Here is a 72,089-nt window from a genome sequence, read left to right on the forward strand (position 1 = left end):
TTGAAATTAGAAAATTCTATTTTATTTTATTCTTCACAAACATAACCTATGATTTTCAAGAATATTTTCCTCTCAATTTTCAATATTAATTTCAACATAGTCTTCATAAAATTCCCTTTTGCTCTTTTTGTGTTTGGTTACTATTTTGTTCCTTGTTTGGATTGAGGCCTAAGTTGGGCCAGAGTTTCCCACCAAAAGTAAGAGGATGCCAAACAAGGTCTAAACCCAATTTTCATTTGGGTTTAGGCTACTTCTTTGTGCTCCAATAATTTTGGGCCGTAGGATTATTTGAAATTGGATTTCAAATTAGATCGTGAAAATAAAATTGGGAAATGGTCCATTTCTGAAAAAATTCAAAACAATTCAATTAAATAAATTTTAATTTTTTGGCCAATTAAATTAATTAATTACGCTAATTTTTGGCTAAGCACGAAGGATTAGGTGAGTGGACCCATGTTGTTCCCTTAATTAATAACTAAAAATACAAACAACTACAATTATAAATTAGAATCTTTACCCAATATATAATATATATTTTATTCACGACCATGCTCTTTAGATAAAATAAATTAATTGTTCTTGTCAAATTTATGAACCATAATTTTTAAATTTTATTAGAAGCAAAATATATATATATATATATAAATTTGAAAATATAATTTTATAAATTTAAAAACTAAATTATGAGAAGACTTTACTTTTTAACGTGATTATAGCTTAACGAATACGAATAATTAAAAGATTAAAACAATAATCTCTCGACTCTATTGCATTGACATATAATATGAATAATACCATATTATAATTATAATATAATAATAAAAAATTCCATGATGCTAAATAATTCCACGAAGTGGGTTACTCTCAACATCACCCCCCCCCCCCCCAATTCCAATCAATGTCCATCACATAGACTTCCATAAACCAAATAATATTGTCTATGTTGAAAAAGAATAATTAAATTATATATTTTGTAAGGTGACCATATAATATATGAAAATAAATAAATAAATAAATTAGGGCACCGTCCCCCCCACCCCCACAACATTCCATTGGGGACCCACGAAGCAAGACTTGAAATTTTCATAGACCATTATTAGTCTATCTATCTTCAACGCATATGTTAAAAAAAAAAAAAGACTAGGAATGTTGGACTCAAGATTCTCTTGAAGATCACATGAATAACCAAATGGAATTTTTCAATGCTTGTTCTTATTTGACCCCTTCTGTATCACCCAATAATTTCTTTTCTTTTTTTAATATAGTTATTTATTTATTTTATTTTATTTTATTTTAATGAAAAAAGGAATAAAAATTTGTTAAGAATTAAATTGAAAATAATGTTGTAAAAAATGGATGAAAACTTGGGTTCCGAAAGTATTTTTGAAAAACAAATCAAAAACTGAATGTCAAAATGCAATTTAAAAAAATTGTACCACGTCAAGTGCCCAGTCGACAGTCCCGACCAACCAGGACGCGCCAGGTGGCAGAGGCGCTGACGCAGGAGGCAACGCGGAGGGGAGCCACGTGGGTGATTCGCGTGCACGCGATCGAATGGCTGAGGTCCGTTCCCACGCGCATGGATGACCCAGATTGAAATCCCGCACGGATGGTCCAGATTGAATTGAACTCAAGATTCTCTTGAAGATCACATGAATAACCAAATGGAATTTTTCAATACTTGTTCTTATTTGACCCCTTCTGTATCACCCAATAATTTCTTTTATTTTTTCTAATATAGTTATTTATTTATTTTATTATATTTTAATGAAAAAATGGAGAAAAATTTGTTAAGAATTAAATTGAAAATAATACTGAAAAAAATAGATGAAAATTTGGGTTCTGGAAATATTATTTAAAGAAAAATCAGAAATCGGGGGTCAAATAATTGTGCCACGTCAGATGCCCGGTCAGCAGCCCCGACCAACCAGGATGTGTCAGGCGGCAGAGGCGCTGACGCAGGAGGCAACGCGGGGGGAGCCACGTGGACGATCCGCGTGCACGCGATCGAACGGCTGAAGTCCGTTCCCGCGTGCACGGACGGCCCAGATTGAATCACACACAGACGGCTCATATTGAATCGCGATGAACGGTCCAAATTCACTCCCTATTTAATCGCGATTGGACGGTCCAGATCAAAAGTGATGGACGACCCAGATCAAAAGTGGATGGGTATAAATAACCCCATCCGCACCCAAACCCTAACCCTAACCGCCAGAACCCCTTACCGAAGAAGACAACCCAACCGTCAGAGAGCCGACCGCCACCACACGCTGCTGCACCGGGGCAATTTTCGACCGCCAAACGAGGTAAAAATTTTACCTTTTACTCAGAATTTAATTTTAAACACACCCATGACTAAATCGGAGCAAAAGGACCGGTCGATTGGCCAGAGAATGCTGACAAAGCCCGGCGGTGCCACTGCGGAGTATTTTGAAAAATGCCTCCGATGAGGCCCTTCCTGATTCCAGTTCGATGTGATTTTTTCACCGTTGTGATCACCGTTTCCTTCTCTACAGGTTGACCGAAGTAAAACACCCAACCGCAACGTGAGTTGAAGGAGCCACCGCACCGGAGAGCCCCACCATCGGTGAGTTGGGTTTTCTATGTTTTTTGGGTTAACCGAGAGCCCTAAGTGTATTTTCTCGCAAGAACTTTGTAAATTTGACTGAATTCAGCTGAAAACAGCCAACTCGAGGCAGATCACCGTCGCAAACGGTGGCGCTGTCACCGGAGCACAGCGGAGCAGCCGTGCCAGATTTCTAAAATTGGCCGAGTAGGCCCTGGGACTGATTTTTGGGTTATTTGGAACATTTGTAGGTACTGTAAGCGCGTTTCAGTTCCTGAAAAAAAAATCAGGGAATCCAAAAACCGCCCGTAGACGCAGTAAACCATTTAGCTTTTCAGCACCAAATCAAGTAAGGACCCCTCACCCTATTTCCTATCATGGAATTGAAGTTTGAATAAATGATAATACTGTATTTTATACAAATTAAATAAATGTGTATAATTAATTACGGATTGCTAATGAAGCCTGAACCGGACATTATTCTCTGTTAATTTTTATTGGTTGATCTTGCAGTCTAAAAGTATGATGGTTTCTGGTTTATCTATTTTATGATTTAAATGCATGTATTATTGCCTTACTTGACTACTATTTGATTTTAGGATTTGAGAATATGATTGCATTGCCGAATACATGTTTATTATTTATGTAATTATGTTTGATTTGGTAACGAAGACTAAGGAAAAACAGGAAAGGGGTGTGATCTAATAAACAGATAAGATAACAGCCTCACTAGATATTTTGGGAGATGGTGGACGGATTGGGTTCACAGGGAACCCTACCGTGAACATTGTCTCATACCAGACGGGGTATGGAGACTTAGTAATTTGGCACTCATAACGGACGGGGTATGAGTCGTTTGTTTATGTAATTATGTTTTATTTAGTAGCGGAGACTAAGAAAAAATTGGAAAGGGGTGTGATATAATAAACAGATAAGATAATAGCCTCATTAGATATCCTGAGAGATGGTGGATGGACTGGGTTCATAGGGAACCCTATCGTGAACGTTGTCTCATACCAGATGGGGTATAGAGACTTGGTAATTTGGCGCTCATAACGGACAGGGTTTGGGGACGACCCACTTCACCCTCATACCAGACAGAGAATTGAGGTTAAATGTCTTGGTGCTCATACCGGACAGGGTATGGGGTCGGCTATGTAATTATGACTGTTAAGGGAAATGGTTCACATGTAGCGGGGACACCCCTATATATCCCAATGGATACTAGTAGGCTAGTGAAAAGAGAAACAGTTACGATTTCGTTTATTGTTAATAAATATGAATTTATGATATGTCTATATAGCTAATTGTGCATGAAGTTATAATCTGTATGATATTATTATTTTTATAATTTATTTTCATAAATTCCCAATGGTAAGTAAAAAGGTAAATGATTTTATTTTAAATAAATGTATTGGTTTAAATTTAATGTTCAATTGGTTATTTTTTATTTTCTATCAATCTTTACTTCTGTGCCGGTGATATAGTGTGATGTTCTTACTGGGTTAGTGTAGCTCACCTCTTATTTAACCATTTCAGATCAAAAGGACCTGGTTTCCGAGCCCGATCCGCAAGAAAATTGCGAGTGGATGCTAGATACTTTATATTTTTCTATACTTTTCTCATTTCTCGTGTTTCTTTCAGAGAATTTATTTCGTGATGTTTATTTAGTACTTTTAAGTTATTGTATAAAGGATGTAAATCTTAACCTTTTATTTCGTTTCCGCACTTAAATTATTATATATTTTCTTTTGAATTTCCGAGGTCGTTACATCTTCTCCTTCGATCTTTTAGTTTATGTTAACTATAAGTGAAATTATTTTTGATGTAAATGATTTTTTTTCTCTTTCTACTCTTTTTTTAAACTAAATATAATTTTTAAACATAATAAGTCAGTAATTACTAATCATATTATTCATCTGTATTCTTCATTCTTTTTAAAAAGATCTTACAAGATAAGAACTAACGTATAATAAATATTAGCAATTCATTTTCTTATTTACATAGTCTTATTTTATGAGAAACAATATAGATAATAAGAGATAAAATTTATATGTATTCATTAGAATTAATGAGGTGATAACGACATTCATGTCATTAGAAACTTGATGATATTAACACTCAAATAACTTCAAATTCTGTCTCGGTAAAATCACTAAAATTCAAGTCAGTAAGAGTAACACAAAATTATAAAAAAGAGAAAATATAAATATATATTATTAAACATGAGATACTTCTTTTTATTCAATTTTACTTATTTATAGAGAGTCAATGTTTATTGACTCTGTTTAGTGTTATCTCACTTGACCTATGACAATTACCATAACAGTAATTTTGTCACACAATTATTAACAATGAAATGTTACAACAATTAGTAAGAGAGGAACTCTCGTTATTTTTAGTAATTGAAATGTCTTTATAACTTCTACTAGCGTTATCGTTACATAATTGACCATAGAAGAATTGCTCCTCGTTGTTAATACTCTATTAATTGGACATTATCAAGAACCCTTTGATCACCACCTACGTTTGTTAATTCTTTTGAATGTGTTACCCACATAACTATGAGGATTTATCCAAGACATTGTATTCATTTAAAGAGAACTCATGTACTTCTTAGTTTAATTATTGTATGTAACCCATTAATGGTTTTACTTACTATCACCATTTTGTTTCATCAAATTTGACAAAATTAACGAATAGTTTTTGTAACTTGCATGGCAAAAGTTTAGAGAAAGAATAATCTTTTTTAATTAATTATTTATGGGGTTGGAATTAGTGGGTTTTTAGATAATTGAGATGCTAATTAATGGTTAATTAGGCTTCTCTCGGTGCAGGCAAACCCTTTTCGTTTATCATGAAAATTTGGCCACTTGGGTGATGATGAGCCATAGAATGTGCGCCTTCCACATGACCCCAATACGCACAGCTTTTGGACAGATAAACACTACCATACAAGTACAGGAGGTACGTGATGACTAAGTCATCTAATGGAATGTATACATATATATGCTTCTGGTGAAATAGAAAACATATATATGTACATGTGGGTGTCTGTATAATTATATATGTCACCACTCATGCACACTGTACTACTCTAAAACCAATTCAACAAAAGGGGAAAAGCAGAAAAAGAAAATATAGGCCCTGACACCTTGTTCTATTTTTTATATTCACTTGATCATAGTAATTTATTACTTGATCGTAACTATGGAGAATATAAATTTAGTAGTATATTTTACCTTCTCAAAAGAAAATTTTTCTTTTAATTACATTTTTAAATACTCATATTTTAGATATAGAAATATAAATTTATAAATGCTATCATTTGAATCAATTTGTTCTAAATATAGTTCGAATAAGTAAATAAAAAATTAAATAATTATTTTGTATACAGACTATACCCCTTTAGTACTATTGGTCATAATAATATATTTTTTTTATTTTAAAAAAATAATTAAATAAATAACTAAAACATTATAATGGGGTTCTTGTCTTGTCAATTTGAATGAATGATTTTTTCCCCCTATGTTATGTTACTTTCAAGTGAGCTTGACCAAGATAGTTGAATAATAATATATCAAAAGAGTACTTTCTAAGTCCTCTCTTCAATATTATATATAGAATCACCGAACTGAAAATACTAACGATCCATGAAGATAGTTTTTATGCCAGTATTCTAGAGTTCTTAAAGTGGTTGAACTGTGAGCTGCTGAGGAAAGTTGATATCATGCTTGTATAAATGCCTTAAGGAGGAGAGAAACATTGTGTAAAGGCCAAGGTCCGGAGCAACTTTGGATTGATGATGATGGTTGTATTTTTTACTAGATATATCTTAGAATCTATTCCCGTTATATAATTATGACTATCATTATATACCCCGCATTTTGGTTAGCTTCCTAAAGTATTCTCTGGTAATATTGTACGTAACATCTTATGATTTAATAAAAATTATTATTACTTAAAAAAATTCTTTACCTATATATGAATCTTTGACAATGAATAACTAATATAGCGTGATAAAGAGTGAAAAATATCTTTGTTAGCAACTTTGTATTATCAAGGATTACTTACTTATACAACTTCTCTTGTACTTCATGTCACATAATTAGTATTATCAATTTTATTTACTTATATTTTTAAAATGTTGATGATGTTATGACTAGAAGGTTGGGCGAGATTAGTTCAGTTCCTCCATTTTTTAAACTAGAATGTCTTTTAGATACTTTATTGTTTAAGGCTATGATGACTTATAGCACTTAAAAAGGGTGATTGATCATGTAAAAAAAATATTTACTTGGTGGCAGAAAACCTAGTTGTCAATAGCAAAAAAAGTCATGCTTATTAGGGTCATCTTTTATATGATCATTGTTTACCCTACATATACTGTTTTTTTTATTATCGAGAATTGTGTCAAATCAGCTAAACAAGATAAAAAGATATTTAATTTGAAGTTTCAGAGCTAACAAAAACGAAATCTATTTAATTTAATTCGAATAATATTTATCAAGTTGAGGAGTTTAGGGGTTAGGGATACATAAGAAAAAAGAGAAAGACAGTGTTTTTTCATTAAATGTGAGTGGATATTATTGAAAAATCCAAATAACTTATGAACTCAAGTTTTTAAGGTGAAATACTTCTCAAATAGCAATATCCTTAAGACTACCATATCTCACAATCGAGTATCTCAAACTTTTATATATATATATATATATACACATACTCAAGTATAAAGCGGTACAGTGACATTTAATGGGGAATGAACTTTTTAGCTACAATGTCTCTTAACTTAATTTCAGTAGGTATATGAGTTTTATAATTTTTACTTAAATCAAGCTAAATGGTAATTAGAATTGAACTAAGATTCAAATTTGGTTTTTAACCATATTGTAGTTAGATATTTCAATTATAAGAATGAAATTAGAAGGCCAAGTCACTAATATTTGACTTAGAAACCCTCTAACAATGGTAATTTCTTGGTTAAATCAATTTATTATTTTTTAATTTATAAAATCCAAAATAATAAGATAATATAAGAATATACGGATGTTTTTCATACTGTATCAAATAAAACAATTTATACAGTTTTTTGCCTCTAACAAATTTTTTGTAAATGAAGAAAGAAAAAAGAAGTACATTATAAATGAAGATATCTATTATAGAAGCAATGATGTAAGTAAAAATATCTTCCGTGCACAACGTAATTGCTAAAATATTATATGAGTATGGAATGGCCGATATGTTTATTGTTATCTTCTTCCTTTAAAAGTTGCTTAAGCTAGAACTTAAAAACAAATGTGAGCATCGATCGCCTCATGAATTAGAAAGTAATTTTCTCATTATGACCTAGTTTCTGAGGAGGAAAACAAATGAGTACGCTCATAAGAGAAATGGTAACTCGAAGCCTCTCTTACGAGAAATACTTTACTTATTACTATTGTACATTTGCGATTAAAGAGATAGTAATCTTAACATGAGACTTAATCCTTTTTTAATTGAATCAATACAAAAAGTAGGGTATGAAAAGAAAATGGAGGGTGTGAGAGAGATCTTTGTCTGCAGTTTGTTTGGGGTACAAATGTGGTCAGCCTTTTGATGGGTTGGCTTGTATTTGATGCTCTGGTCCCCCTCCATGGCTCCACCTCCCACTCTCTCTCTCTCTCTCTCTCTCTCTCTCTCTATATATATATATATATATATGTGAATTCAGAAACATGAAAGTCCAGAAAAGAAGATTATTGGGTTTAACGTGCGTGTTGAGTTTCTTTCATGTTTGTCAAGTTGCGGTAGGGACCCAATTCACACTCCATTGCCCTAACATGCCTTTTTATTATAAAATTACGAAATTACCCCTCATATTCCATTTTTCCACGTTATACATATTTCTTCACCTATATTCTTATCTATCACTAAATAACAAGTTATTAGTCCAATAATTTAGACTAATTCATATTGTCTTAAATGATATATATTTGTACATTCTTTTAAAGTTAAAATTTATATATTTTATTAATTTAAGTAACATATATATATGTATATTAATTATAATATAACTATCTAACGGGAATACCTCAATTCATAATCCATAATTTTGTATCAACAATTTATAAAAAAATAATTGATATACATTTATGTCATTTAAATAATAAATTATATAATATTTAATTTTATTAAATTAAATATTTAATTTATCGGTATGTTGATATTATCTAAATTGAGTTTAAATGTAAATGGGTCAGATACATTTATGAAAAAAAAAAAAAAAAACTTTATAACTCACTTATTTTTTTAAAAAAAAAATAACAAAATTATATAGTGTTTGCAAATATGTTAGATATACTAGCTAGCTAGGGAACAATATTTTCTTTACAATCAAAATAAACCAAATCTTTTTTATAAAAATAAATTTAAACCCAATTTTTAATCAATTATAATTATTTTTTTTCAAAAAAATAATTATTATAAAATTAAATATTATATATCGATTATTTTCAATTCATGATATTCTCGTAACATTAAAAAAATTTATTTTATTTTATAATTATTAATTAGAACAACTATTATGACAAAATATTTGTGCAAATCAAACCCATTTAATAAATTTTAAGATGGATTACTGTTTTGGATAACCATTTTGTGGGTTCAATTGGGCACCAGTCACATCTTGCCTGCACCACATATAAATCACATGCTTAGATTTTTTTTTATCCCTAATAGACCTTACTCTAAAATGGAATTTATAAAATTAAAAAAAAAATAACATACATAATAATGTAAATACCACCCCCAAGCATATATTCTTGCCACTACAAATACAAGATTTTTGTTTTTTTTTTTAAGATAAAAATAATTAGAATCTCGACATTTATACTGTTCCCATATATTATGTATACATGTATATATGTTTGTATTGATCTAGCTAGTTTCTTAATTTGTTAAACCAATTGGAATAGATTTTTCCTATTCTGGAAAAACTGTGTGCCATTTATCAATGACAACTTATTGGGTGTAGTTCTTGAATGGTGTTAATCATTTGTCATTTTGATTTATTAATGGGAGATAATTAGTAAGACTAGACTAATCCCAAAATAATAATTAACCTTATATGGTAAAGATATCTAACTTTCATTCTCCAAAGAAATAAAGATAATCTAAGGTAGGGACAACCCAAATCTAGATCTAACCCTATATATATATATATATTGGCATGCTAGTAATTGATACATACATACATATATATACATATATATATATATAGAGAGAGCTAGTAGTAGTAATAGGGTAACTGTGTGTAATTAATTGAAGTTGTAAATCACGTAGAGTGAAAGTCATTTTTAAATGTGAAAAGCTTGTTTAAGAAATTAATTAATTAATTAAGAGAGACTGCGGAAGAATAATGATGGGATGTTTGGGAGGTGAGAAAATCCCTTGAAAGAATACAAAATCCGTTTGTTCCCCAGACTATGCTTTTGCTTTTTATTCTTCTCTTTTCCTTATAAGCTGAGCTGCCCGCCACATGCCTCTGCACTCCGATCTTCCATATAAATTTCTCTTAGTAGCTAATTCATTCATACATATATTATATATACATATACACACACATATATATATATATATATACTGTATGAGTAGCTTTCTCGGCTGACACCATTAACGGTTTTAATTCTTATTTTTATTTGTGGGTTCTCTAAAATACAAAAGAAGATGAATAAATTAAGTTACTAATTTAATTGAATTAAATTTTATTATTCCTTCATGTTTAAACTCTAATTTTCAAGGAGAGTGCAAGAATTTTTTGATGAGTAGTAAAAAAAAAAAAAGAAAAACATGTTATTAGTGAACAAGGTGATGTTTGAGAGAGAAGAAACGTGTATGTATATATATATGTTTGATATGTATGTATATATGTAATTAAAAATAAGGTCTCTGGAGAAGAAAGAGTGGTCTGTAAACGTGTCTTTTTGAGTGAAAGATTAAACTGGATTGTAGTAGTCGTACCACATGGAGCAGGCTTGTCCTTTCCTCTTGGAATTTTCATATTCTCTCGTGTAGTAACCATTCAATAGTTATGGTTCACTCAACCAATAAAAAGGTAGGTCCCATGTCACCACTTCAATTGACCCACCCACATTCTATGTTTGTATATTTATATATCAACTCATATATATATATATATATATATATACACTAATGATTTCATAAATATCAATATACACATACAATAAGTAATAAATGGGAATTGGGTTGATGTACAACACGGTTGGATGTAGGTGCAATGAAGTTGAGTTTTGCTATTGAAAAGAAGCTTATGTATATAATTTATTCTTAGTGTTTATATATAAAATGGGTATAGAGTATATGTATGGATAGATATACTTACGGTATATATGGGTAGTAAATTTACGAGAGGAAGTGGGATTTGCTGTATGAGAGCATAGGATAGTGTGCCCTAGGGATTCTCTTTATTCATTGATGCAAAGGAATGTTACGTATAGTCATGTGTAAGTCTCATGTTGTGTTGTTCTTTTTTTTTTTTCTTTCTTTCTTTCTTTCTTTCTTCCTTTCTTGATCCTCTCAAAGATTCATCTGTTATGTTCTACTTTACCTCTCTGTCCTCTTGTTGGATTTTGAACATCTATTATATGCCCACCACATCCCATATTCTTTCTTCTTTTCTTCAATTGCATAATATTATAATATATATTATATTATATTAATTGGTTATGTGTATAAAAATTTACCCAGAAGTAACCCATCACGTGAAATTACATAAAAACAATAATTAGATTAAAATAATATTGTAAGATTATTAATTAGTTTATCTTGTTAACCTAATTACTCATCTCTCTTCTTTCTCTCCGTCACTGTCATAATATTTCAAGTCCCTCAAGACAGTCCGCCACCTGCTCTTTGTCTGTTTACTACTTGTTTCAACGATTCCTTTGAGATCAGAAGAAAGAAATGTTGGGGAAATGTGAGAAGATGCCTGTCATCTCTTCAACTACAAACCAGTGGTCACAGGTTCTTCCTTCTTCTTTCTTCTTTCTTTCTTCTTCTTCTTCTTCTTCTTCTTCTTCTTCTTCCTTCTTTATCTCAATTATTAAACACAACATGACTCAATTTTGTTGTTTTCCATTTGGAACAGAATATCTGTCTTGTCTTGTTATTTTTACCCACTTCAACTCTTTCTTTCTTTCTTTTTCTCTTTCTGTTTGGCTTCAGGGACATAACCAGATAGATGAGAAAAGCTTGATGGCATCAACTGCTAGGCTTATGGAGAAACCATGCCAACAAGAACAAGCTGCTCTCAAGTGTCCCCGCTGTGATTCATCAAACACCAAGTTCTGTTACTATAACAACTATAGTTTATCTCAGCCAAGACACTTCTGCAAAGCTTGTAAGCGTTACTGGACCAGAGGTGGAACCCTAAGGAATGTTCCTGTTGGTGGTGGTTGCAGAAAAAACAAGCGTGTCAAGAGATCACCTGCCATGGATGCACCTTCTTCAAACCCTAACAAGCCTAATCACTCCCAGATGAATAATAATAATAACTCTTCTGCTTCTTCCAACCCTATCAACCCTTTGTTTTATGGCTTACCCACTAACCCATCTGATCCTATCAATCTTCCTTTCCCTAGATCAGTTTCGACTACTTCTGGGTATGGTCTTCAGTCTCAGTTGAATGCTCTTGGATTAGGGACGATGAATATCATGTCTCATGATGCTGCTGTATCTGATCATAATCCCCTCATAATTAACACTACTAAACAGCTTCAAGATATGGCGGTCACTTCAAGTTCTTTCCTCTCAACTTATCCCATCTTTGCTAATTCTTCTCCATCTTCTACACCAACTATTTCTTCCTTACTTGCTTCTACTCTTCACCAACAACAGAAGCTCATCAATGGCACTCAACCACCAAACCATTTCCAGTCTCTAGCTTCACTTCAAGACCTTCAAATGGGGGGAGGCAACAGTACTGAATTAACAGGAGTAGTCAAAGGTGAAAATGGTCAAGAACAAAGCAAGATGGAGTGGAATCAGATCGACCAAGTGGGTTTGTCTGATCCTAATTCTCTTTATTGGAATACAACTGGACTCAGTGCTTGGCATGATCCAGCAAATATTGGGTCCTCAGTTACTTCCCTGATCTAGCAAAAGCTGCTTAATTATAAGCTCTTTTTCCTTCTTTTTATCTCCCTCTTTTAAGTTTTTAGTAATCTTTTTGGTTCTTTTAGCTACTGATTAGGTTCTGTTCATCGCTTTGCACTGGAATCTATATGGTCAAAGTAGTAGGGGGGTGGGGATTTTAAGAGTACGTACACACAAAACAAAGAAAGAGTAAAGTAGATGAGAGAAGATTTGGATCGGAGAGATCATGTCAGCTGCAAGAATTTTAATCAGCCTGTTCATTTTTATTCTCAAGGTTGAAGAAAATCACCCATTTGCGCTGAGAGGAACCTCGGATCCTCTTCATCTCATCATCATCATCATCATCAACATCAACATCACCACCATTGTCGTCGATCATCTTCATCATCCTTGATCATCATGATCTACGCAGTGTTCAAGAGAGGCTTAGCAATTAATTAAGTAAGTTGGCTTTTTCTTATCTTGTGTTTATGTATATATAATGACATTAGTTTGCTCTCTTTTTTTCATCGTGTATTTCTTTCATATGAGAGTTGGGGTTGGGGGGTATAAGTGAGAGTCCTCATTGAAGATCATATGGGGATTTGATAATTTTTCTTCTTGGGAAATTTTTTTATTTTTTTTTTCTTCTTCTTAATTTTGGTTTTCTTGGGGTGGGGGGTGGTTTGGTATAATGGGTATATAAGAGAGAGGGAGATTTGTAATTTGGTATTGCAATGTTGGGAACTTATTGGATTAATGTGGTCAATTGGGTCTTGGTTCTATACATGATGTTGTTGACTTTCTTGATCTTGTTCTTGACTTTCTTTAATTGAAATTATGAAACTAATTAGTAATTAATGTATTATAATGTAGTTTATTATTATACTCTTAATTTCTACTACATTTACATAACTTTGTGATTAACATGTTATTATTATAAAATGAGGATTTGTAGTTAATTATTCATTAATTAGAGCTTGAATTTGAATTTTTATGAACTCTTTTTTTTTTTTTTAATGAAACGTATAAATTTTATTTTTGAAAAGATTAAGATTTATAAATTCAAGCAAATGAATAGAATTGTTTTTGCGGTCATTAATGGAATATTGGCACATCATGATCAGATAGAGAGAGGAGTAGCCCCATGCACGATGAGCCATGATTTTCCAGGAAAAAACAGAGACATACATATTGGTCCATGATTGGATTTTAGTGTTTGGCAATTTAGCCTTCGAATTCAAAGTTACTATACTTACATATATATATCTCCCTCTATATATATATATATATATACACATAGGTTGAGGCTCACCCACATCTACATAGTGTATGTAACACACACATGCACATATATACATAGATACATGTTTCTTCAAGTCAAGATAATTCGGGTGTCTTTAATTAGTACTATTAGTAGTAGAGTCTCCCTCTGTAAAAGCAAAACTATATATATACATACATATATATATATATAAAGGTAGCTTTATAGCTTCTTTATTTATCGTCCTACATTTTGATCTCATCATCATCTTTATGATTCTACTCTGACCAAAGCATCGTATTCATCCCATTGCCATAAATATATTGAAGTTGTTATTCATGGCCTAGAACTCTATCGTTCGGCGCTTATTATTTATTTGCATGCTTGATTTGTATGTACATACATGTGTGCTTAACTTAATGAACTTTTATACATTTGTACTTGTTTTATTATATGTAAATATGTATGTGCATGTTTTTATACATAACATGGATGGAATGTTTTTCAAGACTTGAAAGGGTTTGAATGTGAACCCAACGTGATTAATGATGGCGGTCTGAAAAGATAAAAGGTGACCTTCATTTTCTGCTGTGCTTCCTGCTCTGATGACATCACCAATGGATATATACATATATATATATATATATATACATATAGAAGTAAGGCATGTTTTCCTGCTTAAAAATATTTTTCTATACATATATAGATATATATATATATATGATTGCTATTGACTAATCTTGTATGACTAACGGAGTTGATGAGGTTCATTATAAGGATTTTAAGTAACATAATACTAATTTTCCTTCAAACCATGTCCTTGAATGGATCAATCAGCCCCGAATGGTTACTTCTCTGGCATCTACGGAGTTTAAAGAAACCAAATGTTATTTCAACTCTCATTTTCAGACTCTAAACTATCCGATCGCCTTGAACTCTAACCAGCAGGCAACCCAACCAGCAGTCTAGATATGATATTGGATTGGGTGATTCTTAATTAATTATTTAAATATTTTATAAAAATTTTTGAAATTTAAAATAGTTACTAGAAAATTTTACTATTCGGCAGATAAAACATCCCTACAAAAGCCTGCATATCGAAAGAAAAACTGGCATGATCAAGTATGGCCTCCTTACTACCGGTACACATGTTCTATAACCTTAAAAAACTGCGAAATGCATGCATAACATGTAACGATTCCAGAAATTTAAAAGGAAGTGCATATAATAACTTGAGTACGGAAACGAAATAAAGATTAAAGTTAACATTTATTACACGATAACTTAAAATTACTAAATAAATATCACGGAATAAATTCTCTGAAAGAAATATGAGAAATGAAAAAAAAAATAAAGAAAACTATAAAATATCTAACTTCTACTCGCAGCATTTTTGCGGATCGAGCTCGGAAATCAGATCCTACTGATATAAAATGGTTAACTAATGGGTAAGTTATACTAGCTCAGTAAGGATATCACACTATATCGCCAGCACAGAAGCAAAGATTGGTAAAAAACCAAAAACAACCAATGGAGCATTAAATTTAAACCAATACATTCATTAAAAATAAAACCATTTACCATTTTACTTACCATTGGGGAATCTGTGAAAACAACCTATAAAGACAATAACATCATACAGATCATAACTTCATACACAATCAGTAACATAGAGCATATCATAAATTCATATTAATTGACAATAACTAATCATCACCGTTTCTCGTTTCACCAGCATACTAGTATCCATGGGGATTTATAGGGGTATCCCCGCTACACGTGAACTATTTTCCTTAATAATCTTAATTCCAGGGTCGTCCCCATACCATGTCTATTATGAGCGCCAAGACATTAAACCTCAATACTCCGTCCAGTATGAGGGTGAAGCGGGTCGTTCTCATACCCTGTCCGGTATGAGCGCTAAATGATTAAGTCTCCATACCCCGTCTGGTATGAGTGCTAAGACATTAAACCTCAATACCCCGTCCAGTATGAAGGTGAAGCGGGTCGTTTTCATACCCCATCTGGTATGAGCACCAAATGACCAAGTCTCCATACCCCGTATGGTATGAGAAATGTTCACGGTATGGTTCCCTATGAACCCGGTTCGTCCACCATTCCTAGGATATCTAGTAAGACTGTCACTTTATCTATTTATTAGATCACATCCCTTTTCTGTTTATCCTTAATCTCCGTTACCAAATTAAACACAATCACCTAAACAATGAACATGCATCCGGTAATACAATCACATATCAAATCCCAAAATCATACAATGGTCAAGTAATACAGTAATACATGCATTTAAAACTCTAAAACCAGATACCATCATGGCTTTAAACTGTAAAATAAATCAACAGGAATCAACAGAGAACAATGTCCGATTTCGAGCTCCATTGGTAACCCGTAATTAATTATGCATATTTATCTAACTTGTACAAAAGACCATATTATTATTTATTCAAAATTTACATCTATGATAGGAAATAGAGTGAGGGGTCCTTACCTGATTTGACACCGAAAACTAAATGGTTACTGCACCTATGAGCAGTCCTTGAGTTCCCTGAATTTTTCTTCGAGAACTGGAACGAGCTTACAATACCTACAAATGTCTCAAATAAACCCAAAAATCAGTCCCAGGGCCCATTTGGCAAATTTCAAAAATCTGGCACGGCGACTCCATCGTGCTCTAGCGACAGCACTGCCTCCCGCGGCAATGACCTGCCTTGGGTTGGTTGTTTTCGGCCGTTTTTGGCCGAATTCAGCCAAACTTGCATCAGTTCCAGCGAAAAAACACATTTAGAGCCCTCGGTGGACCCAAAAAAATGTAGAAAACTGAAACTCAACGGCGGTGGGACTCTCCGGTACGGCGACTCCTCCAACTCACGTTACGGTTGGGTGTTTTACTTCGGTCAACCTGTAGAGAAGAAAACGATGATCACAACGGTGAAAAAGTTACATCGAACGGGAATCGGAAAGGGCCTCATCGGAGGCGTTTTTTGAAACACCTTGCGGCGGCGCGGCCTAGCTTCGGAGGCATTTTTCGGCCAATTGGCCGGTTCTTTCACTCTGATTTTGCCATAAGTTGGTTTAAAATTGAATTTCGTGCAAGAGGAGAAATTTTTTACCTCGTTTGGCGGTCGAAAATTGCTCCGGTGCGGCGGCGGGTAGCGATAGTCGGCTCCCCGGCGGCTGGGTTGTCTTCTCTGGCGAGGAGCTCTGGCTAGGGTTAGAGTTTGGGTGTGGATGAGGTTATTTATACCCATCCACTTTTGATCTGGATCGTCCATCACTTTTAATCTGGACCGTCCGATCGCAATTAAATAGGGAGTGAATCTGGACCGTTCATCACGATTCAATCTGGGTCGTCCGTGCGCGCGGGAATGGATCTCAGCCGTTCAATCATGGGCACGCAGATCACCCACGTGGTACACCACGCGTGGCATCCCGCATTAGCTCCTCTGCCACCTAGCACGTCCTGATTGGTCGGGGCTGCTGACCGAGCATCTGATGTAGTGCAATTTTTCTAAATTACTTTTTGATATCTGGTTTCCGATTTTTCTTTTAAAAATACCCGCAAAACCCAAATTTTTACCCATTTTGTCCAAAATTATTTTTAATTAAATACTTAACTAATTTTCACCCTTTTATTATTATTATTATTATTAAATCAAATTAAAATAGATTCAATTCAATTAATAAATAATTATATTTATAAAAAAATAAAATAAAAACAAAAAAATAAATGTTGGGTGTTACAACTCTCCCCCGCTTAAAAGAAATTTAATTCCTCAAATTTGTCTCCTACTCTCGATCGAACAGCTGGGGATATTAGGCTCTAAAGTCTGATTCTAGCTCCCATGTAGCCTCCTTTGGTAATTGGTTCCGCCATATAACCTTTACAAAGGGTATTTTTCAGTTGCGGAGTAACCTGCTCTTTCGATCCGCAATGCCGATCTTGTACTTCCTCGTAGGATAAATCCTCCTGGAGTGGAAGAAGTTCGTGGGCCAAGACATGAGAAGGGTTCGGGTTGTACTTACGTAGCATGAACACATGAAACACATTGTAGATCTTAGAAAGTTCTAGAGGTAATGCTAGTCTGTAGGCGACGGTACTAATCCTATTTAAGACTTCAAATGCTCCAATAAATCGGGGGTTCAGTTTCTCCCTCCTGCCGAACCTACTGATTTCCTTGAAGGGAGTGACCTTGAGGAACACCGGTCGCCTTCCTCAAATTCTAAATCTCTCCTCTGGGTGTCCGCATAATTCTTCTGCCTGTTCTGAGCCGTCTGAATGTTCTTCTTGATCTTAACTATTTTGGATGTAATCTCCTCTACCAGCTTTGGGCCGAATAGTTTTCTATCGCCCACTTCTTCCAAACAAATTAGCGATCTGCATGGCCGCCCATATAACACCTCATACAGAGCCATTCCAATACTCGTTTGGTAGCTGTTGTTGTAGGCGAATTCTATCAAGAGTAGATGGTCGTCCCAATGGACCCCGGAGTCAAGAACACAAGCTCGGGGCATGTCCTCAAGTGTACGGATTGTCTTTTCTGACTGTCCATCAATCTGAGGGTGGAAGACAATACTGAGGGACAGCTTCATTCCCATGGGTTGCTGAAATCTACTCCAAAACTGAGAAGTGAACCTGTGGTCCTTGTCGGACACCACTGTCACTGGGACTCTATGCAATCTGACTATTTCTTGGATATATATTCTTGCTAACTTGTCCAAAGGATCGGTCATCTTGATAGCCAAGAAGTGGAAAGACTTGGTAAGTTGGTCAACAATTACCTAGATGACATCATATCTTGAGCGTGCCTTAGGTAACCTTGTCATAAAGTCCATGGTTATATATTCCTACTTTCATTCTGGGATCGGTAATGGCTGAAATAACCCACCTGGGCGCTGATGCTCTGTCTTGACCTGCTGACATACTAAGCACTTAGACACAAAGTCAGTTATGTCTCTTTTTATCCCGTTCCACTAAAATCAAGGTCGCATACTTTGGTACATTTTAGTACTTCCGGGATGCATGGCAAACTTTAAGTTATGGGCCTCTATCATGATGTCTCTCTTTAACTCACTGTCACCTGGAACATACACCCTGTCCTGGAATCGGAGTAACCCATCGGTGGAGACTCAAAATTCTAAGCTAACTCCCTGTTTTGGATCATTCTTGAGGGCTACTAGGGCGGGATCAGCTGACTGAGTTTCCCTTATTCTCTGGATTAACTTAGGCTGGACGGTTAGATGACCAAAACTTGTGACTCTCCTCAAGTCCTGAAGTCGAACCTGTTGTGTGGCCCCAATTTACCTGCATTCTAAAACTATCAAATTGACTAATATACCTGCATTTTTTCTACTGAGTGCAACGGCTACCACGTTATCCTTACCCGTATGGTACAAGATATCACAATCATAGTCCTTAAGAAGTTCTATCCATCTTCTCTGATGCATATTGAGATCCTTTTGAGTGAATATGTGTTTCAAACTCTTGTAATCGGTATAGATCTGAAAAGTCTCTTCATATAAATAATGGCGTCAAGTCTTCAAGACGTGTATGATTGCGGCAAGCTCTAAGTCATGGGTGGGATAATTTTTCTCATAACTCTTTAACTGTCTAGACCTATAGGCTATAACATTCCCATGCTGCATTATAACACAACCCAAGCCCACATATAAGGCATCACTGTAAACTGTATATCCTCCCGATCGACTCGGTAAGTTCAACACATGAGCAGTAGTCAGCCACTTTTTTAGTTATGAAAAACTTCTTTCACAGTCCTTGTTCCACTCAAACTTGGTATTCTTCTTTGTGAGTCGGGTTAGGGGAGCAGCTAGATTAGAAAATTCTTCAACAAATCTGTGGTAATAACCCACCATTCTTAGAAAGTTACGGATTTCTTTAACTGATGTCAATTTCTCCCAGCCGAGCACCGCTTCAACCTTTTTAGGGTTCACTGATACTCTATTCTTTGATATGATGTGTCCCAGAAAGGTGGTCTGCTTCAGCCAAAATCTACACTTACTTAACTTTGTATACAACTTCTTTCCTCTAAAAACCTGCAAAACTTGAGCTAGATGGTGAGCATGTTCCTTTCTGCTTTTTGAATAAACCAGGATGTCATCGATGAACATAATGACAAATTGATCTAAAAATTATCTAAAGACCCTGTTCATCAGATCCATGAAGATGACTGGGGCATTGGTTAGCCCAAATGGCATGACCAAGAACTCATAGTGTCCGTACCTGGTTCGAAAAACCGTCTTGGGAATGTCTTCTGTCTTTATTTTCACCTGATGGTAACTTAATTGCAGGTCTATTTTGGAGAAGACCTGCGCACCCTTCAACTAATTGAAAAGGTCATCAATCTTGGGAAGGGGATACTTGTTCTTGATTGTGACCCTGTTCAATCCTCTGTAATCAATATCTAGTTTCAACGTTCTATCTTCCTTTCTGGCAAAAGTGACTTCGGCACCCCAAGGGGACATGCTATGTCTGATAAAACCACTGTCCTGCAATTCAGTGATCTGTTTTCTCAGCTCCTCCATCTCAACGCGGCTCATGCAATAAGGAGCAAACAAAATAGGCTGGGTGTCTAGCTGTAAATCTATGGTGAACTCGACTTCCCTATTCATTGGTAGTCCGAATAGTTCATCCAAAAATACATCTGAAAGTCTCAGACTACCAGAATCTCTTGAATATAATTCTCTTCCTTGGGTTTGCCTAGTTAGAGAAAACAACAAAGTTAAGGTACTTGACGAATAAGAAAACTTGTCATCAAGGAATAAGTACTAAATGATTTTATTAATTTATAAGTGACTTCTCATTAGGAGGATTGAATACAACCTTCTTACTAAAATAATTTATGATGGCGTGATACGCCGCTAGCCAATTTATTCCTAAAATTACAACAAAATCCCCAATGTCTAATTCTATTAGGTCTACACTTAGTTTCCTATCTGCTATCTCTACGGCACAAGCCCTTTATACAACTTCTCCCAATAGTGTTATACTGCCAACAGTAGATACAAATAACATAGAATCAAGTTTATCAGGTAATACATTAAATTTTGATGCAAAAACAGGTGAAACAAATTAATGCGATACACCAGTGTCAATCAAAATATGAGCAAGATAGTTGCAAATAGTGTACATACCTTGTACCACGTCTGGGTCAGCTTCGGCATCCTGCTGAGTGAGGTTATAAGCCCTGCCCTAGATAGGAGGTATGTTTTGATTCTGGTTCCTTGGGCACTCTCTCGCATAATGTTAGCACTACCACATATGCGACAGGTGTTGTTGAGGCGGTAGCAGGATCGGTCCCCGTGATCCCTGTCGCAATGTTGACAGATCTTACCACTTTATACCACTAGAGCCTGAGGGGGAGCCTGGATCACTGGCCTAGCCCTCTTGTTATTTTGGACAGACACAATAGGTGCTGGTCTGCGGGGCGGAACTGAGGGTCTGAGGTTCCCTACTGCCTGAGGGAGGGTGTGAAAGCTCCTCTCCACCAGCTGTGTCTTGGTCAGAACGGCATAATAGGTCTTAAGCTCCAACACGAACAAATGTTGCCTGATCTCTGGGTGGAGGCCCCACTGGAAACTCCTAGTTTTTCTACCCTCATCCAACAGTGTCTCAGGGGAGTATCGGCCCAACTCCAAGAATTTACGAGCATATTCTGACGCAGTCATGTTCCCCTAGACCAGGTGAATGAACTCTATCTCATTCAGATGTCGGAGATGCTCTAGGAGGTACTCTGCATGAAAGGCTATTAGGAACTGTTTCCAAGTAATTGGAACAGACAGGGTGGTCTGTTTGAGTTCCCACCAGCGGTCTGCTTCTCCCACTAGCATGTAGGTAACAAGGGTGACCTTCTGCTCATAAGTCACCCCTAAGGTCTTGAAGGCCTTCTCTGTCTCTGTCAACCAGTACTCAGCATCTTCAAAAGAGGATCCCCCAGTAAAAATGGATGACTTTAGTCTCTTGTACCTCTCTATGTAGCCCGGGTCAATCGTGAGAGGAACTGTGTCCCATCGAAAAGGGACTAGGTTAGGCTGAGGGTAGACTGGGAGGCCCTGTGGTAGTACTTGTTGATACGGTGGGGGCGCCAGATTGTACTGTGCCGGTGCTGGGTGGTACTGTGGAGGAACAAGTCGTATTGGGGTGGCTCGGGATGCTCTCGCTGCAGTGGTGGCTCAACCTGTGGCAGCGGGGGAGGGTCAGGTAGCTCCCTCCTCTCCTCTCAGCCTTATTGGGCCACAATGAGTCTCTCTAAAATCTCAAATATCCTGTCCAGGTCTTCACTGAGCGAACCATCCCAGGCTACTCGGTTTAGTGAGGGTCTTCCTCTTCTCATCTCTCTGTACCTGCATGTCACAAGAAAAGGTTGAGTGATAATTTATTGTTTGGTATTTCTTTAAGTATTATTGTGTAAGGGACGAGTCCGAGGAACACGGCTCTGATACTAACTGTCACGATCCAAAAAATTTAAAAGAAAATGCATATAATAATTTGAGTGCGGAAGCGAAATAAAGGTTAAGGTTAATATCCCTTACACGATAACTTAAAACTACTAAACAAACATCACGGAATAAATTCTCTAAAAGAAATACGAGAAATGGAAAAAAATAAAGGAAATTATAAAGTATCTAGCTTCTACTCACAACCTTCTTGCGGATCGAACTCGGGAACTAGGTCCTCTTGATTTTAAATGGTTAAATAAGGGGTGAGCTACACTAGCCCAGTAAAGATATCATACTATATCGCCGGCACAGAAGTAAAGGTTGATAGAAAACCAAAAACAACCAATTGAGCACTAAATTTAAACTAATACATTCATTAAAAGTAAAATCATTTACCCTTCTACTTACCATTGGGGAATCTGTAAAAATAACCTATAAAGACAATAACATCATACAGATCATAACTTTATGCACAATCGGTAACATAGAACATATCATAAATTTATATTCATTGACAATAACTAATCATCACCGTTTCTCGTTTCACCAACCTACTAGTATCTATGGGGATCCATAGGGGTGTCTCCGCTACACGTGAACCATTTCTCTTTACAATCTTAATTCCAGGGCCGTCTCAATATCCCGTCCGGTATGAGGGTGAAGCGGGCTATTCCTATACCCCATCTGGTATGAGCATCAAATGACCAAGTCTTCATACCCCGTCCGGTATGAGACAATGTTCACGGTAGGGTTCCCTATGAACCCGGTCCGTCCATCATCTCCCAAGATATCTAGTGAGGCTGTCACTTTATCTGTTTATTAGATCACATCTTTTTCCTGTTTATCCTTAATCTCCGTTACCAAATTAAACGCAATCACGTAAACAATGAACATGTACCCGGTAATACAATCACATCTTAAATTCTAAAATCACACAGTGGTCAAGTAGCATAGTAATACATGCATTTAAAACTCTAAAACCAGATACCATCATGCATTTAAACTGTAAAATAAATCAATAGGAATCAACAAAGAACAATATCCGATTTCGGGCTCCATTAGCAATCGTAATTAATTATGCATATTTATCTAACTTGTACAAAAGACCGTATAATTATTTATTCAAACTTCACATCTATAATAGGAAATAGGATGAGGGGTGCTTACCTGATTTGACACCGAAAACTAAATGGTTACTGTGCCTACGGGAGATCCCTAGGTTCCTTGAATTTTTCTTCGGAAATTAAAACGCCCTTACGGTACCTAAAAATGTCCCAAATAAACCCAAAAATTAGTCCCATGGCCCATTTGGCCAATTTAAAAAATTCGGCTCGGCGGCTTCGCTGTGCTCCAGCGACAGCACTGCCGCCCGCGGTGACAACCCTCCTCGGGTTGGTTGTTTTCGATTGTTTTTGGCCAAATTCAGTCAAACTTGTATCAGTTCCTGCGAGAAAACACACTTAGGGCTCTCGATGGGAAAAAAACATAGAAAATCGAAACTCATTGGCGGTGGTGCTCTCCGATGCGGCGGCTCCTCCAGCTCACGTTGCGGTTGGGTGTTTTGCTTCGGTTAACCTGTAGAGAAGGAAACAGTGATCACAACGGTGAAAAAATTACATCGAAAGAGAATCGGGAATGGCCTCATCGGAGGCGTTTTTCGAAACACCCCGCGGGGGCGCCGCCTAGCTTCGGCAGTGTTTTCCGGCCAATTGGCCAGTTCTTTCACTCCAATTTGGTCATGAGTGGGTTTAAAATTGAATTTCGTTCAATAAGAGAAATTTTTTACCTCGTTTGGAGGTTGGAAATTGCTCCGGTGCGGCGGCAGCGGGTGGCGGCGGTCGGCTCCCCAACGGCTGGGTTGTCTTCTCCGGCAAGGAGCTCTAGCGGCTAGGGTTAGTGTTTGGGTGTGGATTGGGTTATTTATACTCATCCGCTTTTGATCTGGACCGTCCATCGCTTTTAATCTGGACTGTCCGATCACGATTAAATAGGGAATGAATTTGGATAGTTCATCGCGATTAAATCTGGGCTGTTCATGCGCTATCCAATCTGGGTCATCCGTGCGCGATGCAATCTGGGCCGTCTGTGTGCGTTTTGATTCTGGGTCGTCCGTGTGCGCGGGAACGGAGGTCAGTCTTTCGATCGCGCGCACGCGAATCGCGCACGTGGTTCCCCCCGCGTAGCCTCTCACGTCAACGCCTCTGCCATCTAGCGCGTCTTGGTTGGTCGGGGCTGCTGACGGGGCATCTGACGTGGTACAATTTTTTTAAATTACGTTTGGTTCCTCGGTTTTTAATTTTTCTTTCAAAAATACCATCAGAACCCAAATTTTCTCCCTTTTTTTTCCAATATTGTTTTCAATTAAATTCTTAACTAATTTTTCACCCTTTTATTATTATTATTATTATTATTATTTTCATTAAATCAAATTAAAATAAAATAAATTTAATTCAATTCAATTAATAAATAATTATATTTATAAAAAAAATAAATATTGGGTGTTACATAACAACAAGCCGGGTTCATGACAAATCTAATCAAACCCGAAAACATCCCCAATCGTAGATATATAAACTTTGAACCTGCTTCGAACTAGAGACAGAGTTTAATTTTTTATTATATGTTTTGAATGCATTAGATTTACGAATTATCTGCTTTGTGTGATTCTAAATTAACGTATTACTTGCTTAAATAATTTGATTAAGATAGTCGTTCTTATCAAAATTTTCGGTGTCAAATATTTTTATATCAGAATTTTGATATGTTATAAATGTTACAATATGATACACTAAAATAGATCTTTAAAGAAGATTGAGAATACAACACATTTCAATGTGGTTGATTTCTTTGAAAAGCTAAAAAGAATTATTAATGACTTATTTAGAAATATAAACATCAGAAAAGCTAATTTATTTTTAATATTATTTTATTGTTTCTACTTATTTGTGGAGTTAGATTTAAACATTAATATATATATATATATAAAATAATTTTTATAAATTATTATATGTTCATTTCTTGTTTTAGTGAAATTTGCTATCATATTATTGTATGCTAGAATATTAAATTGATCTATATATTATTTTAAAATATTTTAAAATTATACATGTACTTTTTTTTTCTATTTTAATTTTTATATTTTAAAAACAAAATTTATTTTGAACTTTAATTATTCACAATGTTAACAAATGTATAACGTGAACTTAAGTTAAATACTTGTCGTATTTTAATTAAATTGAGTCATTTTTAACGTAATATTTATTTAACAGTGTGAAATTTAATATGAAAAAATAATATTTTTTTAATATAACATAAAAAAAAAAATTTATAAAAAAAAACAACTACTGGCCTGGCCCCTCCCTCCTCTCCCCAAACCTCACCACATACCTCTACCGTCCCCAACTTGGTCTCTTCTCTCTCACCTTCCCCAGAACCTTCCTGCTAGTTCAACCCATTTCCTCTCTCTATCTCTCTAAACTTCCTCTGTCGAGTAGGGACTCTCATCGACAGATTTGACAGAAGAAGATGAGAGTCAACCACTCATTCCTCCGCCGTCTCCCTCGCCAAACAAGCTGAGGCCCAAGCCAGTAAAGCTATCTCTCCCGACCTCCTCGACGCCACCGCTCGCATCCTCAAAAGCCCCCTCTCTCTCTCTCTCGGCTTCAAGTCCTCCGCTCTTAACTCTCTCTCAATGTCATCGGCGACAATTGCCGGAAAAACACGTAGCCCGCGGCCTTACCTCTTCTTCGATGGTAGCTACGACCTGAAGGAGTCCGGGATCCTTTTTTATTTTAATTTTTTGGAACACGTCAGATGCCAGATCATCAGACACGTGGGATCGCACGTGGACAAATAATCTAACCATAATGTGATATTTACCTAACTTGAGGTCATGTGAAATTTTGTATTTTTTTTTTAAGATTAAAAATAAATAGTTTAAGGTAGCACAATAATATTTTACATTTAAAACATTACTTAGTGTTTTTATAACAACATAAGTATATAATATGTGTGTGTGTGTGTGTATGTATATATATATGTATATGTGTATGTATGTATGTATGTAGTGGGTGTACGGCAAAGAAGTGATAGAAGGTAGCCCAAGGAGGTCACATTATAATTTATTCTCTGGACAGAGATCTCACAAAGATTTGATTTGCTTTACTTGGAAATCACAATACCTACCATCACGCCCCTAATCCTATCATTTATTTTAATTATTAAATTAACTTAATCCCTTAATTACCCAATACCTAATTTTTAATTTTTTAAATTTAAATATTATCTTACTATTTTAATTTTTTTGTTTTTAAAATATTTGAAATTAAATTAAATTTTTTAAAAAAATTATCCATATTTTTCAGCAAACATTTGGAAGTGTTGAAGTTCTCTCTCTTGGTTTGTTTATTCTTTTTCATAATTATTATATTATAATTAAATGCAAATAGTGCTTTGGGTGCCTCAAACATACATACATGTATATATATATATATATAGATACACGCATGTATATGCACACCCACTTTGGCATTGATAATTTACGTGCCTAATTTCTAATTGAATAAACAAAACCATGCACGTCAATATAATATTAAGCTTTGATAAGTTTTAATCATCTATGTATGTCTAACTCCATAAATGCATTGTTATTTTTATTTTTTATTTTTTTTTTAATTTTACATACGTATAGTGATTGATTTACATATTTAAGTGTATTAAAATTAAAGATATATATATATATATACATAGAAAGTAAATTAATTTACTTATACATTATATAATAATTTTACAGAAATATTTGAAAGGCTAATATTAACTACATGAAAAATATTAATTTTAGAGATATTTGTTTGAAATATATATACATAAAACATAATTAATCATTATTTTTTGAACAAATATTATAAGTTAGTGTAGTAAATTAAGAAGAAAAAAAAAATGAAGATATATATATATATATTAGTTTATGTATATATTAAACAACTCTTCTTAGAATTAATATGGTTTTTGGGTAAGATTATAATATTATCTTTAGAATTAATTCTATGTTATAGCTAAATTGGTTGAGCAAAAAAATAATATTGTAAGGTGTTTATTTTCAAATTAGAATTTATATATTTTATGTTAAATCAAGGAGTAGAAAAATTAATGGGTTGGGTATGGTATGGTATGGTATGATTATTCAAACCAGACCCATTACTCATTTTACTTGGTTTTGAAAGTGTCACACTTTTAACATATTACATAGTAGTAATCTACTCTAGTTTCCATTATTATACAGAATTGAAGAGACTATTGAATGATTTGAGGAGTAAATTACTAGAGTCGAATGCACAAGAGTTAAAAGAGGATCGAATAAGGAGAGATCAAGCACATACAGCCTAGAAGACTAGCATTTGGGAAGTAGTCACTTTGTTTAAAACTCAACGTAGACAATGAGTCGTCGTTAGGCACAAGTAATGCTCCTGTTTATAAAATGCATGTATGCGTGGCCGAGTGAGAAAACATCATCAAGATTATGCGGAACTGTAAAGTGATAGACTAAAAGCACAACGTGTCTGGTCAGTCACCCACATGCATAAGAACAAACCATCTTTTCCAACAACTTCAACAAAAGCACCATCCCAGTTTTCCATGGCTCCCATCCATGCAAATCAATATATTCCACTGTTACTTCCACTTTCAACTCTTATAAAAACCCTACTTAATTACCTTTTTTCTACAGTCAAAGAAATTATCAAACATTCACTTTATAATTCTTGTAATCAAAAAGTTCAAATTCAACAAACTTGACTCAGAACCCACAAACCTCTTTTTGAACAAATAAAATCCTTTCCCATTTGCATCATACCCGCATTCACAATTCTCTGATTAAAATCTGTAATGAACCCAACAAAAAGTAAACAATATTGAAACAAGAGATATCCGAGACTCAAACTGTCTTGTAATTTTGTTTTCTTTCTTTCTTTCTTTCTTTTTTTTTTTTTTTTTTTTTTGTTTCTTTGTTTGTTGTCATATCTAGTCTTTAGAGGTCTAGTCTAGATATACCCAACAAATTGATACTTGATCATGGAGGAGAAAAATAACCAGGAAAGTCATGAGGCCATTGGCTTGTTGGGTTGAAAGGAGGAGACCCAACAGTGGGGTTGGTGGAGGTGGTGGTGGTGGTGTTAGTGTTTTCACTCCGGCTGCTGGGACTAGTAATATTCCTGCCGCCATTGATGCTCATAATCCGAGTCTGATCAGAATCAACAGTTGGATTATTAGCAGTGTTGTTGATGATGAAACGGTGGTGCCAGTTTTGCTGCTGCTGATGATGATGATGATGGTGATGATCATGAGGCCTGCTTGACTGGATCAAGCTCCCGTGATGATCAGATGGGTATAAAGGATTAGGATTACCCATCTGGAAAAACTGCTGTGGTTGAACATTAGACCCAAAAGGTTGAAGATTAGCAGGCAAGAAACTCAAATTTGAAGCCAAAGAGCCCTGATAATACGACCCCACGGTGGAGATTTCAGAAGCAGTAGGAAGATTCCCACCAATCTGACCCTGATCCTTGCTCCTGATCATCAAACCCAGATTACCAGGAGGGAACAATGGTGGGTTTGAAGGGATAATAGTTGGTGATGGCGTTGACTCTGCCGTCTCACCAGACGAACCAGCAGAAGATGAAGAAGATGAACCAGCAGTCTTAGCACGCTTCATCCCTTTCCTACAACCTCCACCAACCGGCACGTTCCTCAGAGTTCCACCTTGTGTCCAGTACCTCCGGCAAGTCTTGCAGAAATAGCGAGGCTGAGATAGACTGTAGTTGTTGTAATAACAGAACTTTGTGTTCATAGAATCGCACCTTGGACATTTTTGTGGCTCCGGCTGCGGCTGCGGCTGCTGGTTCGTCTGATCTCTTCTGGAATCTTGCTGATTATTCATCTGCTCCTCACCCGCTCCTTGTTCTTGCTGCATGTTGAAGTTTCTCTGTACTTCTTGTTGTATGTATAGATTATGTATGAGAGAAAGAGGCAGGGATGAGATTTGGTGAGTTGGGTTTGTATTATATGGGGGGTGAAATGCAGGTTTTGAGGGAGATAATTGAGGAAGAAAAGAGCTCAACGTGTCTATTTTTGGTTATTGAAGAATCTGAAACTTTTCAAGAAAACCACGGCGAGGATTGTTTATACCTTGTGCATGATTTGTACATATTCACAAAACCAAGGTCTCTTAATCCTTCTTTCTTGTTTTAGCAGATAAAATCTGAAAAAGAAAACCACTATCAATTGGCCAAATCAGTTAATCAGCAACTCAGCATCCAACAAAATCCCCTTAGCTATCTTCAGATTTTTCTCATCTCCCCATAAAGAGTTAAAAAACAAGAACAATTTATCTCCTATATATGTAAACATATATATGTTTATATATGCACGTACAGGTGGACGTATTTATATAAAGAGAAACTGATATAGAGATATAAAATTTCAGTTCCAACCCATCTCTTTTCCTCTTAAAAAAAAACAAAACCCAACTTCAAAACTGGAAAATCTCTGGTACCCAGTTGAGAATTCCCAAAGGGAATTAAGAAAATGAAGAAGGAACTGGGGAGAGAAGAGGAAAGATGGCGTGGCGGGCGGCAATGAGGGTTGATGAACTTATGTCAGAACTAAGCTTAATACTCTTTTCTCTCTCTGTTTTGCTTTTGGTCAGCTTGTTCCTTTCAATTTTGTAATTTCTTTGTCTGTAACTCCCTTGAGCCTTTCTATTCTTCATATTTCTTTTTTACTTTTGAATAATTTTCTGTCTCTTCCTTTTGTTTTCTGTCTTGTTTAATGATTAAATAAAAAAAAATTTACCTTTTTTTCCCCAAAAAAAAAAAATTCTTGGTTTTGTTGGCTTTGACATCAGTTTTCTGGGTCCATGCATGTATAATCTTTAATGACTTTGACACCCATTTCACTTAAAAAGACAGAATTGTCCAAACAGTTCTTGACACTGTTTGGGAATTTTCTTTCTTTCTTTTTCAAATCTTTGAATCTTTTTCCAGTCAAACAAACAGACTGAGTCTTGGAAGAAGATGAAGACAATGGTAAGTAACTAACCAAGGAGTGTAATCAAGCTCCGGCTCCTAAAACTTTATTTACATTATGTATGTTATTGGTTACTAGTAATTTCCTCAATTTTTTAAAAGTTTAGTTTAGGAATAAATTAGACTCGGGAGAATGATAATACAAGTTCATGCTAAAAAAAAAGCTGTGATCCGAAATTATTAATTATTTGATTTAGAGTTATAAGATCGTCTGATTCTTAAATAATTAGAATCCGATAATTAATAGTTTGCATCCACATAATTTTTTAATTTAAAGTTATAAGATCTTCTTATTCTTAAATAATTAGAATCCGATAATTAATAGTTAGTGCCCATAGAATTTTTTGGATTTAAAATTATAAAACTTTTTAATTTTTAAATAATTAGAATCCGATAATTAATTGTTAGTACCCACAGATTTTTTTTTTACAAAATCGCGTTAAAATCAATTATTATTTAATCTTTTATTAAAAAAAAAAAAGCTCACGATTTTTTTAAAAACCTAGAGCTTTCGCGGCAATGCCTTCAAACCAATGAGATCCCAATTCTCCGTTAGTTCGATTGGATTGGAGATTTAGAACTTCTTTAAAATTTTTATTGGTACAATTTGGTCTAAAAAATATAATACTATCGAATTTCGTCAAGATTTAGTTTCGATTTATTCTATTTTAATTACAATTACTTACATGATTAGATAAACTCTACTCACATCTTCAATTTCACAATGATTATTTTATTTTCATTGGTTAAAGAAAAAATCATTAAAAAAATATATAACTTATATTAGACATAAATTAATTTAGAATTATAAAATTATTTGTACAAAAAAATAAAACTTTTATATTGTAATTTTCTTTACTCTATGAAATTGAATTTTAAACTAAACTTAACCAAAAGATTTTGCTTCTCCAAAACTAGTAAGTACTTAGTGTCTCTTTGGAGGGAAAAAATTAAATGAAGGAGACAAAATTGATGGGTAACATAATTCTTACAACAAAGTAAAATTTTATTAATTCAAATGAAAAATTAATAATAAGTAGATAATTACACTTGATGTTTGGGTGTTATACAACAAAATATATTATTGGAGAAAAAAAAAAACTATTTAATTACATAAATTAAATAAAAATGACAAAAATATGATTAAATTAAGCTTGTTTTATTTTTATTTTTTAAAAAAACATGATTTTGCTTTGAAATTGTCTAAAACTTGTTTTATTTACATTTGGCAACAACATATAAAACCATTATTCTTGTGGATTTTGTTTAAATAGAGAAAAGTATATCGATGAAATTATAAATTTTATTGTATTTAATTTACTTTAATTTTATGTATACTATGTGAAATTTTTAACTTTCGATTTCTCTTCCTTCTCATTCTTGATCTCTCACACCTTATTTCATTTGTCCACCATGTAACGACCCCGGAAATTTAAAATGAAATGTATATTAAAAATATCAAATGCGGAAGCGAAGTCAAAAATTAGATTAACATCCCTTACACTAAAACCAAAAACGTGCTCACAATATAAAAGATCAAACTACCTAAAGGAGAAACTTGAAAGTAAAAGCTACGAATATGACTATGGAGTCTTTAGGCGTCCCCTTCGTCGTCCTCCTGCGGAACCGGCTCGGGAACAATGTCTTCCTGATCTGAAATGATTAAATAAGGAATGAGCTACACTAGCCCAGTAAAGACATCACGATATCTCACCGTCACGGAGGTAAAAGTGGGTAGAAAACACAAAAAGACCAATGGAGCATAATTTACAACAAATCCTTTTATCAATAATAAAACCTTTACCATTCACTTACCTCAGCGAAATTCATGAAAACAATATACGAAAGCAATAACATCATCATCATCATGAAATCATATATAAACTGTATAACATAACACTTATCAAGCCTTTCGTAATTCAATCGTTACACAACATATTTTCCTCATTTATCAGCCCACTAGTATCCATGGGGATCCATAGGGGTCCCACTACCCGTTAACCCTTAACACTTGAAATCAGATTCCAGGGCCGTCCCCATACCCCGTCCGGTATGAGCGCCAAAACTATAAACCTCATTACCCCGTCCGGTATGAGGGTGAAACAGGTCGTCCCCATACCCCGTCCGGTATGGGCGCCAAAACACATAAGATCTCCATACCCCGTCCGGTATGGGAGACCACAATCCCGGTAGGGTTCCCTACGGACCCGGTCCATCCACCATCTCCCAGGATATCTAGTCAGGCTGACCACATTATACAATTACCCATTTACATAATCTTTCATTCTCTTTTCCCTCAGTCAGCATTATCAATCCACATACAAACAAGCAAACGGTAATTTATGTCAAACAGACAACATACAGCATCAATATCCCAGTCATTCAATCCATAATCAGTAAAACAGTAAAATATGCACACAAAACTATAAAATGAAAACATCAAACCTCATACTGCATTTAAAACTGTAAAACAGGCCAAATAAACGTTAACCGTCAAACACACTAGACTCGGGCTCCATTAGCGACCTTAAGCAATTTCACACATTCGTTGATTCATGGAATACCGTTTTATCATTTATTGAACTTTAATACCGTGATAGGAGATAGGGTGAGGGGTCCTTACTCGTTTCGGGGTCCAAACACGGCTTCACAGTGCGCCTACAGGCTGTCCCTAATTTTTCCTGAATTTTTCTCGGAGAACTGAAACGCACTACTAGTACCTGCACGTGTTCCAAAAAATCCCAAATTAGGCCCAGGGCCCCTTTCAGCCAATATCGCAACTCCGGCACGGCGGCACCGCCGTGCTTCGGCGACGGCGCCGCCGCTTGCGGTGGCGATTCGCCTCGGTTTGGCCGTTTTCGGCCGTTTCCGACCGAATTCGTCCACACTTGCATCGATCCTTGCGATTAAACAACTCTAGGGCCCTCGGGAGGCCAAAAAATTATGGAAAATCGAAGCTTACCGGCGGCGGTGCTCTCGGGTGCGGCGGCTCTCCGGTGAAGTTCGTGTTTTGGTGATTCGGCTCTGATCGACCTGTAGAGAAAAGAATGGTGATCACGGTGATATAAAAATTACATTAAACGGAGGCCGGGAAGGGCCTCATCGGAGGCAAAAACCGAGGAGGGGCGCGGCGGTGCCGCTGGGTTTCGACCGGGATTTTGGCTCTGATTTGGCCACAGGGGAAATCAGCGTGGAAAAATGAGTCGGGGGTATGAAATTTACCTCGATCGGGGGTCGGAAATCCCTCCGGTGAGGCGGCGGGTGGCGGCGGCCGGCTTCTGGTTCGTCTTCTCCGACGAGGGCAGGCGGCTAGGGTTTTGTGGTCTGGTGTGGGGGTCTTATTTATACCCTTTTGCCTTTTGATCTCAGCCGTCCATTTTGTTTTAATCTGAGCCGTCCGTTTTTGATTGAATCTGGGTCGTCTGTGCGATTGCATCTGGGCCGTCCGATCGCACGTTTGATCTGGGCCGTCCGATCGCGCATACGCGGATCGCCAACGTGGCCCGTCCCGGATCGATGTGGTCTTGCCACGTGGCAGGTCCCGGTTGGCCGGGACTGCTGACTGGGTCTGCTGACGTGGCCCCTTTTTTTTTTTCTTCTTCAATTTCCCGGGCGCTACAACTCTCCCCCCTTAAAGAAATTTGGTCCCCAAATTTGTCTCGTTACTCTTGATCGAACAGATGGGGATATTGGGCCCTAAATTCTGATTCCAGCTCTCAAGTAGCCTCCCTGGGCGTGTGGTTCTGCCACACGACTTTTACTAATGATATTTCCCGGTTGCGGAGTATTCTGCTCTCTCGGTCCGTGATACCGACCGGTACTTTTTCATAAGACAAGTCCTCTCGGAGTGGAAGCGGTTCATGAGCCAAGACATGAGAAGGGTCCGGATTGTACTTACGTAGCATAGATACGTGAAACACATTATGAACCCGATAGAGCTCAGGAGGCAGTGTAAGTCTGTAGGCAGTGGTACCAATTTTGTCTAAGATTTCAAAGGGTCCAATATATCTGGGGTTTAATTTTCCCCTCCTGCCGAACCTACTAATTCCCTTGAAGGGGGTGACTTTAAGAAACACCCGGTCGTCTTTCTCAAAGGCCATGTCTCTCCTCCGGGTATCAGCATAACTCTTCTGCCTACTCTGAGCTGTCTGGATGTTCTTCTTGATCTTAACTATCTTGGACGTGGTTTCTTCTACGAAATCCGGGCCAAACAATCTTCTATCGCCCACTTCCTTCCAACAGATCGGTGACCTACACGGACGCCCGTATAGTGCCTCGTATGGGGCTATACCGATGCTTACTTGGTAACTGTTGTTGTAAGCAAACTCTATCAGGGGTAGGTGGTCGTCCCAATGGCCCCCGGAGTTAAGGACACAAGCTCGGAGCATATCCTCCAGCGTACGAATTGTCCTCTCTGATTGTCCATCGGTTTGGGGGTGGAAGGCAGTACTAAGAGACAGCTTTGTTCCCATAGCTTGCTGGAAACTATTCCAAAACCGAGAAGTGAATCTGGGATCCCTGTCGGATACCACTGTCACTGGAACTCCATGCAGTCTGACTATCTCCCGGATATACATTCTTTCCAACTTGTCCAAAGGATCAGTCATCCTGATGGCCAGGAAGTGGGAAGACTTAGTGAGTCGGTCAACAATTACCCATATAACATCATGTCCCGATCGTGCCTTGGGTAGTCCCGATACGAAGTCCATGGTGATGTGTTCCCACTTCCACTCTGGAATCGGTAAAGGCTGAAGTAACCCGCCCGGGCGTTGATGTTCTGCTTTGACCTGCTGACATACCAAGTACTTAGATACAAAGTCGGCTATATCTCTCTTCATCCCATTCCACCAGAACCGAGGTCGCATAGTTTGGTACATTTTCGTACTTCCTGGATGCATGGCGAACCTTGAACTATGGGACTCTGTCATGATGTCTCTTTTTAACTCACTGTCGTCTGGGACACACACTCTGTCCTTGAAACGAATCAATCCGTCGGCAGAGATCTGAAATTCTAAGCTCACTCCATGTTCTGCATCCTTCTTGCGGGTTACTAGGGCGGGGTCGACTAACTGGGCTTCCTTTATTCTTTGGATTAACTCGAGTTGGACTGCTAGGTGGCCCAAACATGTGACTCTCTTCAGATCTCGCAGGCGAACCTGCTGTGTAGCCCCAATGAACCTACATTCTAAAACCATCAGATGGGCTAGGGTGCCTGCACTTTTCCTGCTGAGGGCATCGGCCACTACGTTGCCCTTACCTGGATGGTATAGGATGTCACAATCATAGTCCTTGAGGAGTTCCATCCACCTTCTCTGACGCATGTTGAGATCCTTCTGAGTGAAGATGTGCTTCAAACTCTTATGATCGGTGTAGATTTGAAAGGTCTCTCCATACAAATAATGGCGCCAGGTTTTCAAGGCGTGTATGATTGCGGCAAGCTCCAAGTCATGGGTAGGATTGTTCTTCTCATGATTCTTTAGCTGTCTAAACCCATATGCTATAACCTTTCCATGCTGCATTAGGACACAACCCAGGCCCAGATAGGAGGCATCACTATAAACTGTGTACCCTCCTGATCCACTCGGTAGAGCCAGCACTGGTGCAGTAGTCAGTCGCTTCTTCAACTCTGAAAAACTCCTTTCGCAGTTCTCATTCCATTCAAACTTTGCATTCTTCTTTGTGAGTCGGGTTAGAGGAACTGCTAGACTAGAGAACCCTTCGACAAACCGGCAGTAATAACCTGCCATCCCTAGAAAACTGCGAATTTCCTTAACTGTTGTCAGCCTTTCCCAACCAAGTACCGCTTCAACCTTTTCGGGGTTCACCGACACCCCTTCCTTCGATATAACATGTCATAGGAAGGCGGTTTGCTCGAGCCAAAATCCACACTTGCTCAACTTTGCATACAACTTCTTTTCCCTGAGTACCTGTAGGACTTGGGCAAGATGATGAGCATGTTCTTCCCTACTTTTTGAGTAGACTAAGATATCATCGATGAACACGATGACAAATTGATCCAAGAATTCTCTGAAGATCCTGTTCATTAGATCCATAAAGATGGCCGGGGCGTTGGTTAGCCCAAACGGCATAACCAGGAACTCATAGTGTCCGTACCTGGTTCGGAATGCCGTCTTGGGGATGTCTTCTGCTCTCACTTTTACCTGATGGTAACCTGATCGTAGATCTATTTTAGAAAAGACCTGTGCACCCTGCAACTGATCGAAAAGGTCATCAATCCGGGGAAGAGGGTACTTGTTCTTAATTGTTACCTTGGTTATCCTTCTGTAATCAATGCACAGTCTCAACGTTTCATCTCCCTTCTTTGCAAAAGTAACCCCGGCACCCCATGGGGAAACACTGTGTCTAATGAAGCCCCTGTTTTGTAGCTCAGTGATCTGTTTCCTTAGTTCTTCCATCTCGATGCGGCTCATTCGGTAAGGAGCTACCGAGATGGGCTGGGTTTCTAGCTGTAAGTCTATGGTGAACTCGACCTCTCTGTCCCCTGGTAGACCGGGCAGTTCATCCGGAAATACGTCTGGAAAGTCTCGGACTACTGGAATCTCTTGGATACAAACTTATTTCTTGGGTTTACCTAGTTAGAGAAAATACAAGATTAAGGCACTGGGAATTAAGAAAAAAAAAAGAATTTGCCATTAAGGGAAATCAGTACCGAATAATTTTATTAACTTGTAAATGGCTCCTCGTTGGGAGGATTAAATACAATCTTTTTGTTAAAGTAGTCTATGGTGGCGTGATACGCCGCTAGCCAATCCATTCCTAGGATTACATCAAAATTCCCTGTGTCTAACCCTATCAGGTCTACCCTCAATTTCCTATCTACTATCTCCATGGCACATGCCCTGTAGACAACCTCTCCTAGAAATGTTTCCCCCCCAGCGGTAAATACAAGCAATAATGAATCAAGTCTATCAGGTGATACACAAATTTTGGAAGCAAGAACATGTGAAATAAAAGAATGTAATACACCAGTATCAAACAAAACATGAGCAATATGGCCAGAGATAGTATACATACCATGTACCACGTCCGGGTCTACGTCGGCATCCTTCTGGGTAAGGTTGTAAACTCTGCCCTGGATTGGAGGCCTCCCTTGATTCTGGTTCCTAGGGCACTCCCTTGTATAGTGCTGGGCACTGCCGCATATGCGACAGGTGTTGTTGAGGCGGTAGCAGGGTCGGTCCCCATGATCCCTGCCGCAGTACTGGCAGATCTTCCCACGTGCTGCCCTCGTAGCCTGAGGAGGGGCCTTGACGGCGGGTCTAGGCCTCTTACTGGGTTGGACAGGCATGGTAGGTGCTGGCCTACGGAGCGGGGCTGAGGGTCGGGAACTTCCCGCTAGCTGAGGGCGGGTGTCGAAGCTCCTTTCTATGATCTGCGCCTTTGCCAGGACTGCCGAATATGTCTCGAGCTCCATCACCAGTAAGTGCTGTCTGATCTCCGGGCGGAGACCCCACTGGAATTTCCTGGCCTTTCGGCCCTCATCCAACAATGTCTCCGGGGCATGTCGGCCCAACTCCAGGAACTTACGGGCATACTCCGACACTGTCATATTTTCCTGGACCAATTGAGCAAATTCCATTTTTTTTAGATGTTGGATGTGTTTAGGGAGATACTCCGCATGGAAAGTCGCTAGGAACTGCTCCCAAGTAACTGGTGCAGGCAGGGTGGCCCGCTTGAGCTCCCACCAGCGTACTGCTTCCCCTACCAGCATGTAGGAGGCAATGGCAGCCCTCTGCTCAGGAACTACTCCCAGGGTCTCGAAAGCTCTCTCAGTCTCTGCCAGCCAGTATTGGGCCTCTTCGAAAGAGGATCCCCCTGAAAAAGTAGAAGGGTTCAGTTTTCTGTACCTCTCTATGAAGCCGGGGTCGATCAAGGGAGGAGCGGGGTCCCGAGGTAGAGGGACTGGGGCCGGCTGAGGGTGAACTGGGGGACCCTGTGGTGGCGCCTGCTGATGTGGTGGGGGCACTGGAATGTGCTGTGGCGGCACCTATTGGTACTGTGGCTGTGGTACCGGGTCGTACCGCGGCTGTTGTGCCGGGTGGTACTGTAGAGGAACAGGCTCCTGCCGGGGTGGCTCGGGATCAGCCTGCTGTAGTGGGGGCTCAACCTGCACTAGCGGAGGAGGTCCCGGTAACTCCCTTCTCTCCTCTTGCCTTCGCTGGGCAGCTACGAGAGCCTTCACCATCTCGAATAGTCTATCTAAATCCTCCCGAAGTGAATTATCTGGGGCCGCTCGGTTTAGTGGGGGCCTTTCTCTCCTCATTCCCGTGTACCTGCATTCACAAGGAATGATTGAGTAACGATATATCGGTGAGTATTTCTCTAAGGCACTATTGTGTAAGGGATGGGTTCAAGGAAATGCGGCTCTGATACCAACTGTAACGACCCCGGAAATTTAAAATGAAATTATATTAAAAATAGCAAATGCGGAAGCGAAATCAAAAATTCGATTAACATCCCTTACACTAAAACCAAAAACGTGCTCACAATATAAAAGATCAAACTACCTAAAGGAGAAACTTGAAAGTAAAAGCTACGAATATGACTATGGAGTCTTTAGGCGTCCCCTTCGTCGTCCTCATGCGGAACCGGTTCGGGAACAATGTCTTCCTGATCTGAAATGATTAAATAAAGAATGAGCTACACTAGCCCAGTAAAGACATCACGATATCTCACCGTCACGGAGGTAAAGGTGGGTAGAAAACACAAAAAGACAAATGGAGCATAATTTACAACAAATCCTTTTATCAATAATAAAACCTTTACCATTCACTTACCTCGGTGAAATTCATAAAAACAATATACGAAAGCAATAACATCATCATCATCATGAAATCATATATAAACTGTATAACATAACACTTATCAAGCCTTTCGTAATTCAATCGTTACACAACATATTTTCCTCATTTACCAGCCCACTAGTATCCATGGGGATCCATAGGGGTCCCGCTACCCGTTAACCCTTAACACTTGAAATCAGATTACAAGGCCGTCCCCTTACCCCGTCCGGTATGGGCACCAAAACTATAAACCTCATTACCCCGTCCGGTATGAGGGTGAAACAGGCCGTCCCCATACCCCGTCCGGTATGGGCGCCAAAATACATAAGGTCTCCATACCCCGTCCGGTATGGGAGACCACAATCCCGGTAGGGTTCCCTACGGACCCGGTCCATCCACCATCTCCCAGGATATCTAGTCAGGCTGACCACATTATACAATTACCCATTTACATAATCTTTCATTCTCTTTTTCCTCAGTCAGCATTATCAATCCACATACAAACAAGCAAACGATAATTTATGCCAAACAGACAACATACAACATCAATATCCCAATCATTCAATTCATAATCAGTAAAACAGGAAAATATGCACACGAAACTATAAAATGAAAACATCAAACCTCATACTGAATTTAAAACTGTAAAACAGGCCAAATAACAGTTAACCGACAAACACACTAGACTCGGGCTCCATTAGCGACCTTAACCAATTTCACACATTCGTTGATTCATGGAATACCGTTTTATCATTTATTGAAATTTAATACCGTGATAGGAGATAGGGTGAGGGGTCCTTACTCGTTTCGGGGTCCGAACACGGCTTCACAGTGCGCCTACAGACTGTCTCTAATTTTCCCTGAATTTTTTCCGGGGAACTGAAACGCACTACTGGTACCTGCACGTGTTCCAAAAAATCCCAAATTAGGCCCAGGGCCCCTTTTGGCCAATATCGCAACTCCGACACGGCGGCTCCGCCGTGCTTCGGCGACGGCGCTGCCGCTTGCGGCGGCGATTCGCCTCGGTTTGGCCGTTTTCGGCCGTTTCCGGTCGAATTCGGCCACACTTGCATCGATCCTTGCGATTAAACAACTCTAGGGCCCTCGGGGGGCCAAAAAATTACGGAAAACTGAAGCTTACCGGCGGCGGTGCTCTCGGGTGCGGCGGCTCTCCGGTGAAGTTCGTGTTTTGGTGATTCGGCTCCGATCGACCTGTAGAGAAAAGAATGGTGATCACGGTGATATAAAAATTGCATTAAACGGAGGCCGGGAAGGGCCTCATCGGAGGCAAAAACCGAAGAGGGGCGCGGCAGCGCCGCTAGGTTTCGGCCGTATTTTCCAGTCGTTTGGCCGGGATTTTGGCTCCGATTTGGCCACAGGAGAAATCAGCGTGGAAAAACGAGTCGAGTGTATGAAACTTACCTCGATCGGCGGTCGGAAATCCCTCCAGTGCGACAGCGGGTGGCGGCGGCCGGCTTCTGGTTCGTCTTCTCCGACGAGGGCAGGCGGCTAGGGTTTTGTGGTATGGTGTGGGGGTCTTATTTATACTCTTTTGCCTTTTGATCTCAGCCGTCCATTTTGTTTTAATCTAGGCCGTCCGTTTTTGATTCAATCTGGGCCGTCCGTGCGATTGCATCTGAGCTGTCTGATCGCACGTTTGATCTGGGCCGTCCGATCGTGCATATGCGGATCGCCAACGTGGTCCGTCCCGGATCGACGTGGTCTTGCCACGTGGCAGGTCCCGATTGGCCGGGACTGCTGACTGGGTCTGCTGACGTGACCCCTTTTTTTTTTTTTTTTCTTCTTCAATTTCCCGGGCGCTACACACCAACTATATTAAAAATAAAAGTCGTAAGTTACTAAAGTAAAAAGCCAACATCAAAACTGAATTATTTATCGAGTCACCAATTTAATGACACATAGAAAGCTTCTAAGCATAAAGTTATGGGAACGGATTTTCACCCATGAGCCAGGACTTGGAAACCACAATATTATTGAACTTAAAATCTTGAAAATATTAACTTTAACTGGTAAATTAGTATAGAGATTTTACTAGAGTCAATACATGACAATAGTTACGAATCAAGGTTATATGATATAATCTTATTTAAATGACTTATCAAGTATCATAATAACAAGTTAAAAAATTAAGTATATCTAAAAACGTGTTATGTATTTTAGAACATTTGAGTTGACAATTAGCCTACTGCATGTAGTCAATGTAAACTAGTCAATTTTTTACTTTAAAGATATCTTTTTTTATCATAATCATACAATTTTATTCAATGATTTTATCAAAAATCATATATATTTTTAATAATAAAAATTATAAAGTGATTGATTAAACATAATTTTTTATTTTTGATAATTTTTGAATCAAAATATATTTTTTTTTATCAATTTAAGAGTACTATTTCATTAAAAATAGTTGTGAGATTTTAAGTAGGAGAAGGGTAATTTCAACTATTCAAATTGAAGAGGGTGGACGTCCAAATGATTTAGTAGCTATTATTATTATTTTCATAACAAATCATCTCACGTGCTGTGATGTCATTAACAGTTCTAGGTTTGCGTCAGCCTGAGTTGGGTGGCACGTGGCAATCCTACATGAGAGAGTGAATAATGGCTGTAATGACGTTACCGTCTGTTAGAGGTTACAACTGCTCCACTATTGCGTATCAAAACGATAGCGTTTTACTTCCAGTACCCACGGCTGACAACTAGAAGACAATTTTATATCATCTATCCCGCAGGTTCATTATTGTCCATGTCCATTGCAATTGATTGCTCCTTATTTTGTGCCACGTGGCACCTCCGCTTGATGGTGATCATGATGATTCACTTAACGTGGGGTCCACTCACTCGTGGTGGGCTGTTGACCGTACTTTCTGTTGTTTGACTGTTGGGCTTAAAAGATTCAACCCATAGGTAGCTTTAATTATTGATATTTTTAATCATAATATGTATCTGGGCCTATATTTTCTTTGTTTATCATGTTTTTTTTTTTAATATTTAATTTACTTATTATTTAGATAAATAATAAAACATTTTAATTATGAAATTAAGATTCTTATTTTCAATTTTAAGTATAATATAAATCATTAAAGTGTTCAAAAAATAATCTCTTGTAATTAATATATAACGTGGATTACACAAGTCCGACAAATTTTTCTTTCTTAGAATTTATTCTAATGGGGGGATATTTTCTTCCACAATCCCCGTTGTGTACTTGCAAGGGGAAAAAAAGAATACTACAAGGTATCAAGGGGGAAAAAAATTCCCTATCCCCATTAACTAGGGAATTTGGTTTCTCACATTCTTGTCTAAAGTAAATTTTTTACTCCTCTAGGAAAAACAAAAACAAAGCTTTTTTGTTTTTCACTAGGAGTGGAAAAATTAAGAGTATATTTTGACATATTACAATTTCACTTTTTCTTTTGGTGTTAGTCAATCCAAGTTATGGGTAGGTTTGGTGGTTAAATTTAAAAATTTTGAATCGTAATGCCAACAAAGATAATGCTATTGAATCTAAATGTGAATTCGAATTAATGAGAAAAGCGAAGAATGAAGTGAATTCTCTTATGGAAAAATCATGCTTCGCTATGCATGAGAGTTGTCGTATTTTCTCATTTAGACTTCTGACTTATTTTGTTCCTGTAAAAATTAGCTCGCCATTCCAATTCTTACCAAGACTACTTGTCCCCACCCCCCACAACTTGTTGCAGTATTGAAGTTGAGTTTAAAATTTATTTCTGCGAAACTGCCTCCGACACCTCTCTAGAGTAGGCCTAGTTTCCCACTCAAATGCATAATGAAACTCTAGAAAGAGTATGCAATTAAGCACAACAAGTCATTCAACCCATTTTTGTTGGTGTATCCATAGCCCCACCAAATACTCCATATGATTCGTATAATCATTGGAAATTCCTTGTGACAACTAAAAATTAAAGGAGTTGCATGCTAAAATTAGGCATGATAAAAGTTGTATTTGAAATTTCTTCAAACTACATGTAAATTTCCTTCAAGAGATATATGCAGATAAATTACTTCGTTCGAAGTGGTAAAAACTATTTCTTTTTAACGAAATTAAAGACTAGATAATTACCATCTCAAACGTTAACTTATTCTCACCCCCATCATTACCTAATTATTTCTCATTTACTTTAAAAAAACAAAAACCCACATACTCAAATCCTTCTTCAAGTCTTCTTCTCATTTCTATGCTTGTCATCTTTTAATTTCTCTCCTTGCCGCCTCCTCAAGTCAGTAACGTCTTCTCCCGTTGTCGTATCCTCCTCCGGCGGCCCCACAACAGTCTCCGTGATCTTCCGCGCCGTGTCCTTCGCCGATTCCCACGCTCCTTGCACCGTCTGCTTCGCTTTCTCCCCCACGCTATGAGCCGTCTCTGCCGCCTTCTCCTTCACACTGTGCGCACCCTCCTCTGCTCTTTCCTTGACTTGGTGCGCCGTGTCCGCCGCTTTCTGGCTCCCTTCCTTTGCCTTCTCTTTCGTCGAGTCTGCGTACTCTTTCGCTTTCTCCTTCGTCTCCTCCGCATACCCTTTAGCTTTCTCCTGTGTCTCCTGCGCGTACCCTTTGGCTTTCTCCTTGGTTCCTCGAGCGTAATCTTTGGTGTCCTCCATACTTTCACTCGCTTTCTCTTTAGCTTTATTCATCAAGTCTGATGCTTGCTCTCTTGCTTCTCTGTCTCTTTCATCTTCTCCTGCACCTCTGCCCTGAACTCAAAACGTCCATATACATATACATATGCATATAGTCATTATATCTATTAAGCATCAATAAAGCACAAACCAGGATTACTTCAATGGCTAGTTAATTTTACCTCTGCGTATTTGGAGGCAGAGGTGAAAGAGACGCGAGAGGCTTTGCGCGATGATCTTAGAGGAAGCGAAGTTGCTCGAGGGAAAGCTTTCGAGAGGTTCAACATGGTGGTTTTGGCCATGAACATGGCTGCCATTTCAATGGATATGTATATGTATATGTATGCGTATATGCTTCAATCCCCCGAACGGTATGTTCTGATCTCTTTCTTTCACTGTTGTAATTTGCAGTTGGGGTTTCGGCTATGGTGCATGTTATAATGAGAAATAACGTAGAAGGTGGCGGCATAGCAAACAGACACGTGTCCGCAATGATGCCACGTGTCTGAGCGGTCAATAGTTTTTCTTTATGGAGAGGACAGGTCAGTTCTTGATCTTTCCCACGTTTTTGAATTTCCTAATTTTATATCTAATAAGAAATAAAAATAAATAGTTGACAATTTACACGTGTTGTAATGATTTTTGTAATTGGATATATTGTCAAATAAAAATAAATGGCGTTCTTATAAATAATCAATTTAAAATATATTAATTAATTTAATTATTATAGTAATATTTATATTTTTAAAGAATTAATTAACAATATGGTAATATTTGTTTTTCTCCATTTAAGTCTTTACTCCTTTGACAAAAAAAGAAAAGTAAATTTATTCAACTCATTCATGTGATAAGGCAAAAGGGTAAATTACAAATTTCCAACTTTAACCTTCTCTTGTTCTTCTTTTTACCAAAGTGCCATCCCATCTCCCATCACCATTTTAAAGCCCTCTCCATCTCTCTCGCTGTAGGATAAGAAGCCTTACCGTTCTTTAATTCCACTGATCACAGCGCCAATGGCGACAATAGCAGCTCTCTCTTCTTTCTCCTCTCTCTCCCTCCATACCCACAGCTCCCGCCTCTCTTCCCTCTCCACAAAACCCACCAAATCCCCATTCTCTAACCTCCCAAGGCCCTCACCTTTCTCTCTTTCCTCCCCTGCAACAAAACCTGCAACCCTCTCCGTTAGAGTCAAATCCAGCGAAAATGATACCTCCTTCTTCGAAAACGTCGACACTGAAGCAGACGACAATGTCTACGACCCCCCGCCGCGGCCCGAGGGTTTTGTTCCCCCTCCTTACTTTGACGAAGGTCCAATGGAGACTGAGGAAGAAATCGCCGCCGCTTACGAGGAGATGTACGGACCTGCGTACAGCGGGGAGAGTGTGTTGGGAAATGACATATATGTTATGGATTCTAAGGTGAAGAAGGCGAGTGGGTTTGGTAAGGTGAAGAAAGAGAAGCCGAAAGATGGGTTAGAGGAGAGAGTGGTTCAGGTTAGGAGAGTGACCAAAGTGGTGAAAGGAGGGAAGCAATTGCATTTTAGGGCAATTGTGGTGGTCGGGGATAAGCAGGGGCAAGTGGGTGTTGGCGTAGGGAAGGCTAAAGAGGTGATTGCGGCTGTGCAAAAATCGGCGGTGAATGCGAGGAGGAATATCGTCAGTGTTCCTATGACTAAGTACTTGACGTTTCCCCATCGGTAAGCTACCTCCTTTTGTTTTAGTTTTATTTGTTATCTTCCCCTGCATTTAGGATTAGTGGGTGTGAATTAATTTTGGATATGAAATATGAATTTGTGAACTTCCTAGTTGACTTATTTTGATGGGAACCTGTTTGAAGTTTGTGGATGGATATTGTAAACTGTTAGGATTCATGGGTGTGAAGAGAATGAGAATTCAACGTTTGAATTTGGGGAACTTGATGATTTAATATTGTTTATGTGCGAGTTTTCTGGTTTTTGGTTGGGTATTATTCTATGGTTTTCTGGTTATTTTATGCTTTGAGGATACAAGGGTATAGTGATATCTTGAATTGAAATACGAAAATTGTCTGATGAAACTAACATTACAACTGAAGAACTCTGGTTAAATTAGTGAAAAGTGTTTAGTTCCTAGTTCCTGCGCCTGCGTTTGTAAGTTTGGAGTTTGTGGTTTGAGATAGGAGGTCAAACTTCATTTGAAACCTTGTTTGATTTAACTCCATTTACCCAATGAAGATTTGATTTCTTCCTTCCCTTTAGAATGATTTGGAATTCTTTTGATTTATCCTATTTATCAAGATCTCTTCTGATATTTGGATGTTTTGATTCTCATGATCGACAATGATTTAATATTCCTGCTTTCCTGTAAATATGTAATAGTACAGAGACAGGTAGCTTGTTCCAGAAAACTGATGATAATAGTTCCTTACAAGCATTTGCATTTCGAAGTTATTTATGTATTGTCCTTGAGTTAAATTAACAGCCTTGTACCCACCACTTTCATTTGGATAACAGGAAATGGTCTCTTTTTTTAGCTTCTGTTCTTGATTATTGAAATTAATGTTAAATTATAGCTATTTGTAGTGACTATGAGGCTCCAATGTATAATGGCTCTTAATCGTTGAGGATGATGTTGAGTTATGGCTGTATGCGGTGGCTCTGAAGGCTATGTTAGATTATGTGGTGGCTATGAATGGATCTTAACAGATTCATTCGTAAATTAAATTCTGATAACTATTTTGTTAAAGGGTGTTTGAGATTAAGCAAAGAAATGCGGTTAAAGCAGATGGATTCTTATGTAAAAGATGAGCAGTTATGTATTTGGATAAAGTATAAATTGCAAACATAAAGTTATTTTTTATAAAAAATTAATAAAAAATAGATTTACTATGGATATCTTATGACTTATATCATTATATATTGTTTAACTTTAACTAGACATAAAGTAGGCATTTAATTAAATTTGTTATATAAAAAAAAAAAAGATCCTTCAAATTTTAGAAATAGGGTGTTTATTTTTTCCTTCCTAAAGTCACCTTTAAGAATATAACAAGCACTTTTTCACCAAATTGGGGGATTGAAACAAATACTTAAGAATAAGCAATCCCAAGCACCCACTAACTTTAGAAGTGCAGGGGAAAAAATTTTTAGGGCCTAGTTTAGTGACTAAAATGGTATTTGCCCTTATTTTAACATAGGTGTCGAGTTGATATCTGGTTGAATTATTCTCATGTAATTCATATTTGGAGGAGGGATATGATTATCATATTCAGAGTTTATGGTTCTTGAGTAATGTAGCCCTTTTGTCTGCATTAATAGTTTCGACATTTGTTAAAAACTTTTGATATATCCTTTCAGAGTAAATTGTAGGATTTGAAAGATTACAAAAGAATTCTGCATAAGTAGTTTCTACTTGGAGGAAGCCTTCCAGATTCAAGGTGTACATGATTCTCTTGGCTACCTTGACTCAATCTAGCTTTCTTATTGAATAGTGAAGGCAATTTTTAAGGATATATGTTTGAGGGACAAAGTACTTCCAAAGTAAAAATCATTCCTTTCTTGATTGTGTTTATCAATGACTTACAGATCTGAGGGTGACTATGGGGCTGCGAAGGTTATGCTTAGACCAGCTTCACCAGGTACAGGAGTGATTGCTGGAGGTGCTGTAAGAATTGTTCTGGAAATGGCTGGGGTTGAGAATGCTTTGGGAAAGCAACTTAGAAGTAAAAATGCACTGAACAATGCGAGAGCAACTGTTGTTGCAGTCCAGAAAATGAGACAGTTCCGTGATGTTGCTCGTGAGCGTGGAATTCCCATGGAAGAACTCTGGAAGTGATTGATTTTCTACAACCAGCTCCAATTTTCTTTTGACAATCTTGTGTAGATCATGTACAAGAGGATTTTGTATTGCAATTCAGTCTAAAACAAAATTCTTTCTCATCCACAGCTTTTGCCAACTCGGAAGTCTGTGATTTTTTCTAATGAATATCAATTCTATCTTATACGCAAGGTTCCCATACTTCACAACCATTCATCACAGGAGATTCGATTAGACCATGAGGATCTTCTTCATTTTTCTGTTTCACGACTAATGGTCTATCTCAACTTCCAATGTAAATACAGAAAAGGACTAACAACTATGAGAGTAGTAAAGATAAATGATAAAACAAATAGTAGGTTCTTTGTTTTTATGAACTAGAGAAATATCCCGAGGTTCAGAAAACCTTATTTAAGCTCATATCAGTTTTTCTGGTAGTAACATTTAATTTCTGCAGTATGCATGTATAACTCAAGAACTTCTGGATTTGTAATTTCCTTAAAATGGTCAACCCAGTAGAAAATAAATCAACATTTTATATTAACTCAATTTTGAATAAGCTTTGAAGATTTCCCTACATATCAGAAGAAAAATTCCAGCTGTCCTTGAATACTTCTTAAGGTTCAAATTTATCAAACCCTATTCAGTTGAACCTCTTGTCCATGGAAATTAATGAATAAATAAATCCAATATTCTCACTTTTCCCATCTGCTCCTGATTCCTTGCCTGCCCAGAAAGCTTTTTCCACAAGGAAAAGGCACATAAAGAAGCCAATAGCCAAGAATGTGAAAATAAGAAGGAAAGCATCTCCTTATCTCTTAAAAGATAGGAATAGCATCAAAGAACAGAAACGACTAAAGGGGAAAGCAACATAATAATAATGATAATTGTAATAAAATAAAAGCTGGGTGTTCTATATACATTATGGTTTACCGAACATTTCAAATCACAAACGCAACAAAGACATGAAGCTCTTGTTTCAGCTCCCATGTTGTTCATGTTTCTGCTTCGTCAAGGCCAAGAAGAACAAACATAAGGAGAAGGAGACGAAGAGTGATTAACAAATGCATCTGGTCAAATTATGATTTTTCAAGAGAAGAACAGAAGAATGGCTCTCATTCCAACCTTCTTGTCTCTTTTCTTTCCGCAGGAATGCATCAAATGTATTCATCTTCCAATGGAATAAAGTTAAAAAACTAAAATCAATTTGCTTTCTTTGCTTTGTCTTGGTAAGATCATTTGGCACCATCTCTGCATTTGATTTCCAACTGAAAACAGACCAGTTTGTGCAAGAAACATCAGATAAACTAATTTGCTTTTTTTGCTTGTCCTTTAAGATCATTTGGCATCAAATCCATTTCCCGCATTTGATGCTCAACTGAAACCAGACCAGTTTGTGCGAGAAACCTGCAAAATATATCCAACATGAAGATTTAAAGATAAAACAGCTTGAGTTCTGATATGATTGTGCACATTTAGAATTATTAACAATAACTGAAAAAATCATTTCTATGCGACATTCGTGGTTTTTGGTCCAACACTTAATATCCAGAAAAAATTACAAGAGTTACATTGGGGAAAGCTAAGAAGTTAACCCAAGACATAAGCAGAGATATCTTCTTTCAAATCTTAAAAATTCAATTTTTAATGGTTCTTGTGACATATTAGGAGCAAAACTTTGTCTGCATAAAACTCCGCAAGTTAGCACAGAACACTGCTTAGGAAGTTTCCATGCAAGCTACTGTTAATATGATCTCTCAACCCAAATATCGCAAGTCTGCAAAGAAAGAATTGTTGATAAAGGTAAAGAATTACACTCAGCATGTAACTGGATTTTACTGATATCCTTACAGATATAGATCACAAGAGATGAATGGACCATAACCTTTTACAGCAGGGACATCATTTAGCGAGGAACAGTTTACTCTTGTTAGACTAAAGAAAGTAACAAGGAAATAAGTGTCAGCTAACTTGGTAAAGTAACTTTTGATATACAAGGACTTGAAATCAAACTATTCTCAACTAGGGATCTAGAGGCTGCAAGGTAGAGAATTATCTCATATTGTTTAGTCAATATTCAACTTAGGCCAAAAAGAGACCTCCAGTTCCCCACTTTCCAAAAAAAATATATAAAGATTTTACTTTTCTACTCATGTCAGAACACAACACATCAAGACTGAACATGCTTATCTAATGTAACTAGATCTCTAAGTTGACCTGCTGAACTAGAATATTCATTTGCTAATGAAATTAAAACGATATAGCATCTAACTAATTCTCATAACTTACGTGTTTTAAGCAGAAAAGAAATAGAATGTATGAGTACATCATGTGGGGTAAATTTCCATTGTAGAATTCATATCATACAATGACACAATCAGAGATACCTGTAACCACAACCATCCTTCCTCAGCCGAAAGTATCTTGCCCTAAATTCAACCCAAATATCATGCTTTTACTTACCTAGAATAACATGTAAAATCATTTTTGCAAGAAACAAGATAATTACATATCTAACCTCACCCATAGAGAGACAATGAACTTACATATATTGAACCTACTAAAGGGGCTTAGATTTCACATAAACCATTAAGGCATTGTGTCTGGAATTTCCACAAGGAATAATAAAGAGGGAAATTAGAATCTAAACAGAGGCCAGCTTTTCTATGTCATATGACTATTGGGATTCAAAAAGAACCGATAAACCTAAAATCCATCCCACAACCTAAAGGACTATAATCAAGCAATTTAAAGCCAGTAAATGTATTCGCTTGACTAATAAAAAAACTAAATAATGCATAGATTTCCACACATATACTGGTCTATGGGAAAGGAACCAGAGTGAAACTCGGTAAAGAAATCTATCTAAGTAACAAACTACTACTAGTCAGAAGTAGTAATCCATGTAAACATTATTGGCATTCAAGTATTCTTACCAGTTAAATCTCTGCTACACTACCACCTGTTACGAACTTAAGCATCAGACAGTCCCCATGAAAATTTAACTCAAAGTTATCTAATTGCCATTACTAAGCTATAAGCAATCTGCTACCTCAAAGCAGAATCCCTCCTATATTTTCTATATCATCAACAATAATATATGCCTCTGCAACAAACTAACAAATCAATTCACTGCTAAGCAAATTGTAAGAAGTATGATCAGTTTCTATGCAGTCGAATAGCAAAAGAACCTTACATGACAAATCAGTGAAGTACCCAGCAGGCAATAACAAATAAAAACGTGAAATACAAAATATATTCAACAAGCAACAAGGATCCATGCTCAGAGAAAAAAGAAAGAAAAAAAAAGCATTTGAGTTGAAAGGAAGAATTGAAATACCAGCTAAGAAGCAAGAAAAGGGTTGCAGCAATTAGAAGGAGAAAAGCAACATGAAGTATTAACCAAGAGTCGCTAGCTGAGAACGCTAGCCCCAACATAACAGCAAGACAGAGACCCAACATGACAAACGCTGATTTGATAGTATTCCATGTAGGATTCTGTATCCAAATCAAAGATCAAAACTTGCATCCCCCCAGTTTAGGTGATTTGATATATGTTGAATCAAACACGCATATATATATACACACATGTAAAGGAGAGAGAAAGAGTACGAACATTAACACCCGGAGCTAGAGCTCCTAGTAGAACTGCTTGTGCTGATGATATGTCTGATTTGTTGGATTGTTTGACTTCCATTGGTGGGTAGCTTTTGATCTGCCGCTACAGATATTACGAGGAGTCGAGGAGAGAGGGAGAGATGAAAGAACTGAAAGGGATAAGTCATTGGATTGGACTGGAAATTTTGATGTTTAAGAACTCAGTTGTTAATGGGCTGCCATTAAAACATTTCATGGCCCAATTTCGCTTTTTTTCAGCCGTGAGAGTTTTTTAGCCTAATTTCAACCATAAAACATCAAATATATTAATTTACAGACTTTAATCCCAGAATTATTCGAGTCATAAATTAAGATCGAGATTTAACCCTCGCCTTTTACTTAGAGCAAGATTACCATATATTTACTGATTAATAGCACGAATTAACTTAAAAAGAAGTAAATTCTTCATCGACTGATACAGCAGTAATCATCATATATCAACTGTAATTGTATAAAAGCAGTAGGAGAATGGACATATTATTACGTAATTATGCATTAAGATTATGAAGAGGGTATAACTTCTTCTTGTTCATCTTTTCTCTAGCAAGATCATAAATATACGTATATACATACACACTTGCAAGTTCCTTCATGTCAAAACCTACAGGTAACTCTGTATGCCGAGTTAAGATGGCAAAGGCGAGGAACCAGCGAATTACAATGGTTCCTATAACTGTTTGTACAGTTACGTTAGTTTCCGGGATATGTACCACCTCTCAGGGCTTGCTCCCTCTGTAGTAGCCATTCTTTCTCCTTGAGATACTGGATAAGTGGCTTTGGATCTTCTCTAAGGTCTGGCATGGCACCACACCCGTACATGTTTGGTCTTTGATAGCCATTAAAGAGGTTCTCCCTTCTGTTATCAACTAACCTGTGACCTGTAGGAAGTACTCCAGCATAAAATGGTAAACTGTCCATGTTAGTTGTTGGGTCTGTAGGAGTTCCATATTTATCCAGAAGACCAATCCCTGAAGAGTTACAAGCAGGGAAGTTTCCGGGTCCTGCTGCAAGATAATGAGCTGCCCGGGTATGGCTATTGGCCCCAATAAGATTGTGATTTTCTCTATACTGTCGTAGCCATTCAGACGAAGTGAGTCCAGCAAATGGGGTGTATCCATCCATGAAACCTGGCAAAGGAGAATCATAACGGAGCACACCGCGAGCAGCATCATAATAGGCACTTATCTGAGATGCATCGTAGAAATTTGCTGTTCTGTTGATTACCCCAGAGGTTTTCAAGTCAGGAACACTAGATTGCATGCCATTATACCATGCTGCATCATCAGGCAATAATGGTGCAGATGGAACTGGAACTGAATATACGGGGGGAGAGAAATGGTTGGTTGAAGATCTATGGCTCGATCGAATGACAGCATCCTCACTCTCACCGAGGGAAAGACCACTCAAAGATGATGAAGCTAATTCCTGAATGGGACTCAAGCTGTGCTTTCTGACATCACTTCTTCCTTTCTCATTATCGTTTTTCAAGCTTCCTTGATCAAGGACCCAAGCATTCAACGAAGGCGGCCCAGCAGAGAGAGGTACTTCTAAAAATGAGTTTGACATCATATCCCTTGAAGAAGTCTCCTGCTGCTTAAATGTAATATTTCCCCTAAAATTAGAGATGTCAAAATCAAATGTTGATCGATGGTCATGGGCCTGGTTTTGTGCTATAAGCAATGATGTCGCATGGCGCAAACATTCATCTGAAGGAAGTGGTTGATCCTCCACATCTTTTGGAGGCGCTGGGTCTTTTGTATTGACAGAATTATTGGGTGGAGCAGAATTATGTCTTCTTAGGGGCTCAAAGAGAATGACTTCTTCATCTTCTGTGACAACAGATTTGCCATTAGTATAGAGGTCGCTTGCATTTTCACCAAGAATCTGATCCTTACATCCTTCTTTTGCTTTGGAATTGCATTTGTTGGGCTGCTTTGCCTTTCCTTTGAGATCAGAGTCATCAGAGGCAGACTCCAAATAGCCTGGTTCTTTTCTCCCTGAAATCACATTTTTCTCTGCTGCGTAGAATTTCATTCTTGATTTGTTGAAGGCAATCAACATTCGAGAACCACTTGATCTATCAGCAATCCTCATTGCCGCACCAACTATACGGTTTACACGGGTTTTAATCCCGTCTTCAAAACTGTCAGCATGTCTCCAGTGAATTGAGAAATCTAGTGATGTATGTGCAAGAGCTAATGGTGCAAAGCCTCTTAACTCATAATCTTCCCATAGAGTTCTTCCAGGCAACAGAATTTCACCCTTAATGTTCAACTGCTCTAAAAGATTAACAAAAGCATGAAAAAAGTAGGAAATTGCACTTGCTACTTTATCATCAGATGCATATCTTTCTACTTCGTCAAGCACGGTCATCAACCACTCCACAAAGACAAGGATAGCAGGTAAAAGAGGGCAAGAATCCAAGGGATTTGCCTTCAAGCATCTATCAGCAAACCGTCCCATGAAAATAAATGTGGTCGTTAATGCTAATCGTGTCAACTCAGCTTGCTGCATGTCCTTTTTGTCCTCTGACCTTTTTGCTTCTGAGGAATCAGTCAGATTGTGAAAGATGAAGATGAAGATAGAAATAACTTGAAGAGCACGAAAAGGGCCTGTTCTTGCTGAATCCATAAGCTGGTAGGACTCCAACATGGCTTTTAGTTTTGTATCATTTAGTTCCATCACTGCATCCAGCACTCTCATAGTGGATGCAAAAGTACAAGGGAACTGATCCAAACCGCTTCACATTAAAAAGCATCAGAAAATATCAGGAATTTGAACAGAGTGCAAATCTCAAATACCCATATCTAGCAGTTAAAGGTAGAATGGGAAACATAATAAGTTCCATGAAGACATTTCATTAAAGCATGATATAACAATTTGATCAATCTTATTGCCTTAAGATTCTATATTGATTATTCAACTAACTTTATTATATCACACAGAACTTTTTATCTACTCAATCCATCTTCCGGAATTGGGTTTTCCTGCAATCAGCCTGCGATTATCCACATAGCAAATATCTTCAATTCAATGAAAACTAATTAGCCATTCACATTGTCAAGAATTATATCTGAGACAAGCATATGACTACTTTCAAAATCAACCAAGAATATTTATCTATTAACAATCTAAAGATAATGTCCGAAGACCATTGTAGTTAACAAGAAAAGCTGAGCAAGTTCCAGTCTGCCAATATCATAAAGATATATGTCTTGATTTCATAAGATCAAGGAATCGTAAATAAGGCGGTATGATACAACCTAGTTGAAGGTTTTTTCCCCTGCAATGCTATATATGTAATTTTAGTCTCAGAGCTGATGTACTTTACTTTGTTTCTGAACTATTGGGGCTCAGTTTTGAAAGAGAGAAAACACGTTTTAGCTTTTTAATTTTCCATATTAAATCCACATTCATCCCTCTCGTATAGGAGGCCACCCTGATGGTACACAATTTTCTTTTTTTTTTTTCCTTCTTTTGCAAAAGAATATTGAGAATTTTCCTGTCACAATAAAAGATGACAGAAGATTTAAAGATATTTCAAGAATGAAGGAATTATTTATAAGATCCATTCTTGGATGATGTCTCAAATTCCATGTCGGTTAAACCTCCAATCTCATATGGAAAAAACTAGAACTATTGGCTAACATTTAGATGCAGAAACTGCTACCAGCGCTGAAGGAATGAAAACAAATTCCGAGTTTGTGAAATCATCCATACTCTCTGAATGTGTTTTTCTATTGATCTCGAACCAAACTTGTAACCTCATATTAAAAATAACAAATGAACTAAATAAAGATCAAACTCATCATTTTTTTAAAGTGGATTATGTTACTCTTATGTGGATTTGGGAAAACAGAGATGGGATCAGAGTAAAGGATCATACTCAAAGAACCATGAAATTATAAAAGCATCCTCTTAAAATATTAGTCAGGATGGAAACTATGAATCAGAATTATAAATCTATGTGGAATACCTGAATTTTATGAAAAAGAAACTCATTGTTCGGATTATAAGTGACCATAAATTTGCTTGCAAAGAGCATTCTCGTCCAGTACTCGATACATTGCAATTTGAGAAATCACCACATGGCTGTGTTTGTATCCCAAGACTGCTTCGTTCAGATGGTTTTGAGAAATCAAAGCATGCCTCAGTAGACAGAGAATGCAGATGAGAAGACCTGTTCTGGAGTATCATAACAAGCATTTGAGAACTAACTGAGCCGATACCAAACTTTATCAGCAGTTTTTTTTTTAAATAAAAAATTTATCAGCAAATTGAACCGGATAACATACAACATACGGATCATTAGTGTTGTTATTACCCTTTCGAGGAGTAAAATAAGGTTATTCCAGGCATCAGGAAAAGGCTCCTTGACAGCTAAACTTCTAACACAGTGATATAAAGCAAGAAATTCGTCACCAACATATGTCGCCAATACTGCCAACTACAAGTTTAAACAATGTCGCTCAAATACAGGGAAAGAAAATTCATGAAGTTATCCAGAAAAGAGAGGCAACAAACGAAAAACCTGATTTTGAGGATTTCCACCACCTGGCCAAATCATTGTAGCTTCTAAGTAGTGGTTAACTGCAACTGACCAGTTATGGTTCTGGGAATCCATTACCTCATACTGTTCCCTATATCTAGCAAGATCCCCAAGACAAACATAAAACCGATGGCATAAAAATAGGCATTTCTGCATTTTCTTTGGCTCGACTGAAATAGAGCTGCTGTCACTCCTTGTATGGGAGGAAATTTCTTCTGGGAGACCATATAATCTCTTGATTTTTACAATCAGTTTTTTGTAAAATTCACTAACCTCCAACAAAAATGACTTAAATCCTTCTAAATGACTATCACTACTCTTGAGAGCTTTAGTTCCATTTGAAGACGTCACAGACGTTATACCCTCTGAATTTGCAGAACTTCTTTTAATTCTTTTACGAAATTCATCAATATATCTATACTGAAGCTTCCAAAGTGAATATTCAACATCTTGAAGTTCTGCTTGGTCATGATCACTAGAAAAAAATTCTTCATAACACAAACAAGCCTTCCAGTACAAGTTTCGAACATCAGGTTGCAGTAAACCTCTGGAATGGATTAGAGCCCACAACTGCTTTTCTATGTTTGCAACCTGAAACCATCATAGTCTAAGAGTTAAGGAAGAAGAGAAGTTTCCTCTGTAAAGCAAAATCATCCAAAACTGAATCATAAACATGTTACCTCAAGAAGATTGTGTTTTTCTTTCTGGGTATTGGTATGAGGAGGTGTATTAAAATTCATTGTTAAGTTTACAAAGCTTTCGTAGAGAAAATACAGTCAGCTCGGTGTGATAACCAGTCTTCTAGACGTGGAGCGCTCAGTCTTCATCATTTACCAACATAAAGACAAATTAACAGCTAAGCACTAAAGAATACAACATTGTTGATTCCACAACATCATTAGAAGTTACATGCATATTTTTGTTAGTCCAAACTGCAAACATGATACAAGGGAAACATACTGATAAGCAGAACTCTAAATCCATTCATCTTCAAGAAGAAATGTGAAAGAAGACTCTTCCACAATTACAGTCCTGATTTTGAAAAGCAACCATGAATAGAATCCCAGTTCTAGTTCTCCAAATTTCTCAATTTATCCCCAATAATCTAAGAGTCATTGTACATGTTCTTTAGGAACAGATCAACATAGAATATGTACTAAACAACTAATACAGAAGACCGAAACAAGCATTTTACAGATTCAGCTCAAGAATTTGCCTAATCAGATAGATGATACCTTTCAGCACAAACCCATTCAATTTTACAAACAATAATTCTCCACTAATGAACAATATACCACAAAAGGAACAAACTTAAAGAGATTAAGGAGTTACGAGTAGAAATTTGAGACAAGTAGGGAAAACCCACAAAAAATGAGGTTCAGAAACTTAGCCAATACAGATGAAAACATTCTCCCCATAAGAGTTGAAAACAAGAACAGGAAGGGAGACAAGAAAAAAGGCACCCTCAAGGGCGGAAAGAGAAAGAAACCTAGATGAAATTAAGCAACAAATACAGCCACAAGCCAAAAACCATAGTCTCTAAAGAGTATAGTTAAAGAAAAACAAGAGAAAATCATACTAGGAAGAGCAAAAACAAAAAAAAAAGGAGGAAATACCAAAAAGCAAGCATCTGAAAGACATACACAGAGAACCCATAAAGAAAAAAGCACCAAGAAGAAGACCCAATCAACGGAGTTAGTAAACTTACTCTCCACGTTTTTTAGCAGAAACGAAGACCAAAAATGGCGGAGAGAGAAAGAGAAGCGCGGGGATTGGACACTGAAAGAAGTGTTTTAGCCACCTGTGCAGCTCAATTGTGAAACAGACAAAGAAAAAGGTGGCCGATGATGATGATAATGAGGCTCAAATGAAATACTAAAATCTAAATTCTTCCCAATATTCTCTCTCTATCTCCATCTTTTGACAAAATATTAAATACCATTTAAAGAGCAGAATAAAGCAAAACACAATTACAACAGTGTGATCAAAGTCAAAAATACTGATCCAACATTAAATTAAGCAAGCAGTAAACTTGTAAGAATTACTGTAAGAACAACTTGCAGAATCTGCAAATTTAAATTAAAAGTGATTTGTTTTATATCATCATCAGCTTCTCTGACTAAAATGAAAAGCATCCTTCTAAGCTAAGCTAAACTCATCTTTTCTGTCTCAAGATTGGACTGCTTTTCTATCAGATTAGCACACAGTTTTTTTAATCTTGACACTGCATTAAAGTCTGTCTCAGACGGAGATTAGTCACGAACAGATGATTAATTTAAGGGCATATTTTTCTACATCAATCTATTTTGTATTTCCAAAGACAACTAATCATAGCTTAATGAAGAAAAGTAAGACATACATATATATATACATAACACTAAAAAAATAAACGTTGAGGGATGAGTTATGGATTAGATGTTGAGATTTGTTCCTCAGAATCAAGGAGACGTGCTTGACCGCACAAGTGTGCGAGAAGAAGTGGCTGGGTAGTTGGCGGGTCTTGTAAGCTGTAACTCTCAATTCTCATATGCTGACAAAAAATAGTTTTAATTATTTCATAATCAATAAACAAAATAGTCAAAATTTACAAATTTTATTTTAGTGTTATATTATTACTATCATAACATTATTAGTATATATGTAATAAATTTAAATAATTTATTCTGAATTTAAAATTATATATTTCATATATTAAATAATTAATTAAATATATTTTTAAAAATGTAAATTATTGAATAAAATAAGGATTAACTTCTATTGAAATAATATGACAAGACCTTTTTATTTTTTTTAAAAAAAATTATTTTTGATAAATTAAAGTAGATAGCATGTCTTTAATTGAACAAAACTAAAATCTCAATAGTCAAATATTGGGATTCAATCCAAGTAAGGTTGGGTAATTTTCAATTAAATTTAAAAAAAAAAAATCAAAGAAGAAAAAAAGAGACAATAATTAATTGCATTAAAATTTTTATTTAATAAAAATACCGATAATTATTTGACTAAATAGTCGATATATTTATTTATTTATAAGATATCGTAAGTTTGAATATGATTGTATTAACGTGTGTATTATTTTAAAAAAAATTGCTTATATTATTTTATAATTAGTGTTTGTATATCATTTAATTGTTTTGTATACATTTATTTAAAAATAAAAATAAAATAAATGTCTTATTAAGATATAGTATTCTTTTTTTATAACATATCGTGAGTTTGAATTTGACTGTACTAATGTATATATCATTGTTTAAAATTTACTTATGTTGTCTTATAATTAATTTTTGTATATTATTTAATTGATTTGTATATATTTATTTAAAAATAAAAATTTTATTATAATATAGTGTTCTTTCTTTATAAAATATCATGAATTTGAATGTATCTGTACTGTACTGATGTAAGTATCCTTTTTTTAGAATTTATTTATATTATCTTGTAATTAGTATTTATATATAATTTAATTAATTTGTGTAAATTTATTTTAAAATAAAATTTTTATTACGATATAATTATTAAATATAAAAAATAATTATTACAAAAAAATATTAAATTTTTTATATTTAATAAAAAATATAAATAAATAAGAGTATCAATTATTCTAATTATTTAAATTTATAAAATATAAAAATAATGTATATTATAATATGCTTTTTGAGAAATAATTTTTTGTTTGTGTATAAAAAAATATCTTTAAATTAAAAACATAAGTATTTATAGACATATTATTTGATATAAGTATACAAGGGATTTGCATTTGCGGGATAATTTGGTAATACTCAGATCAATCTTGTTGAGGAGAAACTTTATTTCTCTTAAAACAATTAAATTATATATTTTATAATATATATATATATGTGGACCCCAATTGGACTAAGATTTTGGGTTGCAACAGGAAGGATGATATATATATATATATATATGTATGTATGTATGTGTGTATGTATATGTGTAATTAATGAAGAATTGATTTCGTTTGGACTGGAGCGGTCAAAGAACATGGTGGGGATTGACTTGTTTCGACCAAAACGGGTAACGTGTAGCCTCTAAACGCAGAGATTGAGAATATTGAAGGAAATGGGTTGTTGTTAGGTTGACCAATAATTCATATTTTTCAAGCCACGTGTACAATGTAATAGTCGACCTGACTCATACATACACATATACATATATATATATATATATATGTAATTTCACATTCAATAGTTTTTTTTTTTTCTTAGAAGACTATATTAAAAAAGAAATGAGTATTTAAATATATCGAATGCGGAAGCGAGATCAAAATTTCAGTTAACATCCCTGACACGAAAAACCAAAAAAACGTACTTAAAATATAAAAGGTTAAACTAACTAAGAAAGAAAACTCGAAAATAAACTATGCGTATGACTACAGAGTCTCTAGGCATCCCCTTCGTCGTCCTCCTGCGGAACGGGCTCGGGAACCATGTCTTCCTGATCTGAAATGGTTAATTAAGGAGTGAGCTACACTAGCCCAGTAAGAACATCACGATATCTCACCGTCACGGAGATAAAGGTGGGTAGAAAACCACAAAAAGACCAATGGAGCATAATTTACAACAAACTCGTTTATTAACATGAAAACCTTTACCATCCACTTACCTTGGTGGAATTTATGAAAACAATATGAGAAAAACAATAACATCATCATAATCATTGAATAATCTAAGCTGTAAAACATAACACTTATCACGCCTCTTGTAATTCAATCATTGTACAACATATTTTCCTTATTTACCAGCCTACTAGTATCCGTGGGGGTCCATAGGGGTTCCGCTACCCGTTAATCTTTAACATTCATAATCAGTTTCCAGGGCCGTCCCCATACCCCGTCCGGTATGGGCGCCAAAACCATGAACCTCAATACCCCGTCCGGTATGAGGGTGAAACGGGCCGTCCCCATACCCCGTCCGGTATGGGCGCCAAAACCATAAACCTCAATACCCCGTCCGGTATGAGGGTGAAACGGGCCGTCCCCATACCCCGTCCGGTATGGGCGCCAAAACCATAAGATCTCCATACCCCGTCCGGCATGTGAGACCACAATCCCGGTAGGGTTCCCTACGGACCCGGTCCGTCCACCATCTCCCAGGATATCTAGTCAGGCTAACCCCATCATACAATTATCAGTCTACACAATCTTTCATTTTCCTTTTCCTCAATAAGCATCATCAATTCACATACAAACAAGCAAACAGTAGTTCATGCCAAACAGACAACATACAGTATCGGTTTTTCAGTCATTCAACCCATGATTAATAAAAACGTAGTAAATGCACACAAATCTGTAAAATAAACACATCAAACCTCATTTTGCATTTAAAGCTGTAAACAGGCCAAATAACAGTAAACCACCAATCACACTAGACTCGGGCTCCATTAGCTACCTTAAGCAATTTCACACATTCGTTAATTCAAGAAATACTGTTTTATCATTTTGAACTTTAATACCGTGATAGGAAATAGGGTGAGGGGTCCTTACTTGTTTTCGGGATCCGAATACGATTCACAGTGCGCCTGCAGGCTGTCCCTAATTTTCCCCTGAATTTTTTCCCGGGGAACTGAAACACGCTAACAGTACCTGCACGGGTTCCAAAAAAAATCCAAATTAGGCCCAGGGCCTCTTTCGGCCCAAATCGCAACTCCGGCACGGCGGCTCCGCCGTGCTCCGGCGACGGCGCCGCCGCTGGCGGCGGCGAGTCGCCTCGGGTTGACTGTTTTCGGCCGTTTTTGGCCGAATTCGGCCACACTCGCATTGGTCCTTGTCAGAAAACAACCCTAGGGCCCTCGGGGGGCCAAAAAATCACGGAAAAACGGAGCTTACCGGCGGCGGCGCTCTCGGGTACGACGACTCTCCGGCGAAGTTCGTGTTTTGGTGATTTGGCTTCGGTCAACCTGTAGAGAAAAGAATGGTGATCACGGTGATATAAAAATTGCATCGAACGGAGGCCGGGAAGGGCCTCGTCGGAGGCAAAAACCGAGAGGGGGCGCGGCGGCGCCGCTGGGCTTCGGCCGCGTATTCCGGCCGTTTGGCCGGGATTTCAGCTTCGATTTGGCCATAGGAGGAATCAGTGGGAAAAAACGAGTCGGGGGTATGAAATTTACCTCGATCGGCGGTCGGAAATTTCCCCGGTGCGGCGGCGAGTGGCGGCGGGTGGCGGCGGTCGGCCTCTGGTTCGTCTTCTCCGGCGAGCGGCTGGCGGCTAGGGTTTTTGGTCTGGTGTGGGGGTTCTATTTATAACCCCTTGCCTTTTGATCACAGCCGTTCGTTTCGTTTTAATCTGGGCCGTTCGTTTTTGATTGAATCTGGGCCGTCCGTGCGTTTGAATCTGGGCCGTCCGATCGCGTGATTGATCTGGGCCGTCGGATCGCACCCACGCGGATCGCCAACGTGGCTCCTTTCGGAGTGACGCGATCTCGCCACGTGGCAGGCCCCGGTTGGCCGGGACTGCTGACCGGGCCTGCTGACGTGGCTGCTGACGTGGCCCCCTTTTTTTTTTTTTTTTTTTTTTTTCCCTCCTCCTTTCCGGGTGCTACAACTCTCCCCCCCATAAAGAAATTTGGTCCCCAAATTTGCCTCATTACTCTTGATCAAACAGATGAGGATATTGGGCCCTAAATTCTGATTCCAGCTCCCAAGTCGCCTCCCTAGGCGTGTGGTTCTGCCACAAGACTTTTACAAATGATATTTCCCGGTTACGGAGTATTCTGCTTTCTCGGTCCGTGATACTGACCGGTACTTCTTCATAAGACAAGTCCTCTCGGAGTGAGAGCGGTTCATGAGCCACGACATGAGAAGGGTCCGGATTGTACTTGCGCAGCATAGATACATGAAACACATTGTGAACCCGGGAGAGCTCAGGGGGCAGTGCAAGTCTGTAGGCAGTGGTACCAATCTTGTCTAAGATTTCAAAGGGTCCAATGTACCTGGGGTTTAATTTTCCCCTTCTGCCGAACCTACTAATTCCCTTGAAGGGGGTGACTTTAAGAAACACCCGGTCACCTTTCTCAAAGGCCAGGTCTCTCCTCCGGGTATCAGCATAGCTCTTTTGCCTACTCTGAGCCGCCTGGATGTTCTTCTTGATCTTAACTATCTTGGACGTGGTTTCTTCCACCAAATCCGGGCCAAACAATCTTCTATCGCCCACTTCCTCCCAACAAATCGGTGACATGCACGGACGACCGTATAGCGCCTCGTATGGGGCCATGCCGATGCTTGCTTGGTAACTGTTGTTGTAGGCAAACTCTATCAGGGGTAGATGGTCGTCCCAATGGCCTCCGGAGTCAAGGACACAAGCTCGGAGCATATCCTCCAGCGTACGGATTGTCCTCTCTGATTGTCCATCGGTTTGGGGGTGGAAGGCAGTACTAAGGGACAGCTTTGTTCCCATAGCTTGCTGGAGACTATTCCAAAACCGAGAAGTGAATCTGGGATCCCTGTCGGATACCACTGTTACTGGGACCCCATGCAGTCTGACTATTTCCCGGACATACATCCTTGCCAATTTGTCCAACGAATCAGTCATTCTGATGGCCAGGAAGTGGGAAGACTTAGTGAGTCGGTCAACAATTACCCATATGACATCGTGTCCCGATCGTGCCTTGGGTAGTCCCGATACGAAGTCCATGGTGATGTGTTCCCACTTCCATTCTGGAATCGGTAAGGGCTGAAGCAACCCCCCTGGGCGTTGATGTTCTGCTTTGACCTGCTGACATACCAAGCACTTAGATACGAAGTCGGCTATATCTCTCTTCATCCCATTCCACCAGAATCGGGGTCGCATAGTTTGGTACATTTTTGTACTTCCTGGATGCATGGCGAACCTTGAACTATGGGACTCTGTCATGATGTCTCTTTTTAATTCATTGTCGTCTGGGACACACATTCTGTCCTTGAAACGAATCAATCCGTCGGCAGAAATCTGAAATTCTGAGTTCACTCCCTGTTCTGCATCCTTCTTGCGGTTTACTAGGGCGGGGTCAATTGACTGGGCTTCCTTTATTCTTTGGATTAACTCGGGTTGGACTGCTAGGTGGCTCAAACATGTGGCCCTCTTCAGATCTTGCAGTCGAACCTGCTGCGTAGCCCCAATGGACCTGCATTCTGAAACCATCAGATGGGCTAGGGTGCCTGCACTCTTCCTACTGAGGGCATCGGCTACTACGTTGCCCTTACCTGGATGGTATAGGATGTCACAATCATAGTCCTTGAGGAGTTCCATCCACCTTCTCTGACGCATGTTGAGATCCTTCTGAGTGAAGATGTGCTTCAAGCTCTTATGATCGGTGTAGATCTGAAAGGTCTCTCCATACAAATAATGGCGCCAGATTTTCAAGGCGTGTATGATTGCGGCAAGCTCCAAATCATGGGTAGGATAGTTCTTCTCATGATTCTTTAGCTGTCTAGACCCATATGCTATAACCTTTCCATGCTGCATCAGGACACAACCCAGGCCCAGATAGGAGGCATCACTATAAACTGTATACCCTCCTGACCCACTCGGTAGAGCCAGCACGGGTGCAGTAGTCAGTCGCTTCTTCAATTCTGAAAAACTCCTTTCGCAGTTCTCATTCCAATCAAACTTTGCATTCTTCTTTGTGAGTCGGGTTAGAGGGGCCGCTAGACTGGAGAACCCTTCGACAAACCGGCGGTAATAACCCGCCATCCCTAGGAAACTGCGAATTTCCTTAACTGTTGTCAGCCTTTCCCAACCAAGTACCGCTTCAACCTTTTCGGGGTTCACCGACACCCCTTCCTTCGATATAACATGTCCTAGGAAGGCGGTTTGCTCGAGCCAAAATCCACACTTGCTCAACTTTGCATACAACTTCTTTTCCCTGAGTACCTGGAGGACTTGGGCAAGATGATGAACATGTTCTTCTCTACTTTTTGAGTAGACTAAGATATCATCGATGAACACGATGACAAATTTATCCAAAAACTCTCTGAAGATTCTGTTCATTAGATCCATAAAGATGGCCGGGGCGTTGGTTAGCCCAAACGGCATAACCAGGAACTCATAGTGTCCGTACCTGGTTCGGAATGCCGTCTTGGGGATGTCTTCTGCTCTCACTTTTACCTGATGGTAACCTGATCGTAGATCTATTTTAGAAAAGACCTGTGCACCCTGCAACTGATCGAAAAGGTCATCAATCCGGGGGAGAGGGTACTTGTTTTTAATTGTTACCTTGTTTATCCTTCTATAATCAATACACAGTCTCAACGTTCCATCTCCTTTCTTTGCAAAAGTAACCCCGGCACCCCATGGGGAAATGCTGTGTCTAATGAAGCCACTGTTTTGTAGCTCAGTGATTTGTTTCCTTAGCTCTTCCATCTCGATGCGGCTCATTCGGTAAGGAGCTACCGAGATGGGTTGGGTTCCTGGCTGTAAGTCTATGGTGAACTCGACCTCTCTGTCCCCTGGTAGACCGGGCAGTTCATCTGGAAATACGTCTGGAAAGTCTCGGACTACTGGAATCTCTTGGATACAAACTTCCTTCTTGGGTTTACCTAGTTAGGGAAAATACAATATCAACGCACTGGGAATTAAGAAGAAAAGAATTTGTCATTAGGGAAAATCAGTACCGAATAATTTTATTAACTTGTAAATGGCTCCTCGTTGGGAGGATTAAATACAATCTTTTTATTAAAGCAGTCTATGGTGGCGTGATACGCCGCCAGCCAATCCATTCCTAGGATTACATCAAAATCCCCTGTGTCTAACCCTATCAGGTCTACCCTCAATTTCTTATCTGCTATCTCCACGACACATGCCCTGTAGACAACCTCTCCTAGTAATGTCTCCCCCCCAGCGGTAGATACCAACAATAGTGAATCAAGTCCATCAGGTGATACACAAATTTTGGAAGCAAGAACATGTGAAATAAAAGAATGTGATGCACCAGTATCAAACAAAATATGAGCAATGTGGCCAGAGATAGTATACATACCATGTACCACGTCCGGGTCTGCATCGGCATCCTTCTGGGTAAGGTTGTAAACTCTGCCCTGGATTGGAGGCCTCCCTTGATTCTGGTTCCTAGGGCACTCCCTCGCATAGTGCTGGGCACTGCCGCATATGCGACAGGTGTTGTTGAGGCGGTAGCAGGGTCGGTCCCCATGATCCCTGCCGCAGTACTGGCAGATCTTCCCACGAGCTGCCCCCATAGCCTGAGGAGGGCCCTGAACGGCAGGCCTGGGTCTCTTACTGGGTTGGACAGGCATGGTAGGCGCTGGCCTGCGGAGCGGGGCTGAAGGTCGGGAACTTCCCGTTAGCTGAGGGCGGGTGTCGAAGCTCCTTTCTATGATCTGCGCCTTTGCCAGGACTGCCGAATATGTCTCGAGCTCCATCACCAACAAGTGCTGTCTGATCGCCGGGCGGAGACCCCACTGGAATTTCCTGGCCTTTCGGCCCTCATCCAACAATGTCTCCGGGGCATGTCGGCCCAGCTCCAGGAACTTGCGGGCATACTCCGACACTGTCATATTACCCTGGACCAACTGAGCAAATTCCATTTCTTTTAAATGTTGGATGTGCTTAGGGAGATACTCCGCATGGAAAGCCGTTAGGAACTGCTCCCAAGTAACTGGTACAGGCAGGGTGGCCCGCTTGAGCTCCCACCAGCGTACTGCTTCCCCTACCAGCATGTAGGAGGCAATGGCAGCCCTCTGCTCAGGAATTACTCCCAAGGTCTCAAAGGCTCTCTCAGTCTCCGCCAGCCAGTATTGGGCCTCTTCGAAAGAGGATCCCCCTGAAAAAGTAGAAGGGTTCAGTCTCCTGTACCTCTCTATGAAGCCGGGGTCGATCAAGGAGGGAGCGGGGTCCCGAGGTAAAGGGACTGGGGCCGGCTGAGGGTGAACTGGGGGACCCTGTGGTGGCGCCTGCTGATGGGGTGGGGGCACTGGAATATGCTGTGGCGGTACCTGTTGGTACTGTGGCTGTGGTACCGGGTCGTACCGCGGCTGTGGTGCCGGGTGGTACTGTGGAGGAACAGGCTCCTGCCGGGGTGGCTCGGGATCAGCCTGCTGTAACGGGGGCTCAACCTGCGCTAGCGGAGGAGGTCCGGGTAACTCCCTTCTCTCCTCTTGCCTTCGCTGGGCAGCTACGAGAGCTTCCACCATCTCATATAATCTGTCCAAATCCTCCCGAAGCGAATTATCTTGGGCCGCTCGGTTTAGTGGGGGCCTTCCTCTCCTCATTTCTGTGTACCTGCATTTACAAGGAATGGTTGAGTAACGACCAATCGGTGAGTATTTCTTTAAAGGACTATAGTGTAAGGGATGGGTCCGAGGAAATGCGGCTCTGATACCAACTGTAACGGCCCCGGAAAATATTAAAAAAGAAATGAGTATTTAAATATATCGAATGCGGAAGCGAGATCAAAATTTCAGTTAACATCCCTGACACGAAAAACCAAAAAAACGTACTTAAAATATAAAAGGTTAAACTAACTAAGAAAGAAAACTCGAAAATAAACTATGCGTATGACTACAGAGTCTCTAGGCATCCCCTTCGTCGTCCTCCTGCGGAACGGGCTCGGGAACCATGTCTTCCTGATCTGAAATGGTTAATTAAGGAGTGAGCTACACTAGCCCAGTAAGAACATCACGATATCTCACCGTCACGGAGATAAAGGTGGGTAGAAAACCACAAAAAGACCAATGGGGCATAATTTACAACAAACTCGTTTATTAACATGAAAACCTTTACCATCCACTTACCTTGGTGGAATTTATGAAAACAATATGAGAAAAACAATAACATCATCATAATCATTGAATAATCTAAGCTGTAAAACATAACACTTATCACGCCTCTTGTAATTCAATCATTGTACAACATATTTTCCTTATTTACCAGCCTACTAGTATCCGTGGGGGTCCATAGGGGTTCCGCTACCCGTTAATCTTTAACATTCATAATCAGTTTCCAGGGCCGTCCCCATACCCCGTCCGGTATGGGCGCCAAAACCATGAACCTCAATACCCCGTCCGGTATGAGGGTGAAACGGGTCGTCCCCATACCCCGTCCGGTATGGGCGCCAAAACCATAAACCTCAATACCCCGTCCGGTATGAGGGTGAAACGGGCCGTCCCCATACCCCGTCCGGTATGGGCGCCAAAACCATAAGATCTCCATACCCCGTCCGGCATGTGAGACCACAATCCCGGTAGGGTTCCCTACGGACCCGGTCCGTCCACCATCTCCCAGGATATCTAGTCAGGCTAACCCCATCATACAATTATCAGTCTACACAATCTTTCATTTTCCTTTTCCTCAATAAGCATCATCAATTCACATACAAACAAGCAAACAGTAGTTCATGCCAAACAGACAACATACAGTATCGGTTTTTCAGTCATTCAACCCATGATTAATAAAAACGTAGTAAATGCACACAAATCTGTAAAATAAACACATCAAACCTCATTTTGCATTTAAAGCTGTAAACAGGCCAAATAACAGTAAACCACCAATCACACTAGACTCGGGCTCCATTAGCTACCTTAAGCAATTTCACACATTCGTTAATTCAAGAAATACTGTTTTATCATTTTGAACTTTAATACCGTGATAGGAAATAGGGTGAGGGGTCCTTACTTGTTTTCGGGATCCGAATACGATTCACAGTGCGCCTGCAGGCTGTCCCTAATTTTCCCCTGAATTTTTTCCCGGGGAACTGAAACACGCTAACAGTACCTGCACGGGTTCCAAAAAAAATCCAAATTAGGCCCAGGGCCTCTTTCGGCCCAAATCGCAACTCCGGCACGGCGGCTCCGCCGTGCTCCGGCGACGGCGCCGCCGCTGGCGGCGGCGAGTCACCTCGGGTTGACTGTTTTCGGCCGTTTTTGGCCGAATTCGGCCACACTCGCATTGGTCCTTGTCAGAAAACAACCCTAGGGCCCTCGGGGGGCCAAAAAATCACGGAAAAACGGAGCTTACCGGCGGCGGCGCTCTCGGGTACGGCGACTCTCCGGCGAAGTTCGTGTTTTGGTGATTTGGCTTCGGTCAACCTGTAGAGAAAAGAATGGTGATCACGGTGATATAAAAATTGCATCGAACGGAGGCCGGGAAGGGCCTCGTCGGAGGCAAAAACCCTAGAGGGGGCGCGGCGGCGCCGCTGGGCTTCGGCCGCGTATTCCGGCCGTTTGGCCGGGATTTCGGCTTCGATTTGGCCATAGGAGGGATCAGTGGGAAAAAACGAGTCGGGGGTATGAAATTTACCTCGATCGGCGGTCGGAAATTTCCCCGGTGCGGCGGCGAGTGGCGGCGGGTGGCGGCGGTCGGCCTCTGGTTCGTCTTCTCCGGCGAGCGGCTGGCGGCTAGGGTTTTTGGTCTGGTGTGGGGGTTCTATTTATAACCCCTTGCCTTTTGATCACAGCCGTTCGTTTCGTTTTAATCTGGGCCGTTCGTTTTTGATTGAATCTGGGCCGTCCGTGCGTTTGAATCTGGGCCGTCCGATCGCGTGATTGATCTGGGCCGTCGGATCGCACCCACGCGGATCGCCAACGTGGCTCCTTTCGGAGTGACGCGATCTCGCCACGTGGCAGGCCCCGGTTGGCCGGGACTGCTGACCGGGCCTGCTGACGTGGCTGCTGACGTGGCCCCCTTTTTTTTTTTTTTTTTTTTTTTTTTTTTTTCCTCCTCCTTTCCGGGTGCTACATTGCATATATATATATATAAAGTAAAAGTAACATCCATGTATCATATTACTAAAATGTAATACTTAAATTTTTAAAAAATAAGATATAAAAGTGAATTTTTTTTATAAGAAAATAAATAAAAAAAATATATTCAACAATAAAAAAGGACCCAATACCACAAAAATTTAAACACCAAAAGAAGAAAGTTAAGTCTTGTGGCATATTTTGTAGCACCCGGAAAAAAAAAAAAAAAAAAAAAAAAAAAAGAAGGGGGCCACGTCAGCAGCCACGTCAGCAGGCCCGGTCAGCAGTCCCGGCCAACCAGGGCCTGCCACGTGGCAAGATCGCGTCACTCCGAAAGGAGCTACGTTGGCGATCCGCGTGGGTGCGATCGGACGGCCCAGATCAATCGCGCGATCGGACGGCCCAGATCAATCGCGCGATCGGACGGCCCAGATCAATCGCGCGATCGGACGGTCCAGATTCAATAAAAAACGAACGGCCCAGATTAAAACGAAATGAACGACTGTGATCAAAAGGCAAGGGGTTATAAATAGAACCCCCACACCAGACCACAAACCCTAGCCGCCAGCCGCTCGCCGGAGAAGACGAACCAGAGGCCGACCGCCGCCACCCGCCGCCACTCGCCGCCGCACCAGGGAAATTTCCGACCGCCGATCGAGGTAAATTTCATACCCCCGACTCGTTTTTCCCCGTTGATTCCTCCTATGGCCAAATCGAGGCCGAAATCCCGGCCAAACGGCCGGAATACGCGGCCAAAGCCCAGCGGCGCCGCCGCGCCCCCTCTCGGTTTTTGCCTCCGACGAGGCCCTTCCCGGCCTCCGTTCGATGCAATTTTTATATCACCGTGGTCACCATTCTTTTCTCTACAGGTTGACCGGAGCCGAATCACCAAAACACGAACCTCGCCGGAGAGCCGCTGCACCCGAGAGCGCCGCCGCCGGTAAGCTCCGTTTTTTCGTGATTTTTTGGCCCCCCGAGGGCCCTAGGGTTGTTTTCTGACAAGGACCAATGCGAGCGTGGCCGAATTCGGCCGAAAACGGCCGAAAACAGCCAACCCGAGGCGACTCGCCGCCGTGCCGGAGTTGCGATTTGGGCCGAAAGAGGCCCTGGGCCTAATTTGGATTTTTTTGGAACACGTGCAGGTACTCTTAGTGTGTTTCAGTTTCCCGGGAAAAATTCAGGGAAAATTAGGGACGGCCTGCAGGCGCACTGTGAATCGTATTCGGATCTCGAAAACAAGTAAGGACCCCTCACCCTATTTCCTATCACGGTATTAAAGTTCAAAATGATAAAACGGTATTTCTTGAATTAACGCATGTGTGAAATTGCTTAAGGTTGCTAATGGAGCCCGAGTCTAGTGTGATTGATGATTTACTGTTATTTGGCCTGTTTTACACTGTTTTACAGCTTTAAATGCATTATGGGGTTTGATGTGTTCATTTTATAGTTTCGAATGCATATATTACTGTTTTATTAATTATGGGTTGAATGACTGAAGAACTGATACTGTATGTTGTCTGTTCGGCATGAATTACAATTTGCTTGTTTAAATGTGAATTGATGATGCTTATTGAGGAAAAGGGAAATGAAACATTGTGTAGACTGATAATTGTATGATGGGGTCAGCCTGACTAGATATCCTGGGAGATGGTGGACGGACCGGGTCCGTAGGGAACCCTACCGGGATTGTGGTCTCACATGCCGGACGGGGTATGGAGATCTTATGGTTTTGGCGCCCATACCGGACGGGGTATGGGGACGGCCCGTTTCACCCTCATACCGGACGGGGTATTGAGGTTTATGGTTTTGGCGCCCATACCGGACGGGGTATGGGGACGGCCCTGGAAACTGATTATGAATGTTAAAGGTTAACGGGTAGCGGGACCCCTAGGGACCCCCATGGATACTAGTAGGCTGGTAAATGAGAATAGAATATGTTGTATAATGATTGAATTACAAAAGGCGTGATAAGTGCTATGTTTTACAGCTTATATTATTCCATGATTGTGATAATGTTATTATTTTTCTTATATTGTTTTCATAAATTCCACCGAGGTAAGTGGATGGTAAAGGTTTTCATGTTAATAAACGAGTTTATTGTAAATTATGCTCCATTGGTCTTTTTGTGTTTTCTACCCACCTTTACCTCCGTGACGGTGAGATATCGTGATGTTCTTACTGGGCTAGTGTAGCTCACTCCTTATTTAACCATTTCAGATCAGGAAGACATGGTTCCCGAGCCCGTTCCGCAGGAGGACGACGAAGGGGATACCTAGAGACTCTGTAGTCATACTCATTGTTTTATTTTCGAGTTTCTCTCTTAGTTAGTTTAATCTTTTATATTTTAAGTACGTTTTTTGTTTTTCGTGTAAGGGATGTTAACTGAAATTTTGATCTCGCTTCCGCATTTGATATATTTAAAT

The 72,089-nt window shown here is 38.7% G+C and overlaps 6 protein-coding genes across 6 annotated transcripts; 2 read left to right on the forward strand and 4 right to left on the reverse strand.

Moving 5' to 3' along the window:
• The first annotated feature begins 11,367 nt into the window (after positions 1-11,367).
• On the forward strand, positions 11,368-13,487 carry LOC110825678 (dof zinc finger protein DOF1.4-like). Its single transcript, XM_022056159.2, has 2 exons — positions 11,368-11,590; positions 11,792-13,487. The coding sequence occupies exons 1-2, from the start codon at positions 11,531-11,533 to the stop codon at positions 12,722-12,724; spliced, it is 993 nt and encodes a 330-aa protein (XP_021911851.1). The 5' UTR covers positions 11,368-11,530; the 3' UTR covers positions 12,725-13,487.
• Positions 13,488-28,089: 14,602 nt separating this feature from the next.
• On the reverse strand, positions 28,090-30,173 carry LOC110822573 (uncharacterized). Its single transcript, XM_022052708.2, has one exon. It carries the CDS (start codon positions 29,401-29,403, stop codon positions 28,504-28,506), a length of 900 nt encoding a protein of 299 aa, XP_021908400.1. The 5' UTR covers positions 29,404-30,173; the 3' UTR covers positions 28,090-28,503.
• Positions 30,174-43,275: 13,102 nt separating this feature from the next.
• Positions 43,276-44,394, reverse strand: LOC110822585 (Late embryogenesis abundant protein (LEA) family protein). The gene is made up of 2 exons (XM_022052717.2): positions 44,162-44,394; positions 43,276-44,054 (listed from the first exon to the last, which is right to left on the reverse strand). Exons 1-2 carry the CDS (start codon positions 44,294-44,296, stop codon positions 43,521-43,523), a joined length of 669 nt encoding a protein of 222 aa, XP_021908409.1. The 5' UTR covers positions 44,297-44,394; the 3' UTR covers positions 43,276-43,520.
• Positions 44,395-44,929: 535 nt separating this feature from the next.
• Positions 44,930-47,957, forward strand: EMB3113 (Ribosomal protein S5 family protein). Its single transcript, XM_022052683.2, has 2 exons — positions 44,930-45,675; positions 47,542-47,957. The coding sequence occupies exons 1-2, from the start codon at positions 44,993-44,995 to the stop codon at positions 47,789-47,791; spliced, it is 933 nt and encodes a 310-aa protein (XP_021908375.1). The 5' UTR covers positions 44,930-44,992; the 3' UTR covers positions 47,792-47,957.
• A 688-nt stretch (positions 47,958-48,645) lies between these two features.
• LOC110822547 (uncharacterized) lies at positions 48,646-51,565 on the reverse strand. Its single transcript, XM_022052695.2, has 3 exons — positions 51,390-51,565; positions 51,114-51,271; positions 48,646-49,180 (listed from the first exon to the last, which is right to left on the reverse strand). Exons 1-3 carry the CDS (start codon positions 51,468-51,470, stop codon positions 49,081-49,083), a joined length of 339 nt encoding a protein of 112 aa, XP_021908387.1. The 5' UTR covers positions 51,471-51,565; the 3' UTR covers positions 48,646-49,080.
• A 326-nt stretch (positions 51,566-51,891) lies between these two features.
• Positions 51,892-58,322, reverse strand: LOC110822558 (Telomerase activating protein Est1). The gene is made up of 6 exons (XM_088208406.1): positions 57,688-58,322; positions 56,660-56,800; positions 55,962-56,570; positions 55,755-55,877; positions 55,407-55,615; positions 51,892-54,170 (listed from the first exon to the last, which is right to left on the reverse strand). The coding sequence occupies exons 2-6, from the start codon at positions 56,717-56,719 to the stop codon at positions 52,121-52,123; spliced, it is 3,051 nt and encodes a 1,016-aa protein (XP_088064532.1). The 5' UTR covers positions 56,720-56,800; positions 57,688-58,322; the 3' UTR covers positions 51,892-52,120.
• Positions 58,323-72,089: the final 13,767 nt, after the last annotated feature.

The sequence above is a fragment of the Carica papaya genome, chromosome 7 (assembly GCF_054855325.1).
Source record: "Carica papaya isolate Zhongbai chromosome 7, ASM5485532v1, whole genome shotgun sequence".
Classification (NCBI taxonomy): domain Eukaryota; kingdom Viridiplantae; phylum Streptophyta; class Magnoliopsida; order Brassicales; family Caricaceae; genus Carica; species Carica papaya.

Excerpts from the sequence above, each read along its gene's own strand:
- LOC110822585 (XM_022052717.2), bottom strand. The coding sequence starts at position 44,296 with ATGGCAGCCATGTTCATGGCCAAAACCACCATGTTGAACCTCTCGAAA. Across the intron at positions 44,055-44,161 it reads CTGCCTCCAAATACGCAGAG|GGCAGAGGTGCAGGAGAAGA; the intron begins GTAAAATTAACT and ends TTTTGAGTTCAG.
- LOC110822573 (XM_022052708.2), bottom strand. The coding sequence starts at position 29,403 with ATGCAGCAAGAACAAGGAGCGGGTGAGGAGCAGATGAATAATCAGCAA.
- LOC110822558 (XM_088208406.1), bottom strand. The coding sequence starts at position 56,719 with ATGAATTTTAATACACCTCCTCATACCAATACCCAGAAAGAAAAACAC. Across the intron at positions 56,571-56,659 it reads AAAAACACAATCTTCTTGAG|GTTGCAAACATAGAAAAGCA; the intron begins GTAACATGTTTA and ends TGATGGTTTCAG. Across the intron at positions 55,878-55,961 it reads GTGGAAATCCTCAAAATCAG|TTGGCAGTATTGGCGACATA; the intron begins GTTTTTCGTTTG and ends TTAAACTTGTAG.
- EMB3113 (XM_022052683.2), top strand. The coding sequence starts at position 44,993 with ATGGCGACAATAGCAGCTCTCTCTTCTTTCTCCTCTCTCTCCCTCCAT. Across the intron at positions 45,676-47,541 it reads TACTTGACGTTTCCCCATCG|ATCTGAGGGTGACTATGGGG; the intron begins GTAAGCTACCTC and ends AATGACTTACAG.
- LOC110822547 (XM_022052695.2), bottom strand. The coding sequence starts at position 51,470 with ATGGAAGTCAAACAATCCAACAAATCAGACATATCATCAGCACAAGCA. Across the intron at positions 51,272-51,389 it reads CTCTAGCTCCGGGTGTTAAT|AATCCTACATGGAATACTAT; the intron begins GTTCGTACTCTT and ends ATTTGGATACAG. Across the intron at positions 49,181-51,113 it reads CTTTTCTTGCTTCTTAGCTG|GTTTCTCGCACAAACTGGTC; the intron begins GTATTTCAATTC and ends TATATTTTGCAG.
- LOC110825678 (XM_022056159.2), top strand. The coding sequence starts at position 11,531 with ATGTTGGGGAAATGTGAGAAGATGCCTGTCATCTCTTCAACTACAAAC. Across the intron at positions 11,591-11,791 it reads CTACAAACCAGTGGTCACAG|GGACATAACCAGATAGATGA; the intron begins GTTCTTCCTTCT and ends GTTTGGCTTCAG.